This window comes from Caretta caretta, chromosome 16, assembly GCF_965140235.1.
Source record: "Caretta caretta isolate rCarCar2 chromosome 16, rCarCar1.hap1, whole genome shotgun sequence".
NCBI lineage: Eukaryota > Metazoa > Chordata > Testudines > Cheloniidae > Caretta > Caretta caretta.
This window is the reverse complement of record NC_134221.1, coordinates 2,615,026-2,667,648: the sequence shown is the minus strand read 5'-3', so window position 1 is coordinate 2,667,648 and position 52,623 is coordinate 2,615,026. Positions and strand designations below refer to the sequence as shown.

General features: G+C 55.7%; 1 protein-coding gene across 5 annotated transcripts; it reads right to left on the bottom strand.

Annotated features, from left to right (window-relative positions):
- Positions 1 to 1,592: 1,592 nt before the first annotated feature.
- AJM1 (apical junction component 1 homolog) lies at positions 1,593 to 36,925 on the bottom strand. Of its 5 annotated transcripts, XR_012665203.1 has the most exons (4): positions 36,589 to 36,925; positions 22,306 to 22,391; positions 15,266 to 18,675; positions 1,593 to 2,833 (listed from the first exon to the last, which is right to left on the bottom strand). XR_012665203.1 is itself a non-coding variant. In XM_075120280.1 (3 exons), the coding sequence occupies exon 3, from the start codon at positions 18,611 to 18,613 to the stop codon at positions 15,317 to 15,319; it is 3,297 nt and encodes a 1,098-aa protein (XP_074976381.1). In that variant the 5' UTR covers positions 18,614 to 18,675; positions 22,306 to 22,391; positions 36,589 to 36,925; the 3' UTR covers positions 1,593 to 15,316. The 5 variants fall into 5 exon arrangements, 4 of the variants coding, with proteins under 4 accessions (XP_074976381.1, XP_074976382.1, XP_074976383.1 ...); XM_075120280.1 differs by having other exon boundaries at positions 1,593 to 18,675; XM_075120281.1 differs by having other exon boundaries at positions 1,593 to 18,675; positions 36,698 to 36,925.
- Between the last annotated feature and the right edge of the window lie 15,698 nt (positions 36,926 to 52,623).

Here is a 52,623-nt window from a genome sequence, read left to right as displayed (position 1 = left end):
GCCAATGCTCAAACCACAGAGCTATCCCTCCTCCTTCCCACCTCGCTGTCTCCTGTTTGCTCCCTGTGGCATAGAATGGTTTGGGGTCTTGTGGGCTGTGATACTTTGGTCTAATTTTGGTAGTTGTCAGAGGCACGCACAGGAATTTAAATTTGACCCCTTTTGGGGGGGCATGGAAGCTAACTGCCTCACTTCTGCTCCCCTGGCCCCAGGAGGAGTTTGCTTTCTCCCCTCCCCATGGGTCCCGGCAGGAGATCGATCTTCTCTCCCTCCACCCTGTCCCAGCCCCAGCCCTGTCAGGAACTTGATCTTCCCTGCCTTCGCAGCTCTGGTGCTGGAGAAGTTCTGTGCCCCTGCCAATTATTGGGGGTCGGGGCTGTGCCCCTGCTTGCCCCCCCCCCGTGCACGCCTTTGATAGTTGGGTTTAGTGGGCAGGTGCTGCGTTGTGTCTGTGGTCTGTGATCTACAGGTGAACCTGGATGAGCTAGTGGCCCCTTTTGGCCTTAAGCACTATGATAATATGGGAGGTCTGGGACAGCCTGGGAGGGCAAAGAGGTGATCTCAGCCTGGCTCCTTCCTGTTCTCCAGAACAGAGGGTCTGCGCCTCTGCTCATCTGGGTAGCACAAACCTATTCACTCACTGAGGATGAACATCTCTCCTCTGCAATGGCCAGCACATGGTTTGTGCATCGCTTAAGCCTTCAGAATAGGACTGATGATGATCCTCCGTACCGGGGCATTTTCTTGACAAGTTTGTTCCCTAGTCCAGGGGTGGCCAACCTGAGCCTGAGAAGGAGCCAGAATTTACCAGTGTACATTGCCAAAGAGCCACAGTAATGCGTCTGCTACCCCCCATCCACTCCTCCACCCGCTCCCAGTGCCTCCCGCCCACCAGCAGCCCTGCCAGTCAGCGCCTCCCCCTCCCTCCCGATCAGCTGTTTCATGGCATTCAGGAGGCTGGGGGGGAGGGTGGGGAAGGAGTGAGGGCCTGGCAGACTCAGGGGAGGGGGTGGGAAGGGGTGGAGTGGGGGCAGGGCCTGTGGCAGGGCCTGTAGCTCCAGCCTCAGAGTCAGTGTCCATACAAGGGAGCCACATATTAACATGTGGCTCCGGATCCCCAGATTGGCCACCCCTGGACTAGTCACTGGCATCACCTATAAATGGGTAAGGATGTGGTGCTGTAGTGTACTGGCTTTTGGAGTCTGTATGGGGGATGCTGCCCTCTAGTGGCTGGCTACCACTTCCATCAGCTTTTGAAGTTGCCTCTCACACAAGTAGCAGAGAGTTAGATGTTTGGGGTGGATGGACCAGGGTTCTGATCCCCACTCCCCAGGCATGTGTCGCTTCTGTCTGCAGCACATCACTTTGTCACACTTACAAATGGTCACTCCCCCATTACTCCTCCAGTGTCCCAGAGGTTCTAACAGTTCCTTTTCTTTGGATCTCATTCCATTTAAGTGTTTTTTGGCTCCAGGAGGACTCTGTCTTCATGTTAGCAGGAAAGGTTTACCCTGCCTCCCCCACAAGATCAGCACCTTCCTCACAAAACTACTGTTGCCCAGTCGAGACAGTAAAGGCAGACAACAGTGCAGTACATTCAAGTTATACTTTATGGATATTCAAAGGAAATAGATCTCTCATAATAAGTTTACCTCAGAAACTTGGCTGTGGAACACCAGCAGGAATGATACAACGAAACGTGAGAAAATACAGACCTAGTTCTGCTCTGCACAAGAGGAGATGTGATCTGACTCTTCAATATGATGCATAACTTAAAAAAGGAAATAAACAGAACATGCATTTATCAAAGAATTCTGTCCCGTTTAGGTAAAACCTTCCAGGGATCCCAGCTGAGAAGATGCAGTTTCAGTCTTTTTATTTATTGTTTGTTAGATTAGGAGGCTGCAGCTATCAGGATCCACCGTTACCTTGAAGCTGTGTAGTTGGAGGAGCTGTTTGGATCTCGGCCATGAAACATGGTTAAAGCATGGACAGGATCCCAGAGAGTGCAAAGGAATGCAAAACCAGGACAAAGATGCTCCCAGTTTCCCCTGCTGCCACAATAGGAGGAAGTCACAGCTCTGCAGGTGAAATGCGGGAGGGAACTTGCAATGACTGGGATGGTGGGGAGGAGAAAAGCCTACCTGGCATTATGATGAAAGGCAGGAAGTCCCACTGACTGCAGTGCTGCTGGGGAGGAACTCAGCTTAGCTGGCTGAGAGGCAGGAGTCCCTCACTTTTGCCCCAACTATTCAGCCTTTCCAGAAGAAGAACTTGCATCTACTCAGCTAATGGGCACTATCTAGCTGGTGCAGTGGGGCGGTAGCTATCCACAACAGTGCTGTCTTTGAGGGTGCTGCCTCCCCTTGGTGGCATGAACACCCCCGGCTGACCCAGGCAGCCTGGCATAGGAACTGTTGATTTCCATTCCAGTGCTAGTTAATAACTTCTGGTGTCTTTGACTTGATCCCTTGATGCTGGGCAGGCCCAAAATCACTGCTCGTGGCTCTGGTGCATTCACATTAGTGCATGGTCACCAAGGAAACAAAGTTGTCACCAACAGTCATGCACCAGGAAATTCTAGACTGATGCACTCAGAGTGGAGAAGGGCGTGAACCAAAACCAGGGATCAGCATGCACAGCTGGAAGTCTCTTTATAATGGGCCCCACCTGAGCACCCTGTCATCTGGGGAGGTTTCCATTCAGCTCTGCACATGGAACCTCCATCTTTGAATTAGGGGCTTGGGTTGCCCTGTTAGAGAGATAGGATGTTTGGATCCAAGGATGTAGTTCTGGTCCATCTCTCTAGATGGCAGCAACACTCAGTGGTTACCTGTGGTCAAGGACAGAACATTCCAATCACCCTCCATAGCAAGGTCATTTCCTCCCTCTGCTCCCCATATCGTAAGGTCAGAGGTCTTTTCTGTAGCCACAGTAGGACAGTCGCAGTCATGAGCTAAGAAGCAGAGAGTCACATCCTCACATTTCCTCTAAATTACATCAAAACAATGTCATATCGGGCTGTGAAGACTGTGCTCCTGTCCTAACAGTGCCCACCACCACCAGATAAAGAAACAGAGCTTAAAAAGTTTATAGAAAACTTTGTTTGACAGCATTCTGCCTGACAAGGAACCACTTCTCAACAGTTGTGATTGTGAAATCTCTACTTCTATTGTTTTGCCTTTACGGGCCCCACTTCTCTATTGTTTATCTGTAGGGTCTCTGTCTGGTTCTTTGATCATTTCTGTCTGTGGCATAACTAATTTTGCAAGATTTAAATCAACTCAGGCGCTGGGGTCTGATTGAGTAAAGAATGGTTTCACAATGGGCTAGGATGGGTAAAAATACTGTCTTATAACACTTCAGTTTACAATGGTTGGAGACGGTAGAGCTAAGCAGGACTCAAGTTTCACTATATAAACTGGGATCCAAAAGGAAGTTCTTTAGCACCCAACTCCAGGACACAGCCCAGGATCAGAGCTGCCACACCTCAACACCTGCCAATCATACTGTGCAGAAGCTCTAGCTCCAAATGACCTGATCCTGCCTGGCCACCAGGAAAAGTTCATCTGCCTTATTGGGAGTGAGGAGCACTGTCTGCTTAGCCTGTGTGTTCTGTTTTGGTAACTTAATAAATAGAGAATATTACTGTGCAAGGCTCCTTCACTGGAAAAGGCCCTGCAGACCTGCAGAAGATTGTACCCTGAGCCCTAAGAACTGGGTAAGGATGGGGGCACAGGCTCCAACTTTTGTTGGCACCGGTGGGTGCTTGCACCCCCCCTCCCCCGGCCTGGCCCCGCCCCAACTCCACCCCTCCCTGCCCCTGTTGGATACCTCCCCAAACCCCTGCCCTGGCCCCGCCTCCTCCCCCAAGCGTCTCGCATTCCCCCTCCTCCCCCCTCCCTCCCAGGCTTGCCGCGTGAAACAGCTATTTTGCGGCGCATGCGCTGGGAGGGAGCAGGGAGAAGCAGGACCCAGCGGCGCACTCAGGGGAAGAGGCAGAGCGGAGGGGAGGCAGAGGTGAACTGGGGCAGGGACGCGGAGTCGGCGCCTATGGATGGGGGTTCCTATATTACATCTTGAGCCCACGGAAGTGCCTAGAGTGTGTGGGTAACAGAATTGTCCGGGGGAAAGGTCAGTTCTCAAACTCCCTTCTCCATTTCACATGGCCAGTAACATGTCAGCAAATCGGGCTTATGCCCCCGGTCTACAACAACACCCCCCATTCACCTCAAGGAAGGCTCCAGGCACAGATCCCAGGCCACCTGTGGCTCCAAGATTCGGGTGTCAAACCCTAACACCCCTAGCATGAACCCCAGGGAGTTGAAAGGGCCAGAATCATCAGACTTGGCGGGGTCAAACTTGGCCACAAAAGAAGGGCTGGTAAGAAATGAGCATTGGTGAGATGGCAGAGGACTGGGCAGTCCCAGGAATGACAATGAAATGGACTGGTCTCGAAAGGCCGGCACATTTCCTTGGCAACCCAAACACAACAGCCCTCAGCTAGAGCATGGAAACTGACACTGACCAGCAGGTTCCATGGCCTGTGCTGAAGGGAAGCAAACAGCATGGAGAGTGAAAGCTTTATGATTCCCTCTAGGTCAGCGTTTCTCAAACTGGAGTCCGTGAGGGTACTCCAGGGAGTCTTCTGGCCCCGCTGATCAACTCCTGCCCCTCCCTCTCAGTGCCTTCTGCATGCTGCAGAACAGCTGTTCCACGGCATGCAGGAAGCGCTGGGAGGGAGGGGGAGGAGCGAGGATGGGGCATGCTTGGGGGAAGGGGCGGAAAGAGGTGGGGAAGAGGAAGGGTGGGGGTGGAGTGGGGGTGGGAAGAGGTAGGGTGGGGCCTTGGGGGAAGGGGTGGAGTGGAGGCAGGGCCTGGGGCTGAGCAGGTGACTTGTGGGTCTGCAAAAAATTTTAAATCAAAATGGGGGTCCTTGATTTGCTAAAGTTTGGGAACCGCTGCTCTAGGTAAAACTCCCCAGTGCTCCCTGTAACACAGAAATGGGCACATGGTGTTCCCTGGGGCAGCTCCTCATCTGGTGTAAGTCAGTGTCGCTCACTTGACATCGGTCTGAACAGAGCCACGCTGACTTAGGGCAGCTGAGGGTATGGGCTGGGAGTTCTAACCCGAATGAATGCAGGAATTTGATATAATCTCCTTGTTTCCAGTGTTTGGCAGCCGATCAGATTCCCTGTACTGCTCTCTTGCTGCTCTCACATCTCTCTCGCATTTCAAATGAGACAGAACTTGGTGATCCCTTCTCTTGTTGGCTGAGGCAGCACCAAAAGGCGGGGCAGCTCTCCTGCCCTTGCTCAGAACTCAAGCCCGAATGTAATACTGCTAATACATATCGCTAAGCAAACATGAACAGATCTTTGCAGCCTCCACAACCCCTCAGAGATAGATAGGTGATTTTACCCCCAACGCATGGGGGGAAACTGAGGCACAAAGTGGTTAAGTGATTTGTCCAAGGTCACGCAGTGCATCAGTTTCAGCTCAGGACTTAGAACTCCAGAGCTCCTGACTCTGTCTCAGCCGCACTTTCCCGCAGCTCACATGACCCCTGTCAGCAGCTTGACTAGGGGCAGCCCTGGGACCAACTTGCAGGCCCCAGTCTGCAGAGGGAAGGGATGGGCTAGAGGGCAACACACTGTTACCCTGTATCTGGGCCAGCAGAGCGCCCTAGAGCAGCAGCCTTGCAGAGGCATCAGGGGCTCCCAGCAGCAAAAGGGCAGCAGTTCCCATGCACTGGAACCTGCCCAGCTCCTCTCTCATTCATCTCACTCAGTCTTGGGCCAGTTCACACCCAGCACAAGCTAGCTCAATGTCGCTGAAGGCAATGGACCTGCACCTGCTGCCAGTGGGGTTGAATTTGGCCCCTGACTGAGTATGCCTATTGCTGCATGATAGGTCTCCTGCCGCTGGCTTTGCATGCCAGCCTCAGGTGCTCACTGAGTGTTGATCCTTGTGCTCTCCCACCCGGGTCAGGTTGGAGCAGAACACGAGCTGTTCTGTTCAGAGGGCGTGCACTGTGCCTGGGGACAAGGGGTGAGTGGATCTGCCAGGGGGCCTGTCAGCAGCTCCCTTTTGCTTCCCTAGGAGGCAGCAGCTCCAGCGTGCACCCAGAAGGGAGGGCTCTGAGGAGAGTCGCAAGAGATCCCAGGTCTGGGAACCCCGCTGCCGGTGTGGTTAGTCTGGAGTTACACCAGGCTGGCTTGCCTGTGCTCCCCAGTGGGGAGATGTATATGCTTCTAGAGCAGCTGAGCAATGAGAAGAGGCAGGTTATGGCTGGATGGGGCAGGGTCTCTATGATATGGGATTAGTGGGCGGAGCAGCCTTCCCCCCCCAGGGTGAAGGCAGCCCAAGTGCTAGGAGGCTGGGCATGGCCACTGCCTGGCTGCTGGCCGCTGAGTGGTGTGAATTGGTCTTGTGCTCCTAGCAGACAAAGCCAGCCACCGTTGCAAGTCATTAGTGCCCCTGCCTGATACCTTAGCAGAAGAGCCAAGGACAGAATGGCCAGTGGAAACCAACTGCACCTCTGCCCCCTAGAGAGGGGCTCTGCAAATCCGGGCGAGGCACGTGAACAGGGCAGCATGCGTGCGATGCACTATGCACACGTACTGCTTGGAGTGCCCGCTAGTAGCAGTTCTAAAACTATTACTGTTGAGTACAGCAAATGCATGGTCAACTACACTACCCAGAATCCTCCTGGGGAAGATTAGTGTGACTGTGGGGACAATGAAAGCTAAAGCAAGGTGCAGTACGGGCAGCACCCCTCGAGTTCTGGGTCATGCCCTTGTGTAAACACATCCCCCTCTACTGACTGATCCACTAGAGGACAACAGCCTCCTCCTGCAGCGTACTCCTCCAGCTCAAGTGGGCAAGGCTTGTGGGTTGACTGGTCACACCCCCTGGTCACACCCCACGGCGGAGCGTGGCGGGGAGGAGTCATTACTTGGCCGGGGGAAGTCTGCATGGTCAGGGCCTCGCCTGGCCGTGGAGGGTGGCTGCATTCAACTCTCAAGCTGGTGTTTTCAGAAGCATGACCTGGTGGCTGCGCACCGTGGCCCAGCGTCTCAACTTTGCCGCACAGGAGCTGGGTGCAGCAGGCAGGGTCAACAGCGCCTTGGGTGACTGGGACTGGTGGGTGCAGCCCAAGGTACCATAAGCCCTGCCCGCTCAGTGAGGGGACCCCAGGAGCCAGCCAGCTTCGTCACTGGGCAAAGAATGAAGAGCCATGGCCCGCAGCCAACTGAAACCCCAGAGGTGACAGCAACAAAAAGCCAACCCCGCTGGTGAGGTCAGGGCCCCAGAACTCAGCTGATACCGTGGGAGAATGAACAAACAAATGGGGGAGGCCACTCCAGCCTACCCGAACCTCAACCAAGGGGGTGGAGCCACAGAACCCGGGACAATGAATGAGCAACTAGGGGCAGGGTGCAGCGCACCAAGATAGACAGCCCTGGAGGCTGCACCCCCAATCTGCAGGAGGATGCTGTTCCACAGGGCCCCTCTCTGGGGTGGGGAGGGCAATCCAGCCTCTGTGAGCTAGTCAACCCTCAGCCTCAGACCATGCCAGCAGAGGGGTCACTTGGTGCTTTGGTTTTAAGCCCAGCGGATGGAACACTGTAGCCAAACTCTGGACTTGGCATCACGTCCGGGTTGTTGGAGCCCCATTGCATGAAAAAGACGGCCCCCACCCGCCCTTCTGCCACTACGTCCCCATCCACCTGGAGAAGCTGAGAGCTCCACAGAAAAGATGCCAGGGAGAGGGAAAGCTGCTGGCATGGCACCTGTGGCTTTGCTGGGTGATTGCACAGCTGAGAGGTTTGGAATCCATGCCCCCTCCCCCCCCCATTGGCTCCCCCTCGAATGCCCCCAGACAGGTGCTGCAGCAGGGGGCTGTTGCTAAGGTACATTGTCCTGGCCACGCTCAGTGGGCGGCTGGCATCTGACAGTCTCAGCGCACCCGAGAGACGCCAATGCTCATAAAAGTCATTCACCTTGTCCAATGGGAGTAACGCCTCCCCTTGGAATCCATGTGTGGAGCGCTGGTGTGAGGGCGAGCCACAAAGCCAGCAGAGACCCCATCTAAAACACGGGTAGGGGGCAGACTAGTGGCAGGATCCCACCAAAAGCAGGGGCGCGGAAGGCTCTCAGATGCGTCCAGCCAGGGAGGGGCTCCGACAGCAAACCCACCCATTTCACTTGGCACTAGTGGGCCCCCTGGCCCAGGAGCGAGTGGCCATATCCCTGCAGGTCAGGGTGGGCACTCCGGTGGAGGCGGGGTGTGGGGAGGGGCCCCTGCTGTCTGTTGCTGTCAGCCCACATGGTGCAGCCCTCGGATGATGGTGGAGCTCAGCTGAGCAACAGGGAACCAGGAGGGGCCAGTGATTCAGCTCGTCCCTTGTCGTCCTTTGGGACTGGAGCACGGGGAGGAGCTCATTGCCAAGGGCTGGGGAGGCCTGGTGCGTAGGCAGAGCCACGGCTCCTGGCTGCCCCATTCTGGGCCTGGCTGGCTGCACCCAGGGGCGCTGGAACAACTTGTACAGTGGGGGTGCTGAGAGCCACTAAACCAAACTGTGAATTCTGTAGATGATGGAAACCATTCAAGCCAGCAGCTCCAGCTCCAGCATGCCTTACAGGGCCCCCAAATTCCTCTCGCCCATGCTCAGGTAACTCTGGGCAGCTCCATCCCTCCTGCTCCAATGCAGCGGTCAACCACCAGCCAGCTGGTGGCTTGCCGGCCCCTGGCTCTGGAGCTGGGGCGTTTGGGGGTAGGATGGGCAGGCCGACCCCATGGGGTGCTCCAGCCACGGGCGCAGGTTTGCTGTGTTGGGGGCAGTGCTGGAGTCCGAAGGAAGTAGCTGGGCTGAGCAGAAGCTCCCTGGACTCCAAAGAGACTAAGACTCTTGTGTGGCCCCCGGCTCGGCCCGTCCCCGAGCCCAGGCACTGTCACGGCCTGGGGCCCGTCTCTGGGACCCCGAGGCTGGTGTCATGGACAGGCTAGCACACGAGGGCCCCTGCAGGAAATCCCATGGCCTCGGCAGGTCGGGCACGCCTTGGGAAGTTAGGCTGCTGCAGAGGAGAAACAGGAGGGGGTCTAGCAGAACACCCTGGGCTCTCAATTAACATGCCAGCTGTGGGGGGCGGGGGGGCAGCACACCGCAGGCAACTGGCTTCAAACAGCAAGTTGGCTGGACAGTGCCGCAGTGGGGTAGGGGCTGAGAGTTAGAGCTGCTGGGCTGCAAGGAATTCATTAGTCTTAAGGCTGGCAAGGGACCTGATCCTGAGATACCCGCCCTGGCTGCAATGAGGGGGCCCCCATGCCCTTAGCCTTCCCTCCCCGTCCCCCCACGTTACAACGGGGAGTGCCCTGAGGAGAAGGTATGTGCCTGAAGCCAGCAGAGGGGGAGCTCTGGAAGACCTCCCCCAGCACACAGCCCTGCAGCATGTGCAGGGATCCTGCTACAGGCTGGAGATGCTCCCTGGCAGAATTTGGCAGTGAACTGAAGCTGGCAAGCGTCCAAGCTCCTTTTCTGGGACAGAGGAGAAACAAGGATGGCAGCAGCTGTGAGCAGCCTCACAGGGCAGTCACCTGCTGCCTGCACCTGGCAGCAACTCCAGCACCAGCGCAATGGCAGGGACGCCAGTGAGGGGTGCTCATCATGCATCTTCTGTGCCCTGTGCCTGCACCCTCTGGGAGAGCCTGTTCTGCACCAGCTCACTGCTGCTCCTCTCTGAGCTTTGGCCTCCCACCCCACCGGCAGGGAGCTCCGGGGAAGCCCTCTGCATGGCAGGACGGGGGAGCTCCCACAGGACAGCGCCTGGCTCCGGCCTGTGGGCAGGGGGCAGTCAGTGGTGCTGTATTTACACTAGGCCCAGCTGATTTCCAGCTCTGCATGCAAGCACAGCAACCCCTCCAGAGAAACTGCATCCTGAACCCAGCCTCTGCCGTAAGGACTGCCCCAGCTGAGCGGCCCCTGGGAAAGCCCCTTCAGCCTGTCTTCTTTAAAACACAGGCCACCCCCACTCCTCAGAGCCAGGTTCCTCCTGGCAGGGCTGTTCCATGCCCACTCTGTGTGCAGGCATAAACACCCATCCCATGAGCACACGTAATCCATGCCCACCTCATGCCTGTACCTTGCACGATCCCTGCCCCAAGCACATGCCACATGCACATCCATGCCACGCCCCCTGCACGCCAGCGTTCACTCTCCTCCCCTCCCAACTCAGCAGCTGCGCTGGACTTCGGCTAAAAGTGTAACCAGAAAACATTTGGCACTTTCCCTGAAAGCACCTGCCCTGCCCCTTGCAGGTGGCTGCCTCCCCCAAACAGAGACCCCCCTTCACAACACAGCTTTAACCCCTTTGAAACCATGGGGTGGCTGCTGCAGAGCACCACCTGGGTGGCTTCCCTGCTAGCCCAGGTCCTTGGCACACTCAGAGATGGCAATAAATGGGAGAAGAGGAAAAACAGCCCCCGGCTGGCACTGTGGCCATCCAATGCCAGGGAAGTGCAAAGGCATGTGGTGGAGTGAATTTAACCCTGAACTTGCTGGACTGTTTGCAGCCCCGGAAGGGCCCAGTACAGCACTCTGATCTGCTCCTGGGATTGCTCCTTGTGATCTCACTTGTTTGGGCGCTGGGGCCCTGCAGTAAGCAGCTCCCATCACTCAGGAGTGGGGCCCGGCTTAGGGCAGGAGCTCCCTGGCAAAGATCACAGCCTCCCTTCGCAGCGCAGGGAGACATCTGCTCCCCCCAGCCCAAGCGAGAGCGAGCGGAGCTTTCCCTGCATCAGGCTGGTGCGTAAGGTGCAGGCTGGGATGGGGAGTGCCTACTTGCTCTCTGCACGGCCCCACGGAGGAGCCTCCCCAAATAAACCCAAGGGCTGCTGGTGCAGCAAGTCCTGAAGCCAGAGCAAGGCCTGCAGGGCATTACCATAATTAAGAGGCTGTTCCAGGAAGGTGGCCCCTTGGAGAGCCACCTCAAGCAGGGGCTGGCGCACAGCAGGATAAATCCTGGCTCAGGAGACACTGGCTCCTTTACCGAGGAGCTGGGGAGAGGGCGGCAATGTCTGGGCTGGGTGGGCTGAGGCCCTTCTTCCTGCCCCTTGCAGAGAGGAGCACGGATGGTGGTGGCTGGCCGCTGGGCTCCAGCTGTCTCCAGTGCGGAGCCCCCTCATGTGGCGCAGCTTACCCCTCCCTGACTGACATTAGCCGGCCTGCAGAGGCCCTCTTCCTCCGCCACAGCTGTCCTTACATTGGGTTTTGCTGGCCTAGCTGTGTTGCTGAGAGGGAGGGGGGCAGGGGTGGTTCTTCACTCCCTGACCAACGTAGCTTTCAGTGTAGCCCAAGCCTCAGGGAGCACCCAGGCAGGGAGGGCCAGCCAGTGAGAGCCAGGCTCACAAGGACAAGGTCAAAGCGGGCCCACATGCAGAGGGCAGGGAGGGTTGGATCTGCAATCCCCTGCGAGGATAAAGGCTGGCTGGCTCAGGCTTGGTGTCTGAGGGGGTGGTTCTGGGGTTCTGGTTTGGATCAATGGCACAAGGGGGCTGAGCGGGCAAATCCAGTCCTCCACCCAGGCACCATTTGACATCTCCAGGTCCAGCCCAGCCCCAAGAAGGGCAGGCTGGGGTACCTTTAGCATCCAGCGCCCTACAGCCAGACCCTGGACCAGCCTGAGCTCACCGACGCCTGGAGTCGCTGCATGCCAGGCAGCGCCCCCGTCTCTGCCCTGATGTCACAGGGATCAGGGTACGGCCCCGAGTTCCTGCAATTCCCCTTACAGCTTGGCACTGCCCTGGGGACCGGAAGCCAGGGGAACCCTGAGCATTACAAGGGGGAGGCTCACTGTGGCCAGAGCGCGCACTCAGCCGGCTGGGCTCAAAGCAGCGCAGCCTCCCTAGGGGAAAACCAGGCCCATCCAGCTCGAAGGAGCAGATGGAGTGGCCCTGGGTGTCCGGAAGGCCATGCTCTGGGGCCATTCTGATCCCAGGGCCATGGTTGGAGCTCAGAGAAAGAATTACTGGGATTTTCAAAGCTCTTGGCTCAGGTCCTGCCTCGGCCACTGGGAAGGAGGCTGAAAGGCTAGGGAGCCCTGCACTAGGATCAGGGCTAGTTAATACGGCCAGTGAAGTTCAGGAGCATGGCAGCGTGGCTTTGAATTCCACTGGGGAGGCCAAATTGGGCAAAACTCCAGATGGGTTTGAGCCCCCTGGGGGACCCAGACAGCATGGTGATGCCCAGAGAGGAGGAGCAGTGTAGACGCTGCCAGAAACAGTCCACTCTTCTGCAGTTCTCCCCAGGCATGGGGAGCTGAGTGAGATGTAAGCAAGGGCAGGCCGGGGGCAGGAGGAGCTCTCCTCCTGGGCCTGTCTCAGGAGTTTTATTCTCGATGACAATGCAAAGAAACCAACTTCGCTCTAGATCCTGCTGCAACATGGGCTGGCCCAGGATTCACTGGAAAGCCCTAAGCCCCCTGGCTTCCAGGGCCCCAGCTCCCCCAGCAGAGCACAGCCCAGGACTCCTGCACTTTAAGAAGCCAGCACCAGACCCCACCTGTGCCTGGGGCCCCTCCATTCTCAGAGGAGCTGGCCACACACGCCTTTGGGACCCAGGGAGCACAGCCCTCTCAGTGCTGTTCCTTGGCTTCGCACTAGGGCCAGGTTGGGTACCACGCTCCCCGCTCAGTTATGCAGGGCGGGGTGGGAATGACCTGCTGCAATAGAGAGGACGGAGGTGGGCTTGACCTTCCTACTTGGAGGAGAACGGGGGGCGGCCGCTGCTGGCTTTGCCCTGGAAGTGGCTTATTGTCAGTTACAGATACAGTGCATCAGGTGTCTTGGAACTTTTACCCCTCATGGCCTCCTGAGTACCTAAGTCAGGCCCTGGCAGACTCCCACACTGGCCTGGCAGAACAGGAGGGTCCTCCCCCAGCCCACGCGGCGCTCACAGGGCCTGAGCACCCCAGGAGGTCTGGGGTCCCCCACTCTCAGCCAGGGGGCAGGGAGAGCTCAGCGCCACACAGAATGGGGCCCTCGTGTTGGCAGCGGAGACTTACTCAGCACTTGGGAGGGGCTGGAGGGGGACACAGGGATTTTGGCAAGTGGAAGCAGTGTCTGTGGACAGGTGGGCAGCTGTGCACAGGCCTGAGGAGAGGGGATGCCTACTGCATAGAGACCACATAGAGCCTCATACTGTGTAGAGACCGTCAGAGTGCACCTGTATAGAGCCACATGCTGTATAAAGACCATCTACAGGGCCCACTGTAGATTCATACTGTATAGACACTGTATAGAGTGCACTGTATTGACCCTCATATTGTATAGTGCCCATAATGAGCCCATACTGTATTGAGCCTCATATCGTATAGAGCCCACATTGTATAGCAGGGGCGTAGCCACGAGTGGGCCTGGGAGGGCCGTGGCCCACCCACTTAGCATCCTGCCCCCCAGCTCTGCTCCGGCCCTAGCTTGCCCCACCTTGCCTGCCCGCCCAGCACGCCAGCCGCGGAGTGGGGTCGGGGCAGGGGGCTTGCCCTGCTCCACCTGCCCGGTGCTCCTGTGGGCAGCGAGGGGCTTTCTCCGCTTCGCCCAGCACTCCAGCCAGGGAGCACTGTCAGGGGTTTACCCCACTCTGCCCACCCGGCGCTCCAGCTGGGGAGCAGAGTCAGGCTCTTGCCCAGCTCCATCCTCCCGCCCAGTGCTCCAACCGGGAATGGGGTCGGGGCGTGGGGGTCAGGCTCTTGCCCTGCTCCGTCTGACGCTGCAGCTGGGGAGTGGGGTCGGGGAAAGCCCCAGTGTCCTGCTCCCACTCCCCAGCTGGAGCAGCAGGCGGGCAGAGCGGGGCAAGCCCCCACACCCCAATCCCGCTCCCCAGCAGTGGAGCCTGTTTTTCTGGGGCCCTCCAATTGGCTGGGGCCCCGGACATGCCCCTTTGGCCCAGTGTTTAATCCGCCACTAGGAGGGTGAGCTTCAGGTGACCCAGTGGAGGCAGAGGAGTCCTCAAAAAAGGTAGGTCTGCTCCTTGGGAGGCCAGGCCTGAGGTGGGGCGTGGGTCAGGGACAGGAGCCGTTGCCGCCGGACAGCGGAGTCTCCTCCCAGAGCTGAGTGCGTGCCTGGGGCCCCAGAGCATCCACAGACCCCAGCAAGGCCGGCTAGAGAGGGTAGGTGGGCCCTGATTCCTCCTCCTCCTCCCTCCACCCAGTCATTGCCACCCACCCAAAGTCGGAGCCCACCCAAATGTCCCATCCTGGCTCCGCCACTGCTGTGTAGAGCCTCATGCTGCACAGAGACCGTGTAGCATGCAGGCTGCTCTGAGACTCATCCCATACAGAGCCCAGATGGGGGGCTCACTGTATAGAGACTCATACCATATAACATGCTATACAGAGACTCAAACACACTGGGCCAAATTTTCAAATGAGAGACACAAATGTGTCTGCACAATCCAAAGCCCCTAGTATGCTCCCAAGCCCCGTCTGCACTTACCCCCATGTGCCAAGACATGGCTCTGAGTCCCCTTCCACGTACAATAATGCAGCCATGCAGACAAATGGGAACCGTTGTGCTAGGACACTGGGCCTACTTGCAGAGGCCAGGTTGAAAACATGCCCCTTCCTGGCTGTCTCCAGAATTAAACAAGACGGCGATGGGAGGGGGGAGAAGAACTGTCCACTTGGGAGCAGCTATGGGCAAGTTTGGTGTCTAGGCAGAGGGATGGAGTGGGCATGGCAGGGAGCTTAAAATGATTGATCTGGCCACACTTGCTTAGAGGTAGCCATGTTGTCTAGTGGTCAGATTTAGGGAGTAGGAACAGGCAGGGCCGCGGGTTCTATGCTGAGCTGTTGTTCGGACAGCTGCAGGCCAGTCACTTATTGCCTGTGCCTTGGCCAAGCCCAGCTGGGAATCAGGTTAAAGGAAGAGAAGGCAGTAAAAGAACCTCACTGAGAGAGTGGCACTGGAGTTACCCTCCACGTAGCAGCCCTCTCCTCATGGCAAATCTCATATGACAGGGCCAGCCCCACCCCTCTATCCCCACCAAGACCAACCAGAATCTAGGGAGCTCAGCAGCTCCTGCCCTGACTAGCCAGTGGCCACAGAGGCAGGTGGCCTGAGCCCCATGGAGTCCATGGATCTGTTGCTGCCCCGTTAGGAGAGCATCTTTCCCAGGCCTCCCCGGGATCCACGCGCCAACAGTTATCTGCTAGAAATGATGGGAAGATTCTGACCGACCAGTTTAGTGCGTCAATAGTAAAATACCTGTCTACAAAGGGGAATAAAGAGGAGGCCCGTGTGGCGCGGCAGCACTGGTCACATGAGGTCGTCCAGGAGGTTGGGGCTGGCGACCCAGTCCAGGGTCCGTGGCTCAGAGGCGGCCATGATCATACACATGAACTGCTTTCCGGTCCGCCTGTCAGTGGGGTAGATGGTGGTGGGCGTGAACCTCTTGTTACTCTCCACGAAGTCGCACAGCTGCTCGTAGATCTTGGGGAACTCATGGCGCAGGAAGACGCCTCGGATCCGCAGCTCCCGCTGGATGTTGATGAAGCAGACCTCCCGGGCCTTCCGCCCTTCCTCCCCCTCCTTGTCGATGTCCGCCGTACCCGGCGGGGGGGTCAGGATCAAGGTCTCCATGTCCCGCTCCTTCTTCAAGATCTGCTTCTCGGGGCTGGAGGAGGCTAAGGCCACCTTGGCGTATTTCCTGACGGTCGGCACCTGGACCTTGGGGGATGGCCTCACAGGCACTTTTTGTCCAACAGCCACTGTTACATTCAAGAGGAAACATTCCTCAGGGTCATACTGGATGCCAGCCACCCCCAACTCCCGGGCATAATCCCCCAGGCTCTCTGCGTAGCCCTCCAGCTCCCGCAGGGACAGGTAGGTGGGGGACATCAGCAGGCTCTCCAAGCCAAACTGGAGGAAGTTCTCAGCTGAGCCTGAGCTGGGGAAGCCCAGGAACAGCACCCCTCGCCCCCGGGACAGGTACCCCACCTTGGCAATGCGCGAGAAGGCCTTGTGCACCTCGGCATTCTCCCGGCAGAACTGCAGAGCGTGCCGGCAGATGCTCCCGATACGCCCGTAGACACAGCTCTCCTTGTGGATGTCCCAGTCCTCGCGGCGGCAGCTCCGGGAGCAGTAGTAAGTATAGCAGCTGTGGCAGGACTTGAAGTAGAGGCAGGCGTTGAACATGGTCTCCGTGCGCCTGCACTTGGCGTTCGAGCACATCATCATGTCGTCCTCATCCGCGCTCAGCTCTGGGGAGCAGTCATCCTGCTGCTTCTCAAAGCTGCTGCTGGAGACAGACATGGCAAGTGAGCGGCCACCCTGCTCCTTGCGTACGTCTCTGTGGAAGGAACTCGGGCCCGGCTGCTCCTTGGTGGGCCTGGGCTCCCCCACCAATAAAGGCAGCGGCTTCCTGGCCTCCAGCTTCCTGGCGGGCCCGGGTGCCCCGTTGTCGATCAGCCTCTTGAGCTGGTCTGTCAGGCTGTCCCCGTTGCTGGGGCGGCGGTTGGGAGGAGGCTTGGAATCGATGACCAGGTCTGTGATCAGCTCATCCAGCTGCTCCAGGCTGCGCTGGCGGGCGGAGCTGCTTTGGGTGCTCTCTTTGGCAATGGGATCCGAGTAGCAGTGTGTGGTGCGGGAGCGATGCCCATCCCGCCCGGAATCCAGCACATCCCAGCTGGCCGAGCGCTTCTCGGTCTTGCTCAGACCATTGGCTTTGATGTCATTGTCGGTGATGGTGATTTCTGGGGTGACAAACCAGGAGCGGCCCAAGGGGCACCGCCCACCGTCTGCCTGCATCTTCTCCATGATGGAGTTCTCCGAGAGGGAGAGCGCTGCATAGCGCTTGGGGGAACTGGAGAGGTTGATAACCACGGGCTGCCGCCGGTCATCAGGGGATAAGGCACGGTGCTGCTCCCGGGCGAGCAGGTTCTCATAGCTGCGCCCGCGGAACATGGGGTCCTCCCTGCGGACACTGGGTGCCAGGATGTTGTCCCAGGATTTGGAGTAATGCCGGGTGTCTGTGCCTAGGCGGGGTTGGTTGGTGCTGTAGCTGGCATGCCAAGAGGAAAGCAAAGCCTCCTGCCCAGAGGGATGAGGTGCAAAGCGGGACATCTGCAAAGTCTGGTAGGGCAGTGCACCCCGGTCTGGGCAGTACCAGTCGCTGAACTGCAAAGGCTGGGTGCTACGGGCATGAGGGTACGTCCGTGAAATGGATTCTCTCTCATGGTATTTGCCATAATCCTCAGTGTAGAACAACCGGGAGGAGGTGTTCAGAGCGGGGTATACCCTGGGGTCCTCTGTATAGAGGGGTTTGGTGGGCATGCCCCTTGAGGCATAGAATTGAGGGTCTTCTCTGTAGAAGGTGTGGGTAGGGGCTTCCTGGATGGGGTAGGTCCGAGCTTCTTCCACGTAGAAAGTCCTGGGTGGGATGGTGTGGATATTACCTTTGGCTGGGTCCTCTGTGTAGAAGGGCTGTGGAGGGAGGTGACGCCCTGGGTATGGGCGAGGGCACCCCTCGTAGCCAGAGCTTTTCAGTGGAATGCCAGGGCCAGGGCACCCAGCTGGCTCCTCTGTGTAGAAGAACTTGGTGGGCACATTTGGAGCGGAGAAGGTCATACAGCCCCTCTCAGGATAGTCCTGCGGGCAGGGCATGGCCTGGTAAACCCGGCCTCGGGGGTCACCTTCGTAGTACTCGTTGGAGTAGGGCAGCCTGTGCTCCCCGCTGTAGGAGTCGCTGGGTGTGGGAGTGCGGGACACAGACACCTGCCTGCTGCTTGGGATGGTCAGGCTCCGGATAGCGCAGGGCAGCCTGGGCCAGTACGGCACCTCCCTCCTGCTCTGGGCCTTCAGGCTGCGTGCCGCGTGCACCAGCACTGCCTCGTCTGGCTTCATGTCCATCCGGCACTTGACATGCAGGCTTGTGGCCGGCCTCCCACCTGGGGCCTCCTCCGGGCAGTTGCTGCTAACACACAGTGGGGAGATGCGGCTGGTGCTGCTCCGCTGGGGCTGCAGCTTGATGGGGTGCACCTCGTTCATTGGGGCCTTCATCGGCGCGTATCCGCTCCCCCTGCACGGGGACATCTCTGTCCTCGCAGGCTCCCTGGAGAGGCGCAGAGCCTCCCGTCCCCGCCTGGCCGGCACAGGGGGAGACGAGGACGACATCTGGATGGGAATGGGAGTGAAGGTGGATTTCACCCGTGGGGCGCTCTTGGACCTCGCTCGCCTCTTTGGCTCCGCCCGAGCCAATGGCTCCTTGGGGCCTTCCCTCCCGTGAGGGGGAGGCCTGCTGTTCTGAACGTCCGACCTGGGAGGAGCCTTCTTGCCTCCGGAGCCTGAGGAAGGCTCGGGGGTGCCCGGGTGCCGGCAGGGGCGCTCCATAGCAGGAGCAGGGGCCAGCTGGTCGTCGAGCGGCTCAAGGAAGTCAAAGCTCCTACAGTGGCGCTTGTTGAAGGGCTGCAGGTCACGCGGCAGAGATCCAGACATGAAGGTGTCACATTGTGCCAGTGGCTGGCAGATGATGGAATCCCTGGGTGCTGGGCACGTCACCTCTAGGTCTTGATACACCGTAGACACCAGTATGTCAGGTGGGTCGGTTCGTGTCATCTTAAACAAGCTCTTCCTTCTCCAGCTCCTCTTCAGATCATCTCAGGGGAAGCCAGCCAGCCCTGCAACGGGAGAAAGAAGGGGCCTTGAGTCTCATGCCGGAGAGGCCCGCTCAAGACAGGCTATTTTTGAAAGCTCCTGATTTTTAGCCAATCTCATGATTTTGGGGGCTTGACTCATGATCCCACAATGCTCGGGACTGGCAATGCTGGGGGGTCTAGTAGGCACATGTGCAAAAGGGTCCGTGCTGGGGTAAGAACTGGAGCTGGCCGAATGGTGCAGAGACAGTGATGAGGAATTCCAAACGGCCACGGCCTGGTTCAGAATTGGTGAGAACAAGGCTTATTCACATGAATGTTTTGGGGGAGGCTGTTCCTCTAGGAGTGCCCAGTCTGCTCATGACCAAGGGCATGCAGTGCTCAGATACTGCAGTGCCAGAGGCCAGGGCCATGCCAGAGATACCATGAGCATGCATGGCCCTGGATTTACAGAGAGGGTCGAAAATCTGAATTTTCATTCTGCAGGAAACTTCAATATTCCCACATTTGTTTCATTCTGAATCAGGCCACAACAAAGTTGATGTGTCAAATTTTTTTGCCAAATGGAAAGTTTTGATTCAGAAATGTTGCCACATTTTGTTTCAGCTTAATTTGACCTTAATCTTTGTCTATCTGAGGTGTCACAATGCCTCATGCTTCCATCCTCCTCTACTGGCTGAAATCCTTGACTGGACTACACCTCCCATGATGCACCATGGTTATGTGACTCCCATGATGCACCACAGCAGTTCAATCAGAGGGAGGCTATGATGCATCATGGGTGATGTACTCCAGCCAGAAAGCTTAACCCACAGAGAAGGGGGGGGTGGCAGGCACGAGACACCACAAAGGCTCTGGTGGACACAGATTAACATCAAACTGATCCAAAAGGAATTATTTTATTTTGATTTTTCTGAAGGCAAATTGGAAAGTTTCAGCAAAATTGAGATTTTCTTGTCAAAAATGTCAATATTTCAAGAAGTGCAGTTTTCATAAGAAAGAAAGAAAGAATGAAAGAAAATTCCCAGCCAGGTGAATTTATCAGTGCCCGTTCATTCCCTGCTGCCCACCCACCAGGAGGAAGTTGATAACAGGACACACAGAGCAAAGAGAATCTTGAGAGGACAGAGAGGCCATGTCCTGGTTGCTCCCTCTCTGGGTTCCGGCCAGCCTGCTTTGAGCCCAATCCTCCTCTTGTTTGTACTGCAGAGTGGCATGGACCGCAGTGGAATTACTCCTGATTTACACCCGTCCGAGGCCCAGCTGGACAAGCCTTGTGTTGATCTGATTGCACCCATGGGCTCAGGGGGCAGGGAGTGGATCTTGTGCCCTATACAGCGCCAAGCCCTTCATGTACAAGTGCAGCAATTCCTTCTCCTTTTTGTAAGTCTCGGTCGCCCAGTGAGGAAGCAAACACAGCACCATGTGACTTACGCAACCAGTGGTACATCACAGATAGACAGTGGCGAGTAGGCAGACAACCCCAACCAGCGGAGCAGAGGGCAGGGATTTGTTAAATCAGCTCGCCAAAAGAAAAGGGCAAATTCCACACATCGTGTCTCTGCAACCAGTAACCTGACCAGCTCTACACAGACCCACACTGGCACGCGCAAACCAGCACCTGCGTGCATGGGATAAATAACGACATGAGAGAATGACTGGCTGTATGGGGGGTGGGCATGGCTAATTACCTGCCTAGCATATGTATATGCAAATATAGGATGCTTGCAATGAAGCAGTGTCAGAGAGCTCAGCTCTGGGGGACACCCCCCCACAAGGTCTAAGCTCTCTGCCTAGGGCCTGTCAAAGCTATGCTATGCTGCTCGGGATGCAGGGCGGGAGGTGCAGTCAGAAGTCCCTCCCATTTGGTCTGAGCTTCGCGAGATCTGTCTGGTGGCACTAAGCAGCACAGACTGTGTTCGTCTGGAAGCTAAAGAGACAGAGAGACCCACAGGGACTGGCTGTGTCCAGCAGCCTCAATCAAGAATCACCTTTATGGTCCTTGTGTAACCCACACACCTTCTGGGTGTGGGGTTCTGCCCCATCTAGTGGCACCAAGACCACTTAGAAAGAGAGCGAGTTAAATGAGACGCTCTATAGCCTTAGCTAACAGCCAGCTGGCTTTTAGCTCATGTGGTAGAGGCTCATGCACTAAGCTCCAGAGGTCCCCAGTTCAATCCCACTCGCCGATGACCGGGGTCTGTTGGCCTTACACTTGCAGCCCTGTCCTACCTCTCCCAAGAATCACCCCCCAAGGGCTGACAAGATGGCCTCTGCAGGGCGATCTGTACACAACATGGTTGAGGGATGTCCCAAATTTGTCTTACATACCTCACTTAAAAACTATTTGCTTACAAAATCAGACACAAAAAAGGGGCCACAGCACACTATTACTGAAAAATTGCTGACTTTCTCATTTTACCACATAATTTTAATGACTTTCTCATTTTACCACATACTTACATTTCAGTGTATTGTATTTAGAGCAGTATAAACAAGTCATTGTCTGTATGAAATTTTAATTTTACTAACTTCACTAGTCCTTTTATGTAGCCTGTTGTAAAACTAGACAAATCTCTAGATGAGTTGATGTACCCCTGGAAGACCTCTGAGTACCTTCGGGGGTACACATACCCCTGATTGAGAACCACTGTCCCAGACACCATGTGCATAGAAACCTTCCATTACAATGGAGGTCCCTGAACCAGACAGGATGAGAGCTTGGCACTCACTCACAAGAGTTTTAGTTCCGCACTGTTGTTTTTGGCAGGGATATCACTGGACTCAAACGCTCTCCTGCTAGAGTTCTCTCCTGCCACGGGGAATCTCTCTCCACACATCCCTGGGGCCAGATTTTAAGACTCAGGAGCCTGAATGGGGAATGCATGTGCAAATATGTGGTTATGTGTGCAAAACAGGGGTGCAGGACTGCAGATTTTGCTCAAGCAGTCACCTGCTTTGCACACCCAGCTGTGCAGTTTGCACACACAGTTACATGCCTGCGTCCATGTGTTTTGCATGAATGGCAGCATTTCTACATGTGCAGACACCCTCTGGGCCTGTGCACACAGCATGGCTCAAGGGTGGCAGTGGTACTTTGCACACAGTGTCTAAAATCTTGTCCCTGAGGATGCACTAGGGCTTCTAGGAAATCAGCAGGGGTCCCAATGCAGCTGGGAGCTCTGCTCCCTCTGGGGAGCAGGGTCACACGCACCATACACTGGTATACTGTGGGCGTATGCTTTGCTCTCGTGACTGGCCCCTGCAACTACTGCCCACAGCCTGCCCCTTACAGCTAGCTCTCGCTCAGCTCACGGGTCAGAGGCTGGTGCTTTGGATGCTGAAGGGCTCAGGTTTGACCCCATTGCAGACGGTGGTGCTGTGGGCAGATGGCCATGGTTTGTAACACCAGACCAGTGGGAGGGGCAGAGGCAGGAAGCCAACTTATGTTAGACTCCAGAGAACATATCTGGTCTGAAGCCATGGTGAAGGTTTAAACCATACGTTCAGTCCTGCCCTCCCCATTATTATGTGGGGGGGGCAGGAAGGTCTGGGACCAGGGGGACTAAAGAAATCAAAACTCGCCTCGGATGCCTGAGGCTGGGAAGGTTTCTGGAGCAGGAAGTGAGTTTGGGACAGCATTTTTGTTCCTACCTGGTCTGATGCCAGTGGTGTGTATTTGGATGGGCAAAGCTGGCACAGGCTGCTGTGTCAGCTCCATGCTGGGATCCGTTCTGGGGCTGGAACATAAAACACATCAAATGAATCCAGGAAGTTACTGCTCGGCCTCCTGAGGGCAGGAGCTGGGCCTTCCGTGCGCCGCCCTGCTGAGCCCAGCACCAGCCCCCTTCAGCCCTGGGGTCCCTCCTCTGCGCGGGTCCACACAGCATCTCCCTGGGGAGCTCCGCACAGACACAGTGAGGTCTTGTGGTACTTTACACCCCTGGGCGGAGAGAGGACCAAGCAGGTCAAAGTGACATGGCCACGGTCCTGCCAGGAGTCAGAGCCTCTGCTCCAGAGGCCTGGGAAAGTGGTGAGAGCATGTCCCCCTCTCGGGGCCACAGCCAGCATAGAAGATATCAGCCTACTACTTGGTCACCGTGAGAGGAATTTCCCCAGCCTCTGAAGGGGCAGCGGCTTGTGCCTTTGGTGTTGGAAAGCCCAGGTTCTTATCCCGGCTAGCGTCTCATGGTGGGTTGTCAAAGACCTTTCCAGATGGGGGCAAATCACTACAGCATGGCTTCCCTGGGGTGGGGTCAGAGCTGAGGCTAGACACTGGACACCCCCTTCTTCCTTTCCCAGGGAGTGAATTAAGATACTGGCCCTCTCCTCCCATCTCTGGGCTGTGACTGGCTTCAATAGATCTGCTGTTTGCACCCCTTTGCCCTTCCTGCCATATCTATGCTAGATCTCTCCGTGGTGACTAGTGCTTCATTTGTGATGAAAGAGAAGCCAGCCCAGAGGGGCCAGGGCTCTGAACTGCCAGGCCTCGGCACAAATTAAGACTGGTGGTGACGCTGCTGAGGAAAATAGTTCCCATTGACAAAAATCTTTCCTTCTTGCACCTCCCAGATTGCTTTGCAAACTATACCTATATACCTTTGCAAACTATATCAGCTGTCATGTCAGCCAGCACTAGCAGGCAGCCACCTCTGGGGCAGAACACCAGAGCTGTTTCCCACCTGTGCTATGGTGCATTCTAAGCAGTTGTCAAACTGGAAGTGCAGGGGAACTTTATGAAGAGGGCAGCTAAGTGAGCTGGAATTTGGAAGATTGCTGGGAGAAGTGCCAGAAGGAGTTTTCTGGTGACCGGTCCTTGATCTTATGAAAGACAGCATCTCCCTGAGGGGAATGCCAGCGACAGAATCACCATCATCTCACGTGAGCTTTCCCTGGAAGTCTAACACACGCTAACAAGGTTGACTCTGCCTAGTGAGGAGAATTGGTCGGTGGCTAGTTGTGGAGACTAGCACTTGCCCTCATACAACACACCTGAGAGAGGGCTGATGAGTGGCGGAGTCAGGGCACATGGCACAGCCCCTCAGCACCCCAGGCCAGCGAGTGCCCCTGACTCAGCCCCTGCCCGCTGTCTCCAGGTACGGGTGCCAAAGGCCCCTGCAGATCACCCCGCTTGCTCAGCCCCGGGGCTTGGATGGAGTTAAGAGCAACCCTCCCCCACGCAGCAGCACCTCTGCTGTGATGCCCTGAAACCCCCGGCCCTGAGCTCCCCTGCCCAGGGGCTGAGCAGCGCGAGACTGAAACCCAGCTGCCTGGTGAAGGCCAGTGAGCGGCACCCAGCCCAGCCGGGGCCTGGGGTCCTCTGGGGAGCAGGTGCTGAGCTCATGGTGCTGGCATCCCCGCGGGAGCACACAGTTGCCATGGTTTCGCTGCGCTATGTCTCTCCGGAGGAGCAGTGTGTGCGGGGGAGAGCCGGGGCACTGCGAGGGGAGGTTAATGTTGCTCACAAGTGCCGCATTGATGTGGGGGGAGGCAGAGCTGGATTAACTCTCCTGTGGGCCCAGGGCTAGTAGATTTTGGGGGGCCCCTGTATATGTCTTTTTCCTAATTTAAAACAAAATTATCACAATTATGGCATTGAGGCTATTAACGCTATACTTAAAGTTGACTTTTAATTGTCATAAAGATGTTCTGCGGTTATATTTCAGCCTTAAAACATGTAGAATATAGTTAATTCAAATAGCCTACTGCTTACCTTAGAACAGCTGTTATATTAGTTTCTTTCTGGGAGGGAGGTTGGGTGCAGGAGGGGGCTCCAGCCTGGGGCAGAGTGCTGGGGTGCAGGAGGGGATTCTGACCTGGGGCAGGGGGTTGGGGTGCAGGAGGGGGTTTGAGGTGCAGGCTCCGGCCGGCGGCACAGCAGGGCTCAGGCAGGCTGCCTGCCTGCCGTGGCCCCACACTGCTCACAGAAGCGGATGGCTGCTGGCACGTCTCTGTGCGCCCCTGGGGGCAGGGGGACAGTGTGTCTCCGTGTGCTGCCCACACCCTCAAACGCCGCCCCCACAGCTCCCATTGGCAGTTTCTGGCCAATGGGAGCTGCGGGGACGGTGCTGGGGGTGGGGGCAGCGCACGGAGCTGCCTTCTCTCCGCCCCCACCTCCCTTCAGGGGCTGCAGAGGCATGCCAACAGCCGGCTGCTTCCGGGAGCGGTATGGGGCCATGGCAGGCAGGCAGCCTACCTGAGCCCTGTTGCGCCAGGGCTCCCCTTAGCCCAGGGCTGCAGCCCCTAAAGCCCCTGCGTCAATCTGGCCCTGGAAGGAGCCTCTGTATTCACTGAGCAATGGGGATGGCATGGGCAGGGCCACAGGTGTGCCCCCCACGCAAGCAGCAGCTCATACCACTGCCCCGGGGACAGGACTGGGAGCTGTGCTAAACCTGCCCATGGTTTGGGGCTTAGGTTGGGCAGATGCCTGAGTGCTGGACTGGGATCTGCTGACCCAGGGCACCAGGCCCCTGAACAGAATTTCTCTCACCAGCCTGCCCGGGCAGTGGGCACTGGTAGGGGCAGGCTCTGTGGCTCATCCCCAAGCCTGCCAGGCCCCATGGGAATGATTGATAAACTCAGCTGCTCAGCGAGGTCACAGGTGTGGTGCCAGGCCCAGTCCGCCCTGGGTGCCCATGTGGGAGAAGAGGGATGGTTATTATGCCCTCACCATACAGAGGCCAGCAGGGAACTTTCCCTGCCATGGCCAGGAGCTCGAGTGACTCTGAGTCTGGCTGGCAAAGGCTTGGCTGCGATTGCTATGAGCAATCAGCAACAGCTTGACACTTCCCATCTTGAGTGGGGGGTGCAGGCAAAGGGAAGCACAGATGCCAGCTGGGGCACTCTGAACCTGCCATCCTGCAGCCCGGTGCGTCGCTAACCCCATTGCACAGGGGGAGGGGCGCACTGTGCTCAAAGCTGCTCAGAACAAAACACGGGCACCTGGCTCAGAGCCTCCTCCAGCAGCCCAAAGGGCTCCCTGGTGCCAGAAATGGCCCCCAGCACCCCAAAGGCTCCCACCAGCTCCCTCCTGCCTTCTAGGCCAGACAAAAACCTGAAACATTTATTCCTACCCTGCATCTTTGTAGAAAGCCCCTGGCAGCAGGGTGACCCCAGCCCGGGAGGGAAAGAGTTCCAGGGCAGGGGTGGCACGGCTTCCCCTGGCAGCACCTGGGCTGTGGAGAAGGGCCTGGCTCAGAGTGAGCTTGAGCAGCAGGAGGTAGGAGTGACAGGGGACTGTGGGAGGGCATGAGAGGGAGAACGAGAGTGGGGGGCGTGGGGGGAAGCCACATGGGTGTCACTGGGAGCTGGTCGTGAGCTTCAGAGGGTGTGGAAGTGTGAAGGGGAAAAGAGGGTTTGTGTGCAGTCATGTCGTTTGGTTCAGAGACAGAGCAAGAGACAAGCTGACTCCAACCTTAGTAACGCGAGATTTGTAGCGAGGCGGATGGGAAAATCACTAGGGACCTTGCTTTAAGATAAGACTGGAATGCAGTGCTGACTACGACAATGGGAAGAAAATGTAAAATAGGACACAGCTGTTATTGTGTCTGTGTGTGTAATGAATGTGTAAATACTCGACTGAAAATGCTTGTACCTTGGAGATTACCTGAGGGCAGGGGAAACTCTGCCCGACTGTGGTCTCCACCTGCAATTGCTTGAGAATAAATTGTCTCTGACCTGTTGCTAACAAACTCAGCGGGAAGACTGTGTTTTCTTCCACAACGGGTATCACTTCAGCACAGGCTACACCCCACAATACTGGCCCCCAACCTGCCTCAGACCTGCCCATTCCCCCGCACCCCCAGCAAAACCCTCAACCTGCCCCCAACCTGCCAACCCCCCCCCGAACCCGCAGCACAACCCCCAACCTGCCAACCCCCCAGCACCTTACAGCACAACCCCCAACCTGCACCCGACCTGCCCCCAACCTGCCAACCCCCCCCACACCCCACAGCACAACCCCCAACCTGACCCCAACCTGCCAACCCCCCCGCACCCGCAGCACAACCCCCAACCTGCCAACCCTCCAGCACCTCACAGCACAACCCCCAACCTGCTCCCGACCTGCCCCCAACCTGCCAACCCCCCACACCCCACAGTACAACCCCCAACCTGCCCCCAACCTGCCAACCCCCCCGCACCTCACAGCACAACCCCCAACCTGCCCCCGACCTGCCCACCCCCCAGCACAACCCCCAACCTGCCCACCCCCCAGCACCTCACAGCACAACCCCCAACCTGCCCCCAACCTGCCAACCCCCCCAGCACCTCACAGCACAACCCCCAACCTGCCCCCAACCTGCCAACCCCCCTGCACCTCACAGCAGAACCCCCAACCTGCCCCCAACCTGCCAATCCCCCCCCGCACCTCACAGCACAACCCCCAACCTGCCCCCAACCTGCCAACCCCCCCCGCACCTCACAGCACAACCCCCAACCTGCCCCCAACCTGCCAACCCCCCCCGCACCTCACAGCACAACCCCCAACCTGCCCCCAACCTGCCAACCCCCCCCGCACCTCACACCACAACCCCCAACCTGCCCCCAACCTGCCAACCCCCCCCACACCTCACAGCACAACCCCCAACCTGCCCCCAACCTGCCAACCCCCCCGCACCTCACAGCACAACCCCCAACCTGCCCCCAACCTGCCAATCCCCCCGCACCTCACAGCACAACCCCCAACCTGCCCCCAACCTGCCAACCCCCCCTACACCTCACAGCACAACCCCCAACCTGCCCCCAACCTGCCAACCCCCCCCGCACCTCACAGCACAACCCCCAACCTGCCCCCAACCTGCCAATCCCCCCGCACCACACAGCACAACCCCCAACCTTCCCCCAACCTGCCAACCCCCCCTGCACCTCACAGCACAACCCCCAACCTGCCCCCAACCTGCCAACCCCCCCCCACACCTCACAGCACAACCCCCAACCTGCCCACCCCCCAACCTGCCCACCCCCCAGCACCTCACAGCACAACCCCCAACCTGCCCCCAACCTGCCAACCCCCCCATACCCCACAGCACAACCCCCAACCGGCCCCTAACCTGCCAACCCCCCCAGCACCTCACAGCACAACCCCCAACCTGCCCCCAACCTGCCAACCCCCCCGCACCTCACAGCAGAACCCCCAACCTGCCCCCAACCTGCCAATCCCCCCCCCGCACCTCACAGCACAACCCCCAACCTGCCCCCAACCTGCCAACCCCCCCCCCGCACCTCACAGCACAACCCCCAACCTGCCCCCAACCTGCCAACCCCCCCCGCACCTCACAGCACAACCCCCAACCTGCCAACCCACCCCGCACCTCACAGCACAACCCCCAACCTGCCCTCAACCTGCCAATCCCCCCGCACCTCACAGCGCAACCCCCAACCTGCCCACCCCCCCCCGCACCTCACAGCACAACCTCCAACCTGCCCCCAACCTGCCAACCCCCCCCCGCACCTCACAGCACAACCCCCAACCTGCCAACCCCCCCCGCACCTCACAGCACAACCCCCAACCTGCCCCCAACCTGCCCACCCCCCAGCACCTCACAGCACAACCCCCAACCTGCCCCCGACCTGCCCACCCCCCAACCTGCCCACCCCCCAGCACCTCACAGCACAACCCCCAACCTGCCCCCAACCTGCCAACCCCCCCATACCCCACAGCACAACCCCCAACCGGCCCCTAACCTGCCAACCCCCCCAGCACCTCACAGCACAACCCCCAACCTGCCCCCAACCTGCCAATCCCCCCCCCGCACCTCACAGCACAACCCCCAACCTGCCCCCAACCTGCCAACCCCCCCCCCCGCACCTCACAGCACAACCCCCAACCTGCCCCCAACCTGCCAACCCCCCCCGCACCTCACAGCACAACCCCCAACCTGCCAACCCCCCCCGCACCTCACAGCACAACCCCCAACCTGCCCCCAACCTGCCAATCCCCCCGCACCTCACAGCACAACCCCCAACCTGCCCCCAACCTGCCAACCCCCCCCCGCACCTCACAGCACAACCTCCAACCTGCCCCCAACCTGCCAACCCCCCCCCGCACCTCACAGCACAACCCCCAACCTGCCCCCAACCTGCCAACCCCCCCCCCGCACCTCACAGCACAACCCCCAACCTGCCCCCAACCTGCCAACCCCCCCCGCACCTCACAGCACAACCCCCAACCTGCCAACCCCCCCCGCACCTCACAGCACAACCCCCAACCTGCCCCCAACCTGCCAATCCCCCCGCACCTCACAGCACAACCCCCAACCTGCCCCCAACCTGCCAACCCCCCCCCGCACCTCACAGCACAACCTCCAACCTGCCCCCAACCTGCCAACCCCCCCCGCACCTCACAGCACAACCCCCAACCTGCCAACCCCCCCCGCACCTCACAACACAACCCCCAACCTGCCCCCAACCTGCCAATCCCCCCGCACCTCACAGCACAACCCCCAACCTGCCCCCAACCTGCCAACCCCCCCCCGCACCTCACAGCACAACCCCCAACCTGCCCCCAACCTGCCAACCCCCCCCGCACCTCACAGCACAACCCCCAACCTGCCAACCCCCCCCGCACCTCACAGCACAACCCCCAACCTGCCCCCAACCTGCCAATCCCCCCGCACCTCACAGCACAACCCCCAACCTGCCCCCAACCTGCCAACCCCCCCTGCACCTCACAGCACAACCCCCAACCTGCCCCCAACCTGCCAACCCCCCCCCCCGCACCTCACAGCACAACCCCCAACCTGCCCCCAACCTGCCAATCCCCCCGCACCTCACAGCACAACCCCCAACCTTCCCCCAACCTGCCAACCCCCCCCAGCACCTCACAGCACAACCCCCAACCTGCCCCCAACCTGCCAACCACCCCCGCACCGCGCAGCACAACCCCCAACCTTCCCCTGACCTCCCAACCCCCCAGTACAACCCCCAACATGCCAACCCCCCAGCACCCCCTAGCACAACCCCCCAGCACTCCCCAGAACAACTCCCAACCTGCCCACCTCACAGCACCCCACAGCACAACCCCCAACCTGCCCCTGACCTGCCAACCCCCAGCACCCCACAGCAGAACCCCCAACCTGCCCCCGACCTGCCAACCCCCCAGCATCTAGGGTGACCAGACGTCCCAATTTTACAGGGACAGTCCCGATATTCGGGGCTTTGTCTTATATAGGTGCCTATTGTCCCCCACCCCGTCCCAATTTTTCACACTTGCTGTCTGGTCACTCTGCCCGCAGGACCCCATAGCACAACCCTCAACCTGCCAACCTCAGCACTCTCCATAACACGAGCTCCAACCTGCCCCCTGACTCGAGCTGGCCCACCTTCCCGTGGGAAATGGGCCAGGTGATTCCACCTGCTCCGACACAAAAGCAAAGGCTAGCGAGCCCTGGGAGCGGCGCTTTAATTATAGCGGTCCCGTCCTGCAGTACTTGAATGCATCTCACCCACAGGGAGGGCAAAGTGGCCCGAGGAGCCCAGCCCACCAGCACGGCCACTGTGCCCTTTGCTGAAAACCACCACAGCCCACTCACCTTCTGGCTCATGTTATGGGATGCAAGGGGGTTGGCAGTGCAGGGACAGGCCAGGGGCTAGTGTTACTGGGGGTTGTCAGGGCAGGCTGGGGAGTAGTGTTATGTGGGGGGGGAGTGCTTGGCAGGGCAGGAACAGGGCAAGGGCTAGTGTTACTGGGGGTGGCAGGGGCAGGCCAGAGGCTTGTGTTATGGTGGAAGGAGTGGGCACGGCAGGGGCAGGGCAGGGCTAGTGTTACAGGGCGCAGGGGGGGCGGTTGGTAGGGCAGGGGCAGGCCGGGGACTAGTGTTACGAGGAGGTTGGTAAGGCAGGGGCAGGCAGAGCCCCAGACTAGTGTTATGGGGCGGGGGAAAGGGTTGGCAGGGCAGAGGCAGGCCGGGGGCTTGTGTTACAAGGAGGTTGGTAGGGCAGGGGCTAGTGTTATGGGAGTGCCGGGGTGGGCTGGCAGTTTGAGGGGCAGATTAGGGCTGGGCATTTGATCAATCCAAAAAGAATTGGTCAATTGACCTGTCAAATCACGTGATAAACGGTCACAGATTTTAAAGTGCTAATTTCTTAGAACAGTAACCAGAAAGAGCAAGACACTCTGGACTCTTACAGGCTTAGCCATATACAGGTCCTTCCACCTCATTACAAAGGAACAAATTACTTCTGGAGTGATTGTAACTCAGAACAAGCAAAACAAGACTAAGGAAGCTGCAGAGCCCAAAAGAACCATACCCAGTGTGATCAGAGTCGGAGGCTATTGCCTGCAGCATCAGGCCATTCCTTTGGATTCGTCCTAGGACATCGGATAATGTTTGACCATGGACAAATAATAGGCCGTCAAGTGACATTATTTGACCAGTCAATTTAGTGACCTGCCAAGCCTAGGGCAGGTAGGGTTGGACTATAAGGTGGATAGAAAGCTGGCTAGATCGTCGGGCTCAACCGGGAAGTGATCAATGACTCCATGTCTAGTTGGCAGCCGGTATCAAGTGGAGTGCCCCAAGGGTTGGGCCTAGGGCCGGTTTTGTCCAATATCTTCATAAATGATCTGAAGGATGGTGTGGATTGCACCCTCAGCAAGTTTGCAGATGACACTAAACTGGGAGGAGAGGTAGATACACTGGAGCGCAGGGATAGGATACAGAGGGCCCTAGACAAATTAGAGGATTTGGCCAAAAGAAATCTGATGAGCTTCAACAAGGACAAGTGCAGAGTCCTGCACTTAGGACGGAAGAATCCCATGCACCGCTCCAGACTAGGGACCGAATGGCTAGGCAGCAGTTCTGCAGAAAAGGACCTTGGGGTCACAGTGGACGAGAAGCTGGACATGAGTCAACAGTGTGCCCTTGTTGCCAAGAAGGCCAATGGCATTTTGGGATGTATAAGTAGGGGCACTGCCAGCAGATCGAGGGATGTGATCATTCCCCTCTATTCGACATTGGTGAGGCCTCATCTGGAGTACCGTGTCCAGTTTTGGGCCCCACACTACAAGAAGGATGTGGAGAAATTGGAGAGAGTCCAGTGAAGGGCAACAAAAATGATTAGGGGACTGGAACACATGACTTATGAGGAGAGGCTGAGGGAACTGGGATTGTTTAGTCTGCGGAAGAGAAGAATGAGGGGGGATTTGATAGCTGCTTTCAACTATCTGAAAGGGGGTTCCAAAGAGGATGGCTCTAGACTGTTCTCAGTGGTAGCAGATGACAGAACAAGGAGTAATGGTCTCAAGTTGCAGTGGGGGAGGTTTAGGTTGGATATTAGGAAAAACTTCTTGACTAGGAGGGTGGTGAAACACTGGAATGGGTTACCTAAGGAGGTGGTGGAATCTCCTTCCCTAGAGGTTTCTAAGGTCAGGCTTGACAAAGCCCTGGCTGGGATGATTTAGATGGGGATTGGTCAGGGGGTAGCACTAGATGACCTCCTGAGGTCCCTTCCAACCCGGATATTCTATGATCGTATGATTGTGCCTGTGGGAGACCAGAGGTGTGAGGATGTGCATGCATTAGTGGGCAAGAGGAGCACTGGAGGAATGCAGGGGGTGAGCTGTGTGCCCGTGGGATGTCACAATGTCTGCGAGTTGGGGGGAGCAGTGAGGGGTTGTGGGGGCATGGGGAGCAGTGAAGGGGCTTGGGGGGAGCATTGTGGGGGCAGGGGGAGCAGTGAGAGGGGTGTGGGGGAACAGTGAGGAGGCTTTGGGCAGGGGGTCAGTGGGAACATGTGAAGCAGTTAGGAGGTGTGGAGGCAGAGGGAGCTGTGAGGGGTATTGGGGACAGTGAGGGGGTGTGGGGGGAGCAGTGAGGGCAGTCAGGAGGCAGGGGTGGGAGGGCAGTGAGGGGTGGGAGCAATGGGAGAGTGGGGTGGGAGTAGTGAGGGGGAGTGGGGAGCAGTTATGGGGGAAGTGAGGGGTATTGGGGGCAGTGAGGGGAGTGAAGGGGCAGTGAAGGGGTGGGGGTGGGGGCAGCGAGGAGGTGTGGAGGGAGCAGTGTGGGGGCAATGAGAACACAGACGCCATTATGCTGGCCCCAGGGAACCGCCTGCAAGTTTGACCCAGCACCGACCCCGGATCCCGCCCCCAGAGAGCCCACTCCCCATCTGACCCAGCACTGACCCCGGATCCCACCTCCAGAGAACCCCCACCCTGTCTTACCAGCACAGACCCCATTATGCTGGCCCCAGGGAACCGCCTCCAAGTTGGACCCAGCACCGACCCCGGATCCCACCCCCAGAGAGTCCACTCCCCGTCTGACCCAGCACCGACCCCAGATCCCACCCCCAGGAAGCCCCCTCCCCATCTGACCCAGCACCAACCCCAGATCCCATCCCCAGAGAGACCCCTCCCTATCTCACCCAGCACCGACCTCGGATCCCACAGCCCCCTCTCTCTCTGACCCAGCATAGACCCTGGATCCCACCCCCAGGGGCCTCATGCCCATCTGACCCAGCACTGACCCCACTACCCGGCCCCAGAGAACCCCCCTCCCCATCTGACCTAGCACTGACCCTGTATCCCACCCCCAGGGAGCCCCCTCTCCATCTGACCCAGCACCAACCCCGTTACCCTGGCACGAGGGAGCCCCCTCTCCATGTGAACCTGGCATGGACCCCATTACTTCTGGGGACCTGCCCTTGGAGAGCAGAGAACCTCGCAGTCCAAATGGGCCTAAGAGCAATGGGGACAGAGAGACATAGCATCCAGCTCTGCCAATGGTCTACATGCTCAGCCCCATGCACTCACCCCCCCATAGCTCCCCTCCCTGCACTCACCCCCCACACCCATGCATTGAGCCCCCATCTCCACACGCCTCATCCCCCTCACACTCCCTGCACACACCCCATGCACTCACCCCTACTTCCTACACACCCCACCCCCTACACAGTCACCGCACAGACATCCGCATGCACTCTCCCAAACCCGGTGCTCTCACTCCCCCACACCAGCTCTCTCACACACATGCCCTATGCTGGGACACACGCACTCTGTGCATTCCCCCACACACACACGCACATAAGCACACATCCATGAACGCACACACCCACAGACACGCACATACGTATGCTGTCTGCTCTCTAACACACACACACACACTCCCTACACATAGGCAGGCATCCAGCATGTGCCAAGCCCTTCTCTCCCCCCATGCATACCTCAACACAGACTTCAGAAGTCATTGTCACATTCACAGCCACACGGGGTGAATTTTGATCTGTTCAGCAAATAATACCCCAGATGACTCGGTTTCCCTGCTCACCCTGTCTCTCCCCATTGAATGCTGGCACTGGCTCTGGGGGAGATAGTCATTCCCTGCACACAATTAGGGAGGAGACACAATGAAACTGATCAGAGTTCGGAGGAGTTCTCCCTTAATTGAATTTCTGGCACTTTCCTGCTTCCTTCCTGGGGAGGGGGGTGGAAAGTGGAGGGGATGCCCAGAGTCAATGAGCACATTTGGGGTCAGCATTGTGCACAAGGCACATGGGGACTCAGAGGCCCATTCTAGTGAGAGGACAGTGGCCATACACAGGGGCCATGCCCCTCCTCATCCTGATGACTCAGCAGCTCATGGCAGGCCTTCAGCAGGGTGAGCAGAGGGGGCGGGATGCTCACCCCCGACCCCCCTCAGCCTGTTAGCTTGGGGTCTGAGGAATGGGGCAGCGGAGTCTGTTAACCCGGAGGAGCATGTGGCAGGCATGGGGCTGTGGGGCAGGCAGGTCCTGCCCAGAGCCTGGGGGGAGGGTGACTAGAGAACTGACTTCTCCCAGGAAGGGTGGATGTATAGATCCAAGAGATGGGAGGCAAACAGCTCCTTACAAGAGCGGGGGTGGGGGGGGGGGGGGGGGGGGGGGGGGGGGGGGGCACAGCTCCACCAAGATGCAGAGGAAGGGGATGAAAACCCCTCTGCACAGGGTGGTAGAGGTGGTGACAGGGGACAGGGGGATTGTGAACAGCTCCTGTTAGACCCCTCCATGCAATTCAATCCATTCATTTCTGTAGCTTGTTACCACCCCCAGTCATCTCCGTCACCCCATAACCTCACATGGCACTGGGCACGCAGCCCCCTCCCGCCCCAAAGAGCTGTGGGGTGTCACTTGCCCCTACACTCCGTGAGCTCCAGTCCATCTGTCCCTCGGCCCAGGAAGACTCAAAGACCCCAGGCCAGGGGGACCCCACAGAAGTAACACCGCAGGCAGCTTGTAGCAAGGGAAAGTCCATTCCCTTAGCACAGATGCCACCCGTCCCTACAGCTCCGGGGCCCAGGCCTGCCTCAGCTTGTCATGTAGGGTGGAGTGAATCTGGGATAGCGTGAAAGGCCACTGGCCCTTCGTTCCTGCCATCACAGTGCCAGCCCCCGGCTGCCTGTTGAGCCATGCCAGGGCACCGTGCCTCAGAGACACAAAACCACATGCCCTGGCGCCAGCTGCCCCCTGAGCCAAACAGCCTCTGCGGGCACAGCTGGGCCAGCCCAGGGACCCCCTGGCCCCGCATGGGCCAGGAAAGCTGAGCTGTTCAGTGCAACAGGGAGAGTCCATTTCAAAGTACAGGCCCCCATCCTTTGATGCCATCCGTGAGGGTGAAGGGTCCAGCTGCGTGAATCCCATTGCAGGACTGGGCCACACAGCTCGGCCCAGCCTTATCTTGGGATTTAAGCTGACATGCTGCAGGCCACATAATAAACCATCCTCATCCCTGGAAATGGCCAGTGACTGGGGCAGGCTCCTCTCGGGCTGGGCAGGCTGGGGGCAGGGCAGCCCTGGCAGGAAGCTGCCAAGCAGAGGGGGAGAGAAGCCCCGTGAATTTATTGGCAGCATCCTCTGGGAAGTGGCCCCCACCTGCCCCCAGGTCCAGGGGCTGGGCACTCAGTGGGACAGGCATGAGCCGCATCTCTCTCACACACATACATTTTTGGCTCCCCCTAATATTTGCCATCGTCTCCCCCTGGCCCCCGGAGTCAGGGCCCGGTCCTCCTGCCAAGCTTAACCCGTCCGCGGGAGCCTGTATTCCCGGCGATGACACAACCATGGCCCACCCGCACCTGGGCTGCAGGGCCAACTCCGCACTGAGCAGTGTCCTCCCGGTTCCTGCAGCCCCCTGCCCGGACCCCCTCCCGGTTCCTGCGGCCCCCTGCCCGGACCCCCTCCCGGTTCCCTGCGGCCCCCTGCCCGGACCCCCCCCTCCCGGTTCCTGCGGCCCCAGCCCTGACCCCCCCTCCCCGGTTCCTGCGGCCCCCAGCCCGGACCCCCTCCCCGGTTCCTGAGGCCCCCAGCCCGGACCCCCCCCGGTTCCTGCGGCCCCCAGCCCGGACCCCCCCTCGGTTCCTGAGGCCCCCAGCCCGGACCCCCCCCCCGGTTCCTGCGGCCCCCTGCCCGGACCCCCCCCCCGGTTCCTGCGGCCCCCAGCCCGGACCCCCCCCCGGTTCCTGCGGCCCCCAGCCCGGACCCCCCCCCCCGGTTCCTGCGGCCCCCAGCCCGGACCCCCCTTCCCCCGGTTCCTGCGGCCCCCCGCCCGGACCCCCCCCCCCGGTTCCTGCGGCCCCCAGCCCGGACCCCCCCCTCGGTTCCTGAGGCCCCCAGCCCGGACCCCCCCCGGTTCCTGCGGCCCCCAGCCCGGACCCCCCCCCCCCCGGTTCCTGCGGCCCCCAGCCCGGACCCCCCCCCCCCCCCGGTTCCTGCGGCCCCCCAGCCCGGACCCCCCCTCGGTTCCTGAGGCCCCCAGCCCGGACCCCCCCCGGTTCCTGCGGCCCCCAGCCCGGACCCCCCCCCCCCCCGGTTCCTGCGGCCCCCAGCCCGGACCCCCCTTCCCCCGGTTCCTGCGGCCCCCCGCCCGGACCCCTCGTGCCCTCCGGCCGGACATGCCCGCAGGTGGCCGGAGCTTCCTCCCCCTGCAGATGCGCCCGGCGCAGCCAGGGCAGGGGCTCCCCGTACCTCCGCCTCCTGCCGCTGCGCCCGCTCCATCCCCAGCCCGAGGCCGCGGGATTGCAGCGGCTCCATCAAGCGCCGGCCCGGCAAGAATCGTGCCCGGCTCCCCGCCTACCTGTCAGGCTGCGCCTGGCTCCTCGGCCCCTGCGGCTCCTCATCGCCCCCAGCGGGCAGGAGCGGCCTTAAAGGGGCCGCGCCCGAGTCCCCCGCGTCTCCCCTGGCGAGGCGCCCGCGTCCGTCCGGGGCTGAGCAACGCGCGTCGCAGGTGGAGCCTGGCCCTGGATGACCCCAGCTCCCTCGCTCTGCCATCAACCCTCCAATGGCGGTGCCCCCCGCGCACGGGATCTCCCGCCCCTTCACGCCCCAGCCCCAGCGTTTTTCCCCGGCAGGATTTTTCGGATGAGCCTCCCCCCTTTTCGCAGGGCGTTGCAGTGGCTACTTTTCGCCTGCCCCCCCCCGTGTCGTACTCAGAGCCCTTCCTCAGGGCCGGCCTTTGACAGCCCATCCCTCCCATCCCCTTTTCTGGAGGCCAGACAGCAGGGGAGAGCTCCAGTGTAGTTGAGACTTTGGGAGCAAGCTTTGGGGACTGGGACACTTCTGTCCATTGCAATAGAATCAATGTGTCTACATCCCCTACAATGCTTTGACCATGGCCCCCTCTCCCTCTCCCTCTCCCCCTTGCTCTCTCTGGGTGCATAAGGGAAGTATCTGGGATTTAGGTCTGGCTGGGCACTAGGTCTCCTGGTGGTCTTGAGCCTGGTGGCCTTGGGAAAATGGGATGGGCCAAAATGTTCAAATCTGGCTGTGGCATTGCACCCCACAGTGATACTATTATTATATGATTATGGCATAATTATGATGCCTTTTGTACAAGATGGGGCATGTGACGTGTCGTTGGAAAAGTTATGATTTGTTGAATATGATTATCCTATTTGTATGCATGTATCATTTTTGAATCTGAAGTTAGGAATATTGTCTAGGTATCTGTATTTCACATGTAGTCACACTTGAGTGACACCTACTAGGCAAGATGCTTCCAGTCTATATAGCTGGTTGTGAAGGGCCCATTCAGGGTAATGGGCCATTAGGGAAAACAATAGGCCTTAGGAAAAGCTGATCCCCCACCTGTTTCTGAGTAGCAGCCATGTTAGTCAGTATCTGCAAAAAGAAAAGGAGTACTCCTGGCACCTTAGAGACTAAGGAATTTATTTGAGCATAAGCTTTCATGGGCTACAGCTCACTTCATAGACTATCAGGGTTGGAAGGAACCTCAGGAGGTCATATAGTCCAACCCCCTGGCTCAAAGCAGGACCAATCCCCAATTTTTGCCAAGATCCCTAAATGGCCCCCTCAAGGATTGAACTCACAACCCTGAGTTTAGCAGGCCAATGCTCAAACCACTGAGCTATCCCTCCCCACAGCATTAGATGCATTCAGTGGAAAATACAGTGAGGAGATTTATATACACACAGAACATGACAAAATGAGTGTTTATCATACACACTGTAAGGAGAGTGATCACTTAAGATGAGCTATTACCAGCAGGAGGGAGGGGTGGGGGGGAACCTTTTGTAGTGATAATCAAGGTGGGCCATTTCCAGCAGTTAACAGGAACATCCAAGGAACAGTGGGGGGTGGGGGTGGGGAAATAAACATGGGGAAATAGTTTTACTTAGTGTAATGACCCATCCACTGCCAGTCTCTATTCAAGCCTAAGTTAATTGTATCCAGTTTGCAAATTAATTCCAATTCAGCACTTGTTGGAGTCTGTTTTTGAAGTCTTTTTGTTGTAATATTGTGACCTTTAGGTCTGAAATCGAGTGACCAGAGAGATTGAAGTGTTCTCCGACTGGTTTATGAATGTTATAATTCTTGACATCTGATTTGTGTCCATTTATTCTTTTATGTAGAGACTGTCCAGTTTGACCAATGTACATGGCAGAGGGGCATTGGTGGCACATGATGGCATATATCACATTGGTAGATGTGCAGGTGAATGAGCCTCTGATGGTGTGGCTGATGTGATTAGACCCTATGATGGTGTCCCCTGAATAGATATGTGGACACAGTTGGCAACGGGCTTTGTTGCAAGGATAGGTTCCTGGGTTAGTGGTTCTGTTGTGTGGTGTGTGGTTGCTGGTGAGTATTTGCTTCAGGTTGAGGGGGGCTGTCTGTAGGCAAGGACTGGCCTGTCTCCCAAGATTTGTGAGAGCGATGGGTCGTCCTTCAGGATAGGTTGTAGATCCTTGATGATGCGTTGGAGAGGTTTTAGTTGGGGGCTGAAGGTGATGGCTAGTGGCGTTCTGTTATTATCTTTGTTGGGCCTGTCCTGTAGTAGGTGACTTCTGGGTACTCTTCTGGCTATGTCAATTTGTTTCTTCACTTCAGCAGGTGGGTATTGTCGTTGTAAGAATCCTTGATAGAGATCTTGTAGGTGTTTGTCTCTGTCTGAGGGGTTGGAGCAAGTGCAGTTGTATCGTAGAGCTTGGCTGTAGATGATGGATCGTGTGGTGTGGTCAGGGGGAAAGCTGGAGGCATGTAGGTAGGAATAGCGGTCAGTAGGTTTCCGGTATAGGGTGGTGTTTATGTGACCATCGTTTATTAGCACCGTTGTGTCCAGGAAGTGGATCTCTTGTGTGGACTGGTCCAGGCTGAGGTTGATGGTGGGATGGAAATTGTTGAAATCATGGTGGAATTCCTCAAGGGCTTCTTTTCCATGGGTCCAGATGATGAAGATGTCATCAATGTAGCACAAGTAGAGTAGGGGCATTAGGGGACGAGAGCTGAGGAAGCGTTGTTCTAAGTCAGCCATAAAAATGTTGGCATACTGTGGGGCCATGCGGGTACCCATAGCAGTGCTGCTGATTTGAAGGTATACATTGTCCCCAAATGTGAAATAAGAAAAGGAGTACTTGTGGCACCTTAGAGACTAACCAATTTATTTGAGCATAAGCTTTTGTGAGCTACAGCTCACTTCATCGGATGCTGTAGCTCACGAAAGCTTATGCTCAAATAAATTGGTTAGTCTCTAAGGTGCCACAAGTACTCCTTTTCTTTTTGCGAATACAGACTAACAGGGCTGTTACTCTGAAATGTGAAATAGTTATGGGTGAGGACAAAGTCACAAAGTTCAGCCACCAGGTTTGCCGTGACATTATTGGGGATACTGTTCCTAATGGCTTGTAGTCCATCTTTGTGTGGAATGTTGGTGTAGAGGGCTTCTACATCCATAGTGGCCAGGATGGTGTTTTCAGGAAGATCACCGATGGATTGTAGTTTCCTCAGGAAGTCAGTGGTGTCTCGAAGATAGCTGGGAGTGCTGGTAGCGTAGGGTCTGAGGAGGGAGCCTACATAGCCAGACAATCCTGCTGTCAGGGTGCCAATGCCTTAGATGATGGGGTGTCCAGGATTTCCAGGTTTATGGATCTTGGGTAGCAGATAGAATACCCCAGGTCGGGGTTCCAGGGGTGTGTCTGTGTGGATTTGTTCTTGTGCTTTTTCAGGGAGTTTCTTGAGGAAATGGTGTAGTTTCTTTTGGTAACCCTCAGTGGGATCAGAGGGTAATGGCTTGTAGAAAGTGGTGTTGGAGAGCTGCCTAGCAGCCTCTTGTTCATATTCTGACCTATTCATGATGACGACAGCACCTCCTTTGTCAGCCTTTTTGATTATGATGTCAGAGTTGTTTCTGAGGCTGTGGATGGCATTGTGTTCTGCACGGCTGAGGTTATGGGGCAAGCGATGCTGCATTTCCACAATTTTAGCCCGTGCACGTTGTCGGAAGCACTCTATGTAGAAGTTCAGTCCACTGTTTTGACCTTCAGGAGGAGTCCACCTAGAATCCTTCTTTTTGTAGTCTTGGTAGGAAGGTCTCTGTGGGTTAGTATGTTGTTCAGAGGTGTGTTGGAAATATTCCTTGAGTCGGAGACGTCGAAAATAGGATTCTAGGTCACCACAGAACTGTATCATGTTCGTGGGGGTGGAGGGGCAGAAGGAGAGGCCCCGAGATAGGACAGATTCTTCTGCTGGGCTAAGAGTATAGTTGGATAGATTGACAATATTGCTGGGTGGGTTAAGGGAATCATTGCTGTGGCCTCTTGTGGCATGTAGTAGTTTAGATAGTTTAGTGTCCTTTTTATTTTGTAGAGAAGCAAAGTGTGTGTTGTAAATGGCTTGTCTAGTTTTTGTAAAGTCCAGCCACGAGGAAGTTTGTGTGGAAGGTTGGTTTTTTATGAGAGTATCCAGTTTTGAGAGCTCATTCTTAATCTTTCCCTGTTTGCTGTAGAGGATGTTGATTGGGTGATTCCGCAGTTTCTTTGAGAGCGTGTGGCACAAGCTGTCAGCATAGTCTGTGTGGTATATAGATTGTAATGGATTTTTTACCTTCAGTCCTTTTGGTACAATGTCCATCTGTTTGCATTTGGAAAGAAAGATGATGTCTGTCTGTATCTGTATGAGTTTTTTCATGAAGTTGATAGATTTCCACTCCATACGGCTAAATTCAGTGCCTTGCATAATGACAGGTTTCAGAGTAGCAGCTGTGTTAGTCTGTATTCGCAAAAAGAAAAGGAGTACTTGTGGCACCTTAGAGACTAACCAATATATTTGAGCATAAGCTTCCGTGAGCTACAGCTCACTTCATCGGTTGCATTCAGTGGAAAATACAGTGAGGAGATTTATATATACACACAGATCATGAAAAAATGGGTGTTTATCATACACACTGTAAGGAGAGTGATCACTTAAGATGAGCTATTACCAGCAGGAGAGCAGGGGTGGGGGTGGAGAAAACCTTTTGTAGTGATAATCAAGATGGGCCATTTCCAACAGTTAACAGGAACATCCAAGGAGCAGTGGGGCGTGGGGGGAAATAAACATGGGGAAATAGTTTTACTTAGTGTAATGACCCATCCACTGCCAGTCTCTATTCAAGCCTAAGTTAATTGTATCCAGTTTGCAAATTAATTCCAATTCAGCAGTCTCTCGTTAGAGTCTGTTTTTGAAGTTGGGGGGAAGGATAGCTCAGTGGTTTGAGCATTGGCCTGCTAAACCCAGGGTTGTGAGTTCAATCCCTGAGGGGGCCATTTAGGGATCTGGGCCAAAAATTGGGGATTGGTCCCACTTTGAGCAGCAGGTTGGACTAGATGACCTCCTGAGGCCCCTTCCAACTCTGATACTCTATGATTTTTTTTTGTTGTAATATTGTGACCTTTAGGTCTGAAATCAAGTGACCAGAGAGATTGAAGTGTTCTCCGACTGGTTTATGAATGTTATAACCTGGTGAGCCTTCCTGTGGACATTTCAGACAGCCTGTAAGTAATGGCTGCTATGACTCTGCAAGGGCATGCGACCAGCCCACATGACTCAGGACTCCATTTTGGAGATCTGTATTTTTCCACAAACTGGGCTGGGAACTGTTTTTGAACCAGGGGTTCCCACCATATGCTAAAGCTATATAAGGCAGGCAGGGACATCATCTGTTGTGTTTCCTTCCCCACTCAAGAGAACTCCTGGAAACAACCGAGGAAGAAAAACTGAACTGGGGAAAGTGCTGGACCCAGGCTAAGGGATTTCTAGCCTGACTATGGAAACCTGGGGATCCCCAGCTGCAAAGCAAAGGCAGCTTGTCCCTTAGGAATGTGCGAGCCTGCTTGTATCATCAGCCAGGGTGAGAATTTGCTAATTCATATCCTATCTTTCTAGTATCTCAGGCTTAGTTTGTGGTTTTGTTTATTTATTAGGTAATCTGCTCTGATCTGTTTGCTGTCCCTTATACTCACTTAAAATCTAACTTTCTGTAGTTAATAAACTTGTTTTATATTTTAACCTTAACCAGTTTGCCTTTAAGTGAAGTGTCTGGGGAAAAAATCTCAGCTTGTTTACCACAAGTGTGCATATTCCTCTCCATGTCGAGGGAGGGGTGAACATATTTCTGAGGATCCCTGTGCAGTGCAAGATGATATAACTTTGGGTTTATTCTCCAGTGGGGAGATGTGGAGGGAGGTGCGAGGCTGGGGAGCTGGGAAATTGGCTGGTGTCTGCTGTTTGCACTCAGATAGCCCAGTTTGGGTGAGTGGCGCCACCTGCTGTCTTGTTGGGTGATAACAGGGCCGGAGGAAGGCTGGTTCTGTCCCCAACACAGTTGTGTGTCTTTGAGAGGCACAGCAGTTCCCACAGCTCCCAGACCGCACCCCAGGGGTGACAACTCATCACACCACTGGCTATCTCCAATCAGGCACCCAAATGCCCCCGGAAGTTCCCCGCTAAACAGGGCCTGACTTCAGAGCTGCAGAGCACTTACAGTGAGGTTTGTCGGCGCTGAGCACCCTCAGCAACCAGGCTGCTTTTATTTAGATGGCCCCAGCCTGGGAGATGTTGGCCTTACCCCAGACCCTCAAAGGCATTTAGACCCCTCGCTCCCATTGATTCCACTGGAAGGTAAGAGCCCAAATAACTGTGAGGAGCTGGAGGACCTTTGTGCCTTATAGTTCCCCCTTTGTAAAACAGAGCTAGTGATCCTCACAGGTGGTGAAGTTCAGTTCCCTAGTGCTTGTGAAGAACATTACAGTCCATTGGTGAACAGTGCTCTAGGATTCTTAGGCGCACAGGATTCTTTTCCAATAATTTTATTTTAAAGTGACACCATCAGGCTAACAATGATGTTACAAAAATATCTTGTGTTTTATTAATAATGCCTTCAATTATTTACACTGAAAAAATCAGCCCTTTCCTGTCCATAACTATTTCTGTGTGTTTGATTGTTACGGGCTATTGAGTTTCAGTGAAACCAAACTAGCCAGTTTCACTTCCGGGCTCACCCCACAAGGTTTGGGTTGCAGACAATGCCGGGGAACGTTCACCTCGAAACAAAGGTAGTTTTCAATGGACTGGAAAAGGGGAAAAAATCACAGAAATAATTCTAGTGCTCTTTGATTGGGTAAAACCCTGTTGTTAAAATGTTGGTCTTAAGGCGACCTGACAGTTGCTCCACCATTGTTTGCCCTGCTCCCCGAGTGGTGGGAATGGGGGTCAGAAATGTTCTGAATGATTAACATGGTATTTATTCAGAGCTTTTCAGAATGTGACCTCCCAGCACCAGGCTGTGCCGTCTAGGCTCCCCTAAGCTCCTGACAGATTGAGAGAAACACGTGCAAAAAAGATTTCTTGCCCATGCTGCAGCCTGGGAGGCCGATCTCACATCAGAGCTTCCTTTGGAGAGCTCAGCTCATGCTAGAAACACTGTCAGTTTTGTGAACCTCAGTATCCAAGGCTGAAATTATAATGTATTCCAGGGATCCAACTTCTCTTATGAAGAGGCTGAAGTTGGCTTCTTTTATTCTGGGATTCAAATGATTCATTTTAAAACACTGATCACCCTACAGTGGCATAGGATATTTATACTGTGTTCTTGGGTCTGATCCAAAGCCCACTGAAATCAATGAGAGTCTGACTTTCATGGGCTTTGGCAAGGATGTTGCATGTTGGCAAGGATACAGCTCTGTATCTAATCTGTAAAATGTCTTGAGTTAGCTGGCGGGAGGTGACTATTAACAAAGTGTGATGAACTATCTCCTTCCATTCCTCTTTGCATGGTTCATGTTTAAGAGGATTGTGTCCATTTCAAAAATCATCTGTTGTAAACAAACATGTCTTTACCGCCTGCGATGATACCAATAATACCTTTTAACTGCCTCTCTGCATTTACAGCACTCAGAGCAGAGGAATGGCTGTTTAAAAGCAATGTTTTTCACTGGAATGATAATAAAATAATACTAAACTGGAACTGTTAATTTCATAAAAGTTTGGGCTGCAGGAGGAATTTGGATGCCCAATTTGCATTACAATTAATTGGAATTAAGAGTGAAAATCCCAGAGGGGTCTTTGAAAACTCATGGCGATTGGGAGAAGTCCCGGAAGACTGGAAAAAGGCTAATGTCGTGCCCATCTTTAAAAAAGGGAAGAAGGAGGATTCTGGGAACTACAGGTCTGTCAGCCTCACCTCAGTCCCCGGAAAAATCATGGAGCAGGTCCTCAAGGAATCAATTCTGAAGCACTTATTGGAGAGGAAAGTGATCAGGAACAGTCAGCATGGATTCACCAAGGGCAAGTCATGCCTGACTAATCTAATTGCCTTCTATGATGAGATAACTGGTTCTGTGGATGAGGGGAAAGCAGTGGACGTGTTATTCCTTGACTTTAGCAAAGCTTTTGACACGGTCTCCCACAGTATTCTTGTCAGCAAGTTAAAGAAGTATGGGCTGGATGAATGGACTGTAAGGTGGATAGAAAGCTGGCTAGATTGTCGGGCTCAACGGGTAGTGATCAATGGCTCCATGTCTAGTTGGCAGCCGGTATCTAGCGGAGTGCCCCAAGGGTCGGTCCTGGGGCTGGTTTTGTTCACTATCTTCATTAATGATCTGGAGGATGGTGTGGATTGCACCCTCAGCAAGTTTGCTGATGACACTAAACTGGGAGGAGTGGTAGATACGCTGGAGGGCAGGGATAGGATACAGAGGGACCTAGACAAATTGGAGGATTGGGCCAAAAGAAATCTGATGAGCTTCAACAAGGACAAGTGCAGAGTCCTGCACTTAGGACGGAAGAATCCAATGCACCACTACAGTCTGGGGACCGAATGGCTAGGCAGCAGTTCTGCAGAAAAGAACCTAGGGGTTACAGGGGACGAGAAGCTGGATATGAGTCAACAGTGTGCCCTTGTTGCCAAGAAGGCCAATGGCATTTTGGGATGTATAAGTAGGGGCATTGCCCGCGGATCGAGGGACGTGATCGTTCCCCTCTATTCAACATTGGTGAGGCCTCATCTGGTGTACTGTGTCCAGTTTTGGGCCCCACACTACAAGAAGGATGCAGAGAAATTGTAGAGAATCCAGCGAAGGGCAACAAAAAAGATTAGGGATCTGGAACACATGACTTCTGAGGAGAGGCTGAGGGAACTGGGATTGTTTAGTCTACGGAAGAGAAGAATGAGGGGGGATTTGATAGCTGCTTTTAACTACCTGAAAGGTGGATCCAAAGAGGATGGATCTAGACTATTCTCAGTGACAGCAGATGACAGGACAAGGAGTAATGGTCTCAAGTTGCAATGGGAAAGATTTAGGTTGGATATTAGGAAAAACTTTTTCACTAGGAGGGTGGTGAAACACTGGAATGCGTTAGCTAGGGAGGTGGTGGAATCCCCTTCCTTAGAAGTTTTTAAGGTCAGGCTTGACAAAGCCCTGGCTGGGATGATTTAGTTGGGGATTGCCCCTGCTTTGAGGAGGGGGTTGGACTAGATGACCTCCAGAGGTCCCTTCCAACTCTGATATTCTACGAAAATCTCCATTGTGGTCTGCACATAATTTCAGTGTAAATTGACAGTCGTCCTGTAACAATATCACAACTTGGCTCTGGGGTAAGCCTCCAGCCTCTGTTTCTGAACAAGGCCCCGATTAAAGAACTGGGAGCTGGAAATAAATAACCAACTTCAGTCACCCTCTTAATGGCAAACAATCCTTGGCTCCATTAGATGCCAGTGGAGTGTGTAATGCCATCAGATGGGCTACCTCAGCCTTGTGATTCTCTTAGAGGGGCTAGGCTGGGGCATAAGGGGCTCATGAGGAACCCTGTTGGCCAGCTCCCAAGTAACATACATTGCTGAATGAAAACAGGAACAGGGAGCCACTAGAATGCGTAGCTGGGTCCCCTTGGAATAGCTTGGAGGCTTGCCTTGCCCAGGGACATGTGGTCCCTGGGGTGTTACTAAATCCCACAATTGTCCAATCACGGTTAAATCAAAACTGTCTTTCAAATGAGCTTGTTGCTTTAAAGTAGCTAAGTCTGTATGGTGGGCTCTGTTGTGTGAGCTTGAGAGCCCCCCAAGAAATTGCAATGATGTTCAACTTTGCTAATGGAGAGAGAAACTCCCCGAGCAGCTCTCGAGCAAGAGGAGACCTAGGGCACTGTTTGCTTTCAGAACGGCCAGTTCTTCTGGTAAAGAAAAGCTGTACAGCCACAGTGAATCCTGCAGAACGGAGGGGGCTCCGGACCTGAACAGAGCCGCAGATTTGTACTAATCCAGTGGAACGTACAGAGAGTTCGGCTGCTGGGATAATGCGACCATTCCATGCGTGCTAGACTAAGTGCTCAGCCAGGCATAGTGTAAACTTCCACTCCGCCACTCCACCGATGCATCTCACAGATAATCTGTTGAAGCCCCTGTTATTCCAATCCCAGATGGGTATACCAGGGCACCCTGCTCATCTTGTTGTGAGCCTCAATCCAGCTCTCTCAATGCATTTCAGTCCTGACCTGCACCAACCCCTGCTATTCCAGTCCTGGGCTCCCCATGCATAGCTTTGCTGATGCCCCAGTCCTAGATCGCTCTAGAGGTGACTGTGGATCTGGCTACACTGCAATGTAAACCCACAGTTAGGAGAACTTGAGTTATCAGACCCTGGGTTTATTAACCTAGGACTTGTGTCTACACTCATTTGTAACCCCAGGTTAGGAATTGTTGAACCCTGGGTCCCAACCTGGGATTCCAGCATCCACACTGCATTATGTAGGCCCAGGCCCAACCACCCATGTCCTAGACTTCCTAGTGCCCTTCCAAAATGTGGCCACTCTAGTCCTTTGTTCCTGGTGCAGTGCGGGAAAACTTGAGTGTCCGCCAAAACTGACTGACCAGAGGACAAAGAAAGTCGGATTATGGGATACTTTCAGCTAGAGGTGACACTTGTGGGAGACATGCGGGGTCACATGCCCTCCCAGATTTTCTGCTTGGCTTGTACTGAGCATGCTCACATGGACTGAGCATGCTCAGTAACACGGCTGAAGCTGGTTGTCCTCACTTTGCTCCTCCACTGTCATCAGGCACTCTGTTTTTAGTGGACTCCCAGATCATGAGTCCAGTGGAGCTGTGTCTACACTACAAAGCAACAGGGCTTGAACCCTGGGTCCTGGCTTGACTCAGGCTCAGACCTCCACCATGTGGGGTCCTGGGACCCTGCATCAGAGACCTGGGTTAGTGCGATTTGTGCATATACAGAAGTGGGGTTAGGCTTGAACCTGAGTTCGCACCCTGGGTTTACATTGCAGTGTAGACACACCCTAAATGTGCTGATGTGTGTGACAGTTTCCTGACATGGACAGATAGCCACTGGGGACTGGGTGGAGATCCTTAAACTCATTTCAATTGTATCCTAAGAGAAATACCCAGGGCCCAACAGAGAAAGGTGAGGACATTGGGCCCACCTCACCAGCTGGTAACCTGCAGTACAAGCCAGGGACAGGGAGGGAGCTCTGCTGTCAGTTATTTTCATCGGTACAAAATCTACAAACAAGCTTCTTTTCCAAAGCAGAGGGCTGAGGATTTCCCTACTGCCCTGGGCACTGCACAGGGGCAATGATCCTGTCCCCATCTCACAGGCTGTGATGCCCTTTGTGAGGGCTGTACCGTGTGGGCAACGTTCAGAGAGCCAAAGAGTCTCCAGCCAGACTCCTGGCTCTCATTTGCTTTCCCCTTGGAAGCGCTGGTCCCACTGCCAGCAAGGTCATCCCTGCTGCTCAGCCTTCTCTCTGCTTCCTGTCCCTGTAGCCCGTACTGCTCTGATCCATCTGTCCTGCCTGCTGCTGCCCCCAGGTGCAGCCTTCCCAACACAGTGCCCAGGATCTGAGTGCCAAGGGGGCATGGGTCAAGCTGTCCTCCGAGCGAGCAGGTTGTGCTGTCCCAGTGGTCTTGGGTGCTGCTGAAACACCATGGAGAAGGGTCCTGTGTCTGCTCATGGAAATTCACAGAGGAATGGGCTGGGTTCCAGCCTCATGTACCAGGTGCTGTACGGAAGGAAGCTGCACCCCAAGGCTGCCTTATGTCCCCGGTGCATTGCCTTTGGAGCAGCTCTGACAAATTCTGCTGCTGCTCTGAGGCTTCAGCAGAAAGTAGCAGTAAAGAGGTTGACATTTGCTCTGGAGTGTGTAGGATGATCCTGTGAGGATCTTAACAGAGTGAGGTCCTGAATAGGAAAAGGGGTGGACAGAGAGGTGCTGCCCCACCTAGGGGCTTGCGTGGGGCTGGTGGACTTTTGGGCTCTGTTAAAAATACAAATCAGAAAAAAAAATCACTGCACTGGAGCCCCTGCAAGAGCCAGAAGAGATTTAATAGCTCACACTAGTTTCAGGCCTTGTCTTCACTACACATTTTTGTCAACCAAAGTCAGCTTTGATCGGCACTCTCCTTCCCCCAACAAAACTCTCCCTGCTTTGCTGACAAAAGAAAACCACCTCGACAAGAGGCTTAGAGCTTTTTTGTGGCAAAGTTCTACTGACAAAGTGTCAGTGTAGACACTGTGCTTGGTTATGCCACTGTAAATGGCCTCTGGGAGATGTCCCACAGTGCCCATCCTGACCGATCTGGTCAGCAGTTCGAATTCCGCTGCCCTGCACCCAGTACACAGGCTTCTGCCCCTCCCGCTTTAAATGACCAGGAATTTTTCAAATTCCACTTTGCTCGGCGTGGACAGCTCACATTTCATCTTCCCGCCTGACCGTGGCGGCTCCATGCAGCAAATGCTCTCCCGTTTGGAGCACACCTGAGTCGTTGGATCTGCTGGGTCTGTGGGGAGAGGAGGCTGTGCAGTCCCAGCTCTGATCCAGCCATAGGAACTTCAATACCTATGGTCAGATTTCTTGTGGCATGTTGGAGCAGGGCTCTAAAGGGGACACACAGCAGGGCCATGAGAAGATAAACGAGCTGAGGAAGGCATAACAGAAGGCAAGGAGTCGAACCATCGCTCAGGTGCTGGACCAAAGACCTGCCACTTCTATAAGGAGCTGGACGCCATCCTTGATAGTGACTCCACCTCCGCCACCAAGAGCCCTGTGGATACTTCGGCAGGGATGGAGGCAGCAGACAGTGTAATCAACCTCAAGGACGAAGTCATGGATGAGGGGGTGAAGTTGGATGATGACATGGGACAGGCGACAGGGTCTTCCAGTATCATGGTGAGCCAGGACCTCTTCTCAATCCAGAAGGGTTTGAGCCAGTCCCAGCACTCTGTCTCTGGCACACATGATGCAGGAGAAGGGAGCTTTGGTAAGTGATTTTTTTTTTTTTTTGAGTTGATGCTGCTTTGTTTTATGAGGTAGAGCTGTCCTTTGCTTTGTTATATTCTAGAAGTGGGTGAGGGAATAGAAATGTGCAAAACTAGTTGTGTTTGTGGGTGCTTCACATTGCCCTATAGCAGGGGTGTAGCCATGGGTGGGCCCGGGTGGGCCATGGCCAAACCACTTAGCACCCTGGCCCACCCCCCAGCCCCAGATCTGCTCTGGCCCCAGCTTTCCCTGCTCTGCCCGCCTGCCCGCCTGCCCAGCACTCCCGCCACGGAGCAGGGTTGGGATGCGGTGGCTTGCTCTGCTCCACCTTCCTGGCACTCCTGCAGGCGCTCCTGTTCCGCCTAACATTCAAGCTGGGTAGCGGGGTTGGGCACTTGCCCAGCTCCACCCGCCCGCCCAGCACTCCATCCGGGGAGCAGGGTCAGGGTGCAGGAGTTTTCCCCGCTCTGTCTGGCACTGTAGCTGGGGAGTGGGGTCAGGGCAAGCCCCCGTACCACATTCCCATTCCCTGACAGGAGGCAGGGGCACCCATTTTTCTGGGGGCTCCCAATTGGCTGGGGTGCCTGGGCACGCCCCTTTGGCCCAGTGGCTAATCTGCCACTAGGAGGAGGGCAAGCTGAAGGTGACCCAGCGGAGGCAGAGAAATCCTCAAAAAAAGGTAGGTCTGCCCCTTGCAGGGCCAGGCCTAGAATGGGGCATGGGATGGGGACAGGAGCCATTGCCGCTGGAAAAGGAGTCTCTTCCTGGAGCTGGGTGTGTGCCTGGGGCCCCTGACCAGAGCACCCGTCACCCCCAGGAAGGCCGGCTAAAGGGGGTAGGGCAGAGGCTGGCCCCAATCCCGCCTCCCCCGCCATCATTGCCCGCCCACCCAAAGCCATGCCACTGCTCTGTAGCAGCTAAGCAGTGGGGCATTGTGTTAATGCACACAGAGATTTCATGGGAATCCTCCAGAGACAGCTCTAGGAAACTTTCCTGGAGGAACCCACCAATCCTCTGCTGAGGGATCTGTGGCAGAGCTGCTTTTGTGACAGCTGAGCACCCCTATATTCACCACTGTCCCTATAATTATGTTTTGTTCAAAGTCTGCCTTGTGAGTTATCATTTTAAAAGTCTTGATCTGTTGAACATTAATATCTCATTGTGTGTGAAATTAGAAAGTTTTGCTATGTATGTGTTACTGAATGTGAAGTTGGAAACACCCACAACTAGCCTTTCAGGTACAACAATAAAGAAGCTAGACCGGGGTCTCAAACACGCAGTTCTTCCCTGCAGCCTGCCAAGCTCCCCGTGCCCCGCCCCTCTCCCCAGCATGCCACCTCCCCAGCCTACTTCCAGGCCAGGGGTGAGAAAACTACAGCATGTACACACACATAAGCATTAATAAGATGAACGTGTGCCAGGATGGCACCAGAACATCCGGATATGAACACATTCCACAGAGATAACAAGGAACAGGCAGACCCATCCTAAAGACAGGGTCAAAAGGACAATATGATGGATAGACTTGTTTGTTCGAACTAACCTGTACCAGGAGAGAGGCAGCACCCCAACACGCAGAGGGGTTCTACCTCAATATGTCAGGAGTGATGTGTAACCTGTTTGTAGCTGTGTATGAGAATGCACCTCTGAGTGGATGTCTTTGTCTGGCCTAGGGGGCAGTAGAGAATCCCGCCACTGACTCAGCCGGTCCATTGTCAGGGGGCACATATTCATAGCATGTCCTGTAGAGTCTGTGGGAAACTATTACTGTGCTTCGTTTGACAATAAACCTAGCCAGGTGCCTTCATACCTTATCAGACTCTGTAGTGATTGGGGGTTCTCTTGGGGTCTGCTGTGTCAGCGATCTGCAGAGCCGGGGCAGCACGCAGAGGGAACACATGCGTGCAGCCAACTCTTATCATCATCGAACAAGAGCAGAGCACCACACTGGTGGCATTTGACTACAAGTGGATGTTTTCAGAGAACTATCCACAATGACTCCAAGATCTCTTTCTTGAGTGGCCACATCTAATTTAGACTCCATCATTTTATATGTATAGTTGGGATTATGTTTTCCAATATGCATTACTTTGCATTTATCAACGTTGAATTTCATCTGCCATTTGTGGCAGTCACTTGTGCAGGGACCAAAGCAACACACAGGCAAGCAGCACAGGGACCGGGTCTGAAGGTGTATGCATATAGGAGATCCACCCTTGCATCCTTGCTTACCCTCAGGAGTGTGATATCAACTTCAATGACCTCCACCTGTGTAAAATGGTGGCAGAATTTACAATATTGTCCCTAGTCACCTGCAGTGATCCACTTAAAAAAACACCTGGACCCTTCATAGACTATCAGGGTTGGAAGGGACCTCAGGAGGTCATCTAGTCCAACCCTCTACTCAAAGCAGGACCAACCCCCAATTTTTGCCCCAGATCCCAAATGGCCCCCTCAAGGATTGAACTCACAACCCTGGGTTGAGCAGGCTAATGCTCAAGCCACTGAGCTATCCCTCCCCCCAGTTGTTGTTTGTTACACTCTTATTTCCCTTCCCACCAAGCCTTTTGTGTGTGTTGTTAATTGGTATTTAATAAAAACATACGCTACAACAGATTGATTGTTTAGGAGACAATCTTTTGTTTAGGAGGAGGGATAGTTCAGTGGTTTGAGCATTGGCCTGCTAAACCCAGGGTTGTGAGTTCAATCCCTGAGGGGGCCCTTTAGGGATCTGGGGCAAAAACTGGAGATTGGTCCTGCTTTGAGCAGGGGGTTGGACTGGATGACCTCCTGAGGTCCCTTCCAACCCTGATATTCTATGAACATGGTGGTTGCTGGTGGAATTAATACATAGTGGCAACTGGATCATTTGCAGACTACAAATCACAGTCAGGAATCATCAATATTCTCATGCAAAGCAGCAAGTTAACTAAGCATGGCAGGGTGCTGTATAGA

What these genes read in the sequence shown, in the direction of transcription:
- AJM1 (XM_075120280.1), bottom strand. Translation starts at nt 18,613, where the DNA reads ATGACACGAACCGACCCACCTGACATACTGGTGTCTACGGTGTATCAA.